The following is a 60,948-nucleotide window of genomic DNA, read 5'->3' on the forward strand; positions in this document are numbered from 1 at the left end:
GTAAAGAAGCCACCTGATATACGATGTAGCTTATTATTCTCCATGCTCATGTGTTTCAGATGGGGAAGAATGAAGGGTCCAGTTACAGACTCTATATTGTTATCATCCACCATCAAACTTTGCAAACTGACAAGGGAGGAGAGCATGCTGGGAGACAGGGAGGAGATCAGGTTGTTTTTAAGTTCAAGGACTTTCAATTTCTTCAGTCCTTCAAAATCTGATCCATGTAGGACATATATTGAGTTATCATTTAGTTTTAACACTTCGAGACTGGCTGGGAGAGCACTGGGGACTCGTCTTAACTTATTTTTCCAGAGTTCTAAGGTCTTCAAGGTATTCAGAATTTTGAAGGTGTCATTTTCTACAGACTCTGTTCCACTGGCCAGAAGAATAAAATCTTCCAGAGCCAACATTCTGGTGAAGTTAGATTGCTACAAAAGATACGGGGCAAGGAAGGGGAAAAAACAAGATTGTAGTGAAAAAATTCCTTATAAATTATTGTTATGATGCTAATGATACTCCAGATTTCCTTTCAGGTTCTATTTAAAATGACCTCTTGGAAAAGGGCTGATACTTAGATCCTGACTACTTTTATTTATGATTTCTAACATCCATTTAAGATATTAAAAATATTCTAAGCACTTTCACACACTTTAGACATATAATATTGGCCAATTCTTACTGTGTATTCTCTGACCCCACAAATTTGCTTCTAGGCAGAAGTATTTACAAATTGCACAATGATCTATTGTGCACTAGAGTGTTCTTTTGTTGCATTATCTTATCATAGCCAGAAATCGAACAATCTATAAATCTTTCACCAAACTATTAACAGTTTGTAATTCTTTGTAAGACTACAAGAATATTTGAGTTGCTTGGACTTTTGAAATTATGACATTTTAAAAATGTTTTCCCTTTAAAAAAATTAAAACTTTCAAATGTTCTAGATTCCACTATCAGTAAGATATACTTACCTGAGAAACATTTTCAGCTATATTATAATTTGGAAAATGAGCTTACCTGTTTCCTATCCACGGTTTGCACTTTGCCAATTAAAAAATCCACAAAGAAACGAATTTATAAATGAATCTTCCGCCATCTCTAAAGAGCTTCATTCATCCAAATATTCCAGAACTAATGCTATTCTTCTCCAAGAATTTACATAATTACTAATTCTGATATATTCCCTCATGTTTTGCAAGTTCCTCCATCTGTCCACGTCTGCCAACCTCCTAGCTTAACATCCACCTTTTTTCCTTCAATGATACAATCATTTGTATTTGGTTGTAAGAGTATGGTTGTATTTAAACAGAAAGAATTGCTAAAAGTTTTCTTCAGGTTGCTAAATATTTACAAAATTTTCAATCTTCTGTAGAATTTGATTTAGTTGAAAATTTCAGTGTACAATTTTATGAATTTTACTATCGATAGTCTTTAAATATTTGATATAACTATGCAGTTGAGCCCTTTTATAATACCAATGTATGACCTTCAAAGTGAGTTCATTTTGTATCACATTTATTATAGGTATCTATATTGTGGAAAGACATATGATGTGTATTATGGTACATAAGCATCTTCTAGTATATTATTCTTTTAGAAAAACCCCATAAATGGATGGGATTAACATTTCCATTAATGGAAGTTTTTACTCCTAATTTTTTGGCAGCTGCCTTGCATTATATATTGCTGTCAATATTTGACATTTTCTTAAGAATTAATCAGTTGTATTAATTTGTCTATTCCCCAAATGCTTGCAATTTTATTCTTGCATTTGTTGAGTATGTACAATGCCAGTGCTTCTGTTTTTGTTTGCAGGCCAGGCCAACTCTCTACCACTAAGCTATATTCCCAGCCCCCAAGTGCTTTTTTATATGTTATCATCAATCTTCTGATAATGTTGCAAGTTTGCTCTCATCAACACTAGCTTCCTGATAAGGGTATTAGGAAATGAAAGAGTGAAGAACTGAATAAGGTCTATGTGCTCTAAAGCTTTTTCTTTCTTGGTGTCATCATTTCATTTTCTATTGCATTTGACCTAAAATTAATGTTTTTTAAAAAAGACTCAAGACCTGAACACAAATCAAAAAGTTTTCAAAAAACAAATATTTTATCAACTAATAAGTCTAAGTCTACCATTTCAGCGGTAGATTTCAGGCCACAAAAAGTTAAATGATCTGCTTAAAATTCAAGAGATCTTTAATCTGGGTTCCATTCTGAAAGGTTCCATTCTGTCACATGAATTCAGAAGTAGCTGTAGTCATGGATCTTTACTTCTTGGACTGCTGAACTCCCAAAAGAAGAACCTGATGTTACTAATACTTCCACTTGTATGCAAATGACAGCAAACTCTGAAAGATTGCTGACTATGTGGTAAGTCTGAGAGATGACAAGAATCTGGACAGGCAATTTATTTTGGAACTAGACAAAGTGTGATGTCAAAATTTCTGTTTGTTTGCCTTTCTATTTATGATGTATAGAAACTAAGGGGAATCAAAACTAGACTTCATATTTTTAACCTGAATCTAGTAGCTAGCTTTTTTCCTTTAAGTAAAGAAAACATGTTCATTTTCTTTTTTGTCAGACTCAATAAAGATTAGTTTTAATTATTATTATTAAAATGGCTACCATTTTCTAAGCATTTACAAAGTTTAATCTTTATAAAGCCCTATATATACACATAGCATTATTATTGCTGTTTCAGAGAAACTAAGGCTTAAGAAAGTGAAATCACCCATCCAAATTCATCCTGCTAGCAAGAATATAAAGTCCTGTGTCACAAACAGTGAGGAAGATACCCACTGATTTTCAACTTTCCTATGGGGTTTGCAGAGCTATTAATGGGTGGAAGAATCTGCCAGACCTAATGTTTTTAATTTCCATGGCCTCAGCATGTATTCACGAGATGTGAAAAGAGAAGCTTTTGCCCTAGAGCTAACCTTGGAGCTGCTGACAGCTTATTCAATGTTGCTTTAAAATACAAGGCAAGTAATGTGAAGTAGAGCACAAGGTTGCTCCTGCTGGCTTTCCCACAAAAGGCTTTGTTTCTAGTTTCCATTCAGTGCAGGCTCTACTCTGAGCAGTAGAGGGCCACACACCCTTCTTGGGATCCTTATAGGTCCAATGTGCCATATACCCACAGAGACCTGGCCTCAGACCTGTGTAAACCAAGCCAGTGAAGAGTTTGTAAAATAACGTTGGAATTGAACATTTGTTCTGTAAAAACCATCTTAAAATCCTGGAAAAATATGGGAAGAAAATAAAAATAATTCATAATCCCACTACTTGTTATAAACTGTTTATGTGTGTCTTACCAAGGAGAAATTAGATGCAGTTTCTCCTTTCATAAAAGATGTAAATAGAATCATTTTAATTGTCTGAAAATACTGTCTGCAAGTGCAAACTACATTTGCATTTGTCCTCTGCCTTTGAAGAGAAAATGTCCTTTGGCTTGTGTGAATGGTAATAATGAGGTAAATTTAGTTATGTTTTGCATGTGTGGACACAAAGAACTGAGCTAAGCCTGCATGCCTCAAAATAGGAGTGGCTTGGGTAGACTGAAATATGAATATTCATAGCAACATCACTCATAATAGCAAAAAAGAAGAAACAATTCAAGTGTCCAGTAGCTGATGAATGAATAAATGACATTTAGTATATACATATAATGGAATCCAGTAAGCCTTAAAGTGGAAGGAAAGGTTTATAAGTGCTACAACATGGATGAACCCTGAGGACATGCTAAGTAAAAGAAGTGAGTCACAAAAGATCACAAACTTAGAGGAAAAGACTGAATTCAGTTTGGGACATGTGGTTTTGAGATCCTTCTCATATATCTAAGAAGTCCAGTGGGCATCTGGATAAATCTGAAACATGGGAAGTCTGCATTAGAAATTCAATTATGGGAGCCATTGTCACTTAGATACAATGAGGTCACCTAAGCAGAGCTGATGTAAGAAGAAAAAGAATGGCTGAGGATTGAGATTCCTTGAAGATACTCCAAAAAGGGAGGAGAATTAGAGGAAAGGAAACTACAAAATAATAGAAAAGACATATAAGAAAGGAATAATGAGGACATAAAAGTATGGTATCACAGAAGGCAAAAAAGTAAGAATTTCTGGAAAATAGAAGTGAGCAATCATGCTTTAGAATAGTTTAACTGTGTGGCATAGATAGAAACCAGACATGAGTGAATTTATAGATAATAAGTAAATAAGAGTGAAAATAAGAATAAATAAGACTGAGGCCTTGCTGGATAGGTGTTGAGATAACTAATTGTGAAATGCAGAGAGGAAATTAGTAGGGAAAGAAGCGAGAAAAGAAATACACTGATTATCTGGGAGAGCATGGGCAAGTATAAAGGGTAAGAAGTCTTTACAAGGTACAAAGATAATTGACAGCTAAAAGACAAGGAGATAATGACCAAATTCAAGATCTTGTCGGTAAAGAAGTCTGATACTTGATTATGATATGACTAAGTGATAAAATCAGGATGGCTGAAATAAAGTTGAAATAAAGGTAGATACTTGTTTTTATGAGTTCAAGGAAGTGTGAGACTGGGACATTGGACCAGCCATGCACATGGACATTAAAGTTGCCCAAGAAGGGCTGGGATTATAGCTCAGTGGTAGAGGGCTTGCTTCACATGAGTGAGGCCCTGAGTTCGATCCTCAGAACCACAAAAAATAAATAAATAAATAAAAATAAAGGGGGGAAAATAAAAAGACTGTATCTAACTTGAAAAAAAAAGGTGCCCAAGAAGATGCAGGCCTTAGGATGGGGGGACGGGGGGTGGGGGGGGGACGGGGGGTGGGGGGGGGACGGGGGGGGGGGGACTACCAGCCAGCAGGAAAGGGATCAGAGGCGCAGTATAAAACAAAAGAATAAGAATGCAGATAACTGTGTAAATAAAATCTCTCCTGAGGGCAGAAACTATGAATTTTTAATATTTTATATTCAGCCTCAAATACAGCATTCATAGTCCCAAACATAGTTGATTTATAGGAATGTCATATAAGCATTTTAAATGTGATATATATTTATTAATATAAACATAATTATATCTAATTTTTATTAATCTTGAAGATTCAAATTTTAAGGCACTTTTTCTCTGTAAATAAAGGCACTTAATTCTGTAAGTTCAAACCAAATAAACAGGATATACATTGTATTCACCAAAGACAAGAAAAATATGGTCATTTAAAACCCGAGCATTTTCAAAAGAGAAGTTTCATTGCTCAGGGCTTTTTACTTCCTTAACAAAATAATTCTGTCTTTCATTAGTCTTTCTGATGTGAACTGTCCTTCCAAGAGACAAGTAGGGTAAAGTCAGAGGAGTAGCAATGCCATGGTTTAAGGAAACTAAGTCAATGACAATCTGATTTTGATGAGAGGTATTATTTCATCTTACGGGCTACAAAGTGGCAGAGTAGAATCATTATTAGGCTTAGTTGACAGCCAACTCACTGACAGCTCAAGTTGAAATGTGTTACCACTTAACCAGGTGTCTTGCTTAAATGCTTAGACCTTAAAGGGTCAGACTCATTCTGGCTTTAGGTACTACTGTATTGGAAACTAGGCAACAATGCCTATTAAGCCTGGACATAAATACCACGGCACTTATATTAAATTCTGATACCTACATGAAAATTTTTTAACCAAATGCAGGATGGGATTGTCTCTATTTGATGGGAAGATATATCCACCTGCTACCTCTCTGTACCTGGTTAATTAATAGGTATTTTCTTAGGATGGTTCTGTGAGGGAGAAGCAGCAAAGAGGAAAGGGAAACTCAAGAGAGTCACAGAATTTTCTATCTAGGAGAGGCCTGAAATCACTTACTTAATTCAGCCTTTTCACTTTATAAAGGTAAGAAGCGAGGCCCAAAGATTTTCTAATTACTGAGAAAACTAGGATGAGAACCCTAGTCTGTTGATGCCTTTCAAAAAAGCAAAGAACAAACATAAAAGTTCCTTCATGTTGTAAAAGTTAGAAAAATTTATATCACTCTTTACAGTGTCCTATGGATAGGTGAGCATAAAAATAAAAGTCATAATTAAAAGAACATAGAACGAGATATGCAGATAACTTGACACAACAAAAATATATTTCCTCTGTATTAGTTTCCACAAAGACACTGATACTTGACTGGTATGTGCGTTTATGTGAATTATTCTGATATACTGAGTTCATCCTGATAGCCTTATGATGCTCTGTCATCTGCATGCATAGCATAAAATAAAAAGTTTTACCTTGGAAGGACTTATTCTTAACCCTAGGGGTATAAAGTGACAATATGCTCTTTTTGTTAAGAAATAGGCCCTTCTTTTCTTTTATTTTGCAACAACATAGTTTAATTTTTTTTTTCAAAAATTGAAATAAAATATTACTAATTGCAGATTCTGTTTTTTTCCCCATGTTTTTTTTTTTCCTAAAAAGAAATACCCAGAGGCATATGCCATCTCAGGAGTATACAACAAACAAGAAGCTAGTACAACTGCCCTAACTTGGTAACTAGGGCTTCTAAATTATGATATTTAAATCAAATTTAACAATTCCACACTCACCCAACACACTGTCTCACAAAATAAAACTTCAGCAACTTGAGTGTAGAATGACATAGTTACCTGGAGGTGCTGGATTTTGCTATGGCTGATGTAGAGTCTCTTGGTGGTGGGAGGAATACCTGATGGCACCTCCATCACTCTGTAGCATTGCACCGACTGCTCAGAATCACAGCTACATCTTCCTGGACAGTTAGGACTGAAACCGTCACTAAGAGAGAACAAAACAAGAAGAGCAGAAAGCAGATGCATCTTCCAAGTCAGGGGCTCTCAGGTAGCAGGTGGGAGTTTAGGTGATGTCTCACTCTTTATACCCCGAAATCTGATCATAGAATCTTATGAATGTGTACTCTGTCAATGTAAGAAGACAGGAAAGAAAAAAATTCTCAAATTGTCCGGGTTAAAATGTTAGCAACCATTACAAAGAGGAAGGGGCTTAAACATTGATAAGCTGCCTTAATATTTGTAGGTGAGCAAAACCCTGTGTTATTTATGGCTTGGAAGGCTAATCTGCAAACACCTCTATTATCTGTAGTTTCCTTGTTTTGTTAAACGTGACACTAGGGGATTAGTGGGAGAAGACAAAGAGCTGTTTTATAGTGGGCCATAAAACCTTTGAATTTTCTGTGACCCTATATTAAAACCATTTTTGTAGGAGTGAAACTGGCAGGTGTTTTCTTCTCACATTAACTAGGAAGGGAAAATAGGCAGGTTTTACATTTGTTATTGTTGTTTCAGTAACATTTTATTGCTAGACAAATCAGTGGGGTACGGTGGAGAACTATTTAGGGTCACAGATAATTTATTTCATTCATCTATCATTTAAGCCAACCAAACATGATATTTTAGAAATACCTTTGTCATTCAAAAATATTGTTGACCATGTTAAGAACAAAACATCAAAATAGTTCTACTAGCTTTATTTGTAATAACGGTAGAATGGGTCTCTAGTTTCTTCAAAGTAATTTGTCAGTCCTGAAACCTCAGCTTATTGCAAAGGGGAAAGTTCACTTGGTTGGGCACTTCTTTGTTGTGGCTTTTTGTCTTGCTCCCAGTATACCTGCTGAGACTTTTGGAAAGCATTTTAATAGTTGCTTTAAAAAAATTGTTTAAAAAAAAAAGCATTTTAAGCAAAAGATTATGTAGAGAACCCCTTAAACAAAAGAACTAAATGTCTTCCTCTTAATGAGCCTCAGCTGGTTGCTCCAAAGAAACAAAGTGCTTTTTAGCATTGAAAAACTTCTTTAGTCTTCTATTCAACCACTGCTACAATTGTCATTTAAAGCCAAAGTTTCTTTGATGTGATAATCAATTCATTTCATTTCTAAAGTAAAGTTTTATGTGTTTTTTCCCAAAAAACTTGTCTACTTCCTCTTTCTGATGCTTTTTCCATTAACTATCAGAGAAATGGAGTGGTAATGATGTTTCTTTTCTGTCAATAGTCTGACTTTTTACAATCTTGTTTTAAATTACTCTTTATTTCATAATTCTTTTAATTTTTAGAATTTTCAAGTATCAAATAATGCTTAATAAAAGAAAATTTGGAAAAAAATGGCAAGGAAGAAAAAATAATACCTTTAGTCTTGTCCAAAGGCAAACATTCTATTTGTATTTCTTTTCTATGCCCAGTCTCTGAATATGTTTTTGTGTGTTGCTAAAAAGGCAAATGCACAAGTTACATGAAATAAAGTGGCTGTAAAATCTTATCCTCTCATCTGCTGTCAATGACAACAAGTTTTTGTTATGTAGCATAGCAGTGAGTTCTATTTTCTATTCTTTGTTGGTGACAATTGGATTCTCTTTGAGCCTTATACTGTATAATTTGTTCTTATTTTTATGGTAATTCTGTTAGCTTTATTATAATTTTGGCATTATTTCTAATATTAAACTATGAATAGCTTTATCTAATCAGGTTGTGGACACTCATTTATAATATTTTTCATGTTATTTCATAGTCTTCATAAACTTGAATGTCTAAATAGTTCTCCATCAAGACAATTGTCCAGGGGCTGGGATTGTGGCTCAGTGGTAGAGCGCTTGCCTAGCCTGTGTGAGGCACTGGGTTCTATTCTCAGCACCTCACATAAATAAATAAAAGAAAGTTCATTGACAACTAAAATTAAAAAAAAATTTTTTAAAGACTATTTTAATTTTTAATTTAATTTTTAACTGTTAGATTTTTAGGTTGTTTCCCAATTTTGCTATTGAAAATGTAAATAACATTGATCAAACAAATTTTGGGAATTCTCTGATGGATAAAAGAACTGTTTGCTTCCCAGATTGCACTTCTTTATTTAGGTTGAGAATTCAGCCTTTTTTTTTTTTTTTCAGGAAGAAGGAAAAGTTTTATTGATACTATAAACTGCAGAGAAAATATAATATAGACGTGCAGCCTGAGTTCTTGAAGGACTTGCATGTTTTGTTGTATCTGCTCTAAAGTTGACAGGCTCCTTTGCCTGTTTACTGTACTAGGAAGTAAGCTATAGAAGCCGCCACTATTGCTCAGCTTCTAGCTTACTTTCTGCTGATTTTTGGAGTTTTACATGCTGATTAAGGGCCAAGGGTATAAAGTTCAGGCTTCTAGCTCTTGAGCTCAAAAGCATAAGGCATGCAATTCTTTCCTCTAAGAGTTTTAACAAAACCTAATCTGATCCATTTTTATTTGGTTCCTTTGGGTAAGAAGGCAAATAAAAGAACATGGATGTCTTTCTCAAGCATGGAAATTCAGTGAATCAACCAGCAACTCTGTTCAAAATTAGCCCAGAATCTAAGTTTAATCTTTCAATACAAGAAAGATAGCAATTTCAAGCAGTATGATTTGAATTTGCATTTGAACTGGATTCTCAGTTCAGATTCTTAAACCAAGGTTTTCTTGGACTTTATTCTCCCACTTTCCCTAGAAACAGTTTTGATTGTCATAAAAACGTAAGTGAAGGGGAGTCATTCTGTTGTTCTCTAGGGGTGCTGAAACACCCTTAAATGCATAGGATAGCCCCCCTAACAAATATTTTTGAAATAGTGCCATTGTTAAGAAACTGAGATGAGCACAATGCATATACCTCTACGAAATAGATATTGACTTTTCCTTGTTTATTAAAAGCAAAAGAAGGCAAGAAATAATTGACCTAAAACTTGAAGCTACCTAATATCTCATGTGTAGTAGTATTTTGGGAGCTATTAGTGAAAGTATATTATACTAGAATTTTAAAAAATCTGCAGAAATCTCAATTTTTTAAGGAATATTCCTGTTGTTCTTACAAGGAAGATTTAACCTTTTTTTTCTGGATGTTGATGAATTTTTATTAGTTTCATAGAATGTTAGCACTGACAGGAACCTTAGAGATCATCTAAATCAATACCTTTTTTCCTACTGTCAATAGGAAATTTGATTCCAGGAAGGAAAGTGACTAATTCAAATTCTTTCTGACCTGAGACTAGAATCACCAGCTCATGATTCTGACAATAAAACGGATCAGTGAAAAGCTAAACAGAAGGCTTTAAAAAATTAAATCCTCCCTCAGATAAAAGAAAAAATAGTGAATAAAGTACAGATGATTCTTCTTAAAGGTATTTGCTTATTCTGGAGCATGTTGCATGGAAAGTGTAAGTTTAAAGTAAAATAGAAAAATAAATGCTTCTACTACTTAAACCCACTAAGCTTCATTTCTATCTCTTATCAAACACAGATAAAAACAAGGGAAATAATTTCCATTTTACAGAAAGGAAAAGATGAAATGGTCCAAGGCTTGTCAAATCCATGGGCAAAAAGAAGAAACTATAGTTGTATCCATTTGGCTTATTGGTTGCAACAAAAACAAATTTTGGTCAATTAAGCAGAAAAGGAAATACTGGGAGAAAACTGTGTAGTACATGGGATTGTGGGAAAGTCTGGGAACCAGATTTGGGAATGGGCAAGAATAAAAGGAAGTCTACATAGCTGAATCACAAGCAAAATTGCACCTCAGTCAAGTGAGGATACCATTGCTACTGCTAGGACAGAATATTGGTCACCCAGTCTCTACCATAACCAGAAATTGAAAACCCTCATTAGTAGAACTGATTAAATTGGATGTCTCTATCTCCACTTTCCTCTCTACTCCCTATCAAGGATAATTCTCCTGATCCCTACTTCATTAACTCCATGTTAAAACTTCAGGTAGATGATTCTAGTTAGCTGAGCCTTGGTCCAGCTGTCACAGAGCTGGAAAAGGGATTTACATTTCCTGTTCATTATGGAAGGGCTCTATCTCCTACCAAGGAGATAAACAAGGTAGGAAATTCCCTACTCAGAGGAAGGGAGTTCAAATATAGACAGTCCCCATATGTAGTGACAAATTTTCATTAGAGAAGTCTTTTTGCCTTCATTCACTCTGCTCGCCAAGGCCACAAAAACCAAACAAATTTTTAGTAAGTTACAATCAACTAGAGACAAAACAAATATATTTCCAACAACTGTTGTGGCGTGACTTTTTGTGTAACTGTTTCACTATAATTTTTCTAACTTGCTAATTTAGAAGACTATACAAATTCTAACCAGATAATTTATTCTTATATTTTTTTATAAAAGTGCAAAGAAAAGATAATTAATGTTGAGAGGGCTTAGAATGAACCTATTTGGGAGGTCCTTGTAGGACTAATCTATAAAAACCATAATTGACAAAGGCTAGTGGGGGTGTATGTGTTTGATCTGTAAAGTCTGACAATCTGAGAAATAAACAATGACTTGGCAGTAGGTGAAAGAAGAAGAATCAATAAGTAGTAAACTTTAATATCGTTGTTGATAAAAGGTGTTTCTCAATAATGCTGAATCAAATCTGGAGCTGTGGGAAAGGATAAATGTGAATGTAGATCAAGCAACAGTGGAAAAGCAGTTAGAGTCTATCTTTAATCTTGTAAAGTAATACAACTGTAGTAACAGGGATTAAAATAGTTTTGTTTTTAGGTTTGATTATGAAATAGTCAAAAATGTAGTATCTGTTTTAACTATGAAAATGTAGTATCTGTTTTAACTATGAAATAGGTAAAATAATTTTTGATATCTAAATTATATTTGACTTGTTAGTCAAATAAGCCAGATCATTGTTAAAGTAAGCCTTCTTTTTTTGGTTGAGAAAAATATTCCTTGAATTTTAGAAATTGATGAGTATTTTATAGATATCCCTAACCCCCAAGACAATATCAAAGTCTACATTGCTATGTTCTCTAGCATGTATCTAAAGTATGTCTTAAAAAGCGACTGTAGAATTTCCTACATATATTGCTGGAAAATCTCATTACTGAAGTTATTCCACAGTTATAACATTCCTGCCACATTCCAGATCCTGTGTTAGCACTTAAGGTTCCAAGATAAGCAAGATACAGGTAAGTAAGGGGCTTGCAGTCTATGGGGCTCCAAAAGAATATGATAATTGCTACAGCAGATATTTGCAAAAAACTAAATAGTGATGTAGTCCATAGCTTCACATGAGAAGTAAGAAGGTATCTAAGCTACTCTTAAATCATTCCACGAAAATTCTCAAGTTTTATAAACCAGGGAACAAACAATTATCCCATTATATTAAAAATAACAAGGAGAATGAGGATAATAAATCACTTTAGAACACTCAAATTTACTTCTTTAGCATGATTATTTCAAATTGTTTGCAAACATAAATAATAAATTTAATAAATATAAATAATACATATAAGCATAATATTCCAAGATTGTCCCACATTGTTCAAGTAAAGTGGCAGTGGATTTTCTTGACTATAGTCATTCATCATACATCTTTTTATAACCACCAATAACACTTAATCACTGCTTTTCCTTTTTCTTTTAGAGTTACTGGAAATTAATTGAAACAAGTGAAGCTTAGCATAGTACCTGGAACATAGAAGAGGTGAATAAATAGATAGTCTCCCTCTCCTGTCCAAGGTGGGCATATGTTGTTTATGGTGTCTTTGAAGTTAATGGTGCTCTACAAGTATCTTTATATCTCAACAACTAATGACCAACACCCATCAAAGAAACTGTTAGTATCTTCTCTATTTCTCCATTTTCCTCAGTCTCCCACCCTATTTGTTCCTTTTAAAAATTTTTCCTGGTGCCAGGGATTGAACTCAAAGGTGCTTAACCCCTGAGCCACATCCCAGCCCTTTTTATTTTTTATTTTTGAGACAGGGTCTCACTAGGTTGCTTACAGTCTCACTAAATTGCTAAGGCTGGCTTTGAACCTGCAATCCTTCTGCCTCAGCCTCCTGAGTGGTGGCATTAGCCACCATGCCAGGTCCTATTTGTTCTTAATGGCAAAACTGTGTAGGGATAAGATTGTCATATTTTAGTTATATTAGATTGTTTTAAATCACAAAAGCATAATTTATGAAACAGTTTTTGGAAGTTTATGCCACTCCAACTGCAAATATAAGTGTCAAGATTTTTTTTAATCTGTTGGAAATCAAATTACACAAGTACAGAGATTAAGTACAATTCCAAGTTTCTAAGGTGAAGACAATAAATGTAGATAGAGTACACTGACAACAGATGGCAGCACTTGAATACCAAGCCCTCTTTTCCATTTCTCTGTTCTGCTGTGACTTGCAGAATTGCAAGACCACAATTTCTGTGGGCAAAAAATCATATTAAAGCATCTCATGAACATTTGAAATGGTCAAGTAGTAACAAGATGGCAAGCACAGAAGAATACAGCAGCTGCTATGCATAAAGGATAAAGACAAGAAATTATTTTGAAACATAGAGGGTGTGACTTGTGAGACTGTAACAGAAGTGGAGTTGGGTTCTGCAATTCTGAAAATAGGGGTATGCCTCAACCATCAGAGCACTGGACACATAAATACTTAAAGTGAAGCTCAGCTGCACCCACACAATATAGTTGGAAGTTGAATGATATATATATTTAAAGATTATATTCAAGTGTGGGCTATGTAAACTACAGAGAGTCATGAGTAATAGAAAATGGGTATCCAATTACTCTTTATTAATATTTCTTATATGTTATTAGATTTGTATATAGCTTATAACTGGGAAGAACTTTTTTGAAAAAATCTTTGGAACTCACTTGCTAATTTATTATACTGGAAACTCATGCAAGAAGAAATGGATTCCCTCAGTTCTCTGTATCCCATGGTTAACAGCAAAGATTTTAGAGTAAAAATTTCCTAGACTGAACTTTCTAGCTTTGTGACCTTACCAAGATACTTAAGCTCTCTGTGATTCATCTATTAAAAAAGTGATGATATCCACCTGACAGGATTTTGTGAGGATCAAAGTAAAGCATTTAGGACAATGCCTAACACATATTACATACCCAATAATTGAAAGTTGTTATTACTAAGGTTCCCTTTAATTTCCCTCCCTTTCCCACAAATTTTTAACTTTTTACTTCAAGTTCCTGAAAATGCATTGCTAAGTGTAGAGAAAGTGGGGAGTCTGGTACCTCTAGCAATGATTCTTGCAAATACTGCAGACGAAAATAAAGCTAATTTTGGAAGAAAACGGGGTGAGATGTAAAATTTAATTTTATATTGTTCGTAGTGTATTAAGACCTGTGTGAAGCTCAAGGAAAGGATCTTATGGTTAGTTTTGCTAAACTAAGTTTGCTGAAGCCAAAGAAGTTTATTGCTTGATGCTAACCAGCAGCTGAAGTAATCAAAGTGCAAACTGAAGCTATGATTTCTTGTTTCTCTTTGGTGCTGCGTTGGCGAGGGGCACACAGTACAAGCTTTGGTTGATGATTAATTATAGAAGGGTCTGTCCCAAGAACGGATCACAGAAGATTCTGTACTCAGTCCCTAAATACTCCCCTAGGCAATGCAGGAAAGACAATTTCTACCAGCCTACTCTAATCAGACTGGTTTCTCCTTCCCTTTCCAACACTTTGTACTCTTGGACTGTAAGAGGGTTGAGAGAGAGAGTAGGTGGAATGCAAAGAGCAGTTGCTCCATGCTCCTAAATACATGCAAAATTTAAAGTTGTTGTGAGAGCCACCCTCACTAGCCTGAGCTCAGTTTGAGTAAAGGTCATGTTTCATTAGTTTTTGTGTACTTAATGCCTCAACTGGGGTCTGTATTCAATATATTTATGAATATATGAATCTTCATATTTTTTCCGTATTTTATTGGTGCATTATAAACATAATGGTGGATTTTGTTGTTACATAGTCTTGCACGCACAAAATATAATAATTTGGCCAATATCATTTCCAAGTGTTTCCTCTTTGTCCACATACATTTGTTTTTCTGAAATGTCAGTAATGGGAACAGTGTACCTAGTTTAAAAAATAATTACGCCATGTAAAGTAGTTGCTTTAGAAATGTGTAACCGATGGTGTAATAAGATTAATACCATCTGCCAAGCAACGAAGCTGAACATTTTACCTTTGTGTTGAATAAAATAAATTTTGGAAACTAGGATTACAGGTTAAATAATACAACTTAGGTGTGGAAACTACTACGTGATGGGGTGTAAAACTTCAACCCAGGCCTTTATGACTCTTTAATCAGCAAAACCTGGTGAGCCAGCTTCAACCGGCAGCTTTAGGAAGTCCCTAACTGGAATGTAGAGCGCGGCTTGCCAAGCAGAGCCTGGATATCCACCCACCCCACCCTAAACAGGAACTGGAATGGAAAAGGTAAAACGTGGCTCTCAGCGCATGCTCACACCGCCCTTCTCTGTTCTCCCTTTTCTGCCCCTGGACGCCACTGCAGCAACTTTCCCGGGAGGCTTTGGAACCGCTCCCGCCCACTGTGAAGTCAAACTGCCGAAAGCCATTCGTTTCTGCGACGTGGACACGGTTCTCTCCTTCGGGTCTTTCCAACTTGGAAGCAGACACCATGCGCCTCCGTTTCTGTGGGAATCGAGCGAGGGCTTGCCAGTTGTCAATATGGCCGCTGACAGACTGGTCCCGGGCCGAATCCTGTCATAGGCCAAGGTCGCTTTTCGGCCCCGCCCACTTCGTCCCACCGGTCTCCGCCCGCCAGGCTCTTCTCTACGCATGCGCAGCGGGGGCGGGCCGGGAGGTGGGACCGCCCGAGTCTTCCGTGTGCGGCTGCAGCTGCCCTGTCCTCGCTGCTCCTGCCACCGTGGGACTGCATTGCCGGCGTTAGCGGCGCGAGAGGAAAGGAGGGACTGACGGAGCGTGTGTTCGCGCGCTGGGGTCCCGGTAGTCCCAGCAGTTCCCCTCGCGTGGTGTGTGGCTGGCGAGGGTCAGCAGCAGTCTGGGGAGGCCTTAGACGGCGCCATGTCGGCGGGCGGCCCATGCCCGGCAGGAGCCGGAGGGGGCCCAGGGGGCGCCTCCTGCGCTGTTGGGGTCTCTCCCGGCGGGGTATCCATGTTCCGGTGGCTGGAGGTGCTGGAGAAGGAGTTCGACAAGGCCTTTGTGGATGTGGATCTGCTTCTGGGAGAGATCGATCCTGACCAAGCAGACATCACTTATGAGGGGCGACAGAAGATGACCAGCTTGAGCTCCTGCTTTGCGCAGCTTTGCCACAAAGCCCAGACTGTGTCCCAAATCAATCACAAGCTAGAGGTGAGTCCTGGGGGCTGGCAGCGATGGCATTCAATCCCAGGCTACTGGGGGGCGTTAGATCCCATTTAACGCACCAGTGAAACGACCCTAGAAAACTGCCCACTGGGGCACTTGGGCATCGAATGTGATGGGAGAGTGAGTGTATATGTGTGAAGGAAAGAGTGAGGTGAGGTTGGGGGAGAAAACGATGTGACCTACGTGTGGGTGTCGCGGAGTCCTGTCATCCACCTTCTTAAGTATCTCTCCCAGGAGAGAACGATTAGACTCCCTTTTGGTGTTACCTTAAGGAACCTATCAGATTCTCTTGTCTTGATACCTTAGCCCACCTTTTGACATTTGAGTTTTGCAGATTTGCTTTTACAAATTGATAAACCAGATTGGTGTATTTTTAGACAAGCAGAACTTTGATCATTTTCATTTTTAACTATCCCAGATCAACGTGTGTGATTGCACACAGAGACATGCATGAACTATTTAGGGGGACCTGATCAAAACTTTTAGGAAAATTCAATGGAATATATATTGAATAGTGTCGTTGTCTTTCTTGGTTGACGTCCACAGTTGGTTCTTAAATGACAAGCAGATATCTACAGAGATCCTTGTAATTATTCAAATAACTTTTAACATTGAGGCTTATGTGTTCATACTGTATTTCCTGAAGTCTGGCTTTATATTTGAGAGTATTTAAAGAATGATAATTTGCTTTAGTCTCTGGGTGTGAATGTGGGTGGAGAATTGGTGATTACAAAACAGACAACAAAAAATCCTACCACATTGTGCAGAAAATTAAATCAGGGCATTATTACAATATTTAGTAATCATGATTAATTAACATTATTACATAAAGAGCGCTTTTCAACTAGGCAATTTAAATAAGAGAATTTTTCCGTTTTAACGCACATAAAAATGGGATAATCAGTGTTGTGCAAAGCTCTTTGAGCATTGGCTTTCTTAAGAAAAATTATCATTTCTACTAGTTGTAATTAATTGAGAATGTCCATTGTATCCAAATTAATATGTATGTCAGATACACATTCTCTCCTGGCATAGTGATCAGTGTTCTTCTTTAGTATCTGTGAAAAATGTATAATTAACCACTGATTAGCATAGATTTACATAGCCCTGATTTTGTGGCCTTTTCCACTGAGAGGACTGTTTATTTCTTCCATCATTTTGGAAAAGATTGGAACTAAAGTGCTGATATGAAGGCAGTCACTTATTGTGGGTAAATTAATATGTCTCTTGTAGTGATAAATTAGTGATAAATTCTAGAAGGTAGTCATTTTATCAGATATTGAATTGCATTTGATGATTTCTAAAACTAATACTTTAGCTTTAAAGAGCAAAGAGTAGTTTTTTTTTTTTAACCACATGAGAACTTTCATGTTATTTACAGATTTGAGTATCTATTGGGGTAAATAGTTTTTTAAAAAAGAAACAAAGTCTAATTTATTTTTTAAGTAAATTAAGAGAAATAAACTCATGTTTTTGATGTCAGCTATAAAATCTAATTTTGAAGAAAGTCTCATTCTATGAGTAGGAGGTAGTATCCCCTTTTTAAAAAATCTTTAAATATTTAGTTGAGTATTCAGAGTTATAATAAATTAGGCATGTTCTTTTTTCAGAAATTATAATTGCATGTTCTGATTCCATGTCCTAGCTTAGGTGGTAGCAGCATTTCTCAAAATAAGAAATGCTAGCATATCACAATGTGAGCATGGTTTTTTTAATGGGCATAAAGCCCTGGTAGATCTTAGAAAATGGTGAGGAGACATATAGATTTAATTATTTTTTTGTTTGTGTGTATTTTCAGTTATAGCTGATTCATCTGTCTTTGGTGTTAACCTCTACATATATAGCATCTTACACAATTTTCATGGAATCACTTATATATTGCTGTGGAAAGGCTCATTGTCAGTAATTCGTTTCAAAATAGACCTGTGGATATACTATCTGCAGAATTTTGAGAGTTGCTCCATAAACTTATTAATTTTCAGAGGTCTTGAAATCTTAAAAGAATAAAGATTACTTTCTTACTTAATTTCTTATTAAGCAGTTGAATTAGTTTTATTGTTATAATTACATGGATATTAAGATATTTTAGGCCAGTACTATAGGTAGTGCCATTTCAGATTACTGTCTTTGAAACTTCCCACCTGCTTGAGAATTCCTTCTGTTGTGAGCCACTTGGTGATGGCTGAGCTGGAGTCACAGGCCCTGATTTTGGTGGTGGTGGTGGTAGTATTAGTAGTAATAGTAGTGATAGTAGTAGTAGCAGCAGTAGAACCACAAGTTCTGTGTTTTTAGAGATTAATATTTTAAACCTTGTTGTCATAATAAAATAGTTTTATATTACCAAACAGATTCCTCCAGGGTGTGGATAACATATAACATTTAAATTGGTCTTGTATGTCCTCCTCAATTACCACTTCTTCTTACCCAAGACTTATGTGTTTAGGTAACACTACACTTAATTTGGTAGTTAGAAAAACACTTTTGCTAGGCACAGGGGCCCTTAAGTTACATTTGTAAATTAAATACGAATTACCTCCATATGACTGTTTCTGCCATAAATAATTTGGGGGAGGAAACATCAATAAAGGGAAGGGGAAGGCAGAGAATACCAGAGGAGTGCCATTTCAGATTCTTATCTATCTTTGAAACTTCCCACCTGCTTGAGAATTCTTTCTGTTGTGGGCCACTTGGTGATGGATGAGCTGGAGTCATCGGCCCTGATTGGGGTGGTGGTGGTGGTGGGAGTAGTAGTAGTAATAGTAGTAGCAGTGGCAGCAGTCGTAGAAGGTTTGTTGGAATAGAACAAAGGCTTGAACCAGTACTGTAAAAAAACTCACCTCTGCTGTGAAATACAATTTTCTGCTTGTTCACTCCTTTAAAATAATAGCCAAACAACAGCCTTCTTATTGCCTTTTCCTTTCCCTATGTAATTGCTTAATTAGAATCATTTTTAAGTGATTAACTTTAAACAATAGAGAATCTTTTAACTTTGAGCCACACAGATAATGAACTGGTGATATGCTTGTCCTTGTACTCTTTTAAATCTGTCCATTATTAGAATAGGCTATTTTGCAACTTTGAAGTTGAAGTTTAATGTTGATCCAGTATATATTAATTCAACCTAGTTACATGCCACGTGTTTATTGGGCACTTGGGATAAAATAGAAAACAAAAAGAGATATAATCATTGCTGTTGTGAAGCTTGGATTCTATTGGGGGAATTTGTTGGAGAAATAATACCATAAATGAGAGATTGCAGCTTTCATAAGAATAATGAAAGATACATGGAATAAATGAGAACTGATTCTGGAGAGTCAAGAAAGGCTCCCTGAGGAAGCTACCATTAAGCTAAGACATAAAAAATGAGTAGGAATTAATTAGACTTGGAGAAGTAGGAATATCATTCCATATTGGAGTAGAGGGGCTACAAAGTGGAAAGCAGTAGAATGAACAAGAGCATAGTGCACTTAAAGATCAGAAAGAGACTCGATAGGTGTTAGGCAAAAGAAGTGAGAGATGAGATAGTTTTAACATGGAAGTACAGACCAAATCTTAAGTGGTTTTACAGGCTATGCAGTACATTGATAACTTTCATAGCAATGGAAAGTGTTTTAAACGAGATGGTAACCAGATGGTCACCAGATGGTCATTCCGGCTATGGTATGGAGAAAGTTTGGAAGAATAAAAATAAATGCAGAATGGGCTGGGGATGTGGCTCAAGCGGTAGCGCGCTCGCCTGGCATGCGTGCGGCCCGGGTTCGATCCTCAGCACCACATACAAAGATGTTGTGTCCGCCGAGAACTAAAAAATAAATATTAAAAAAATTCTCTCTCTCTCTCTCTCTCTCTCCCACTCTTTCTAAAAAAAAAAAAAAAAAAAAACAAATGCAGAAAATCATTTAGGAGGTTCTTATCATTATCCATGTGACAGTGTGGTGTAAGAAGTGGCAAGGGAGGAAAGTGTTCAGAACCAGAGTGACTTGAGAGGTAAAAAAACAACAGTCCATCTTGAGATGTATTGAAATGGAGGGATGAGAGAATGCAGGGTGACTCCATCATGACAGTCTTGCAGCTGATTGCCAGGTAGATGGATATGAGATATTATTGGCAATAATGATATTGCTAACTCTTATTGGTCAATGCCTATGGGCCAGATTTGGTCCTGAATTTTTTACGTGTATTGATTCATCTAATTCTCATAACAGTCCCATGAGACAGGTTTTTAGTATAGTTATTCCCATCTTATGGGATTAAGTAAGGGTCCTGAGGCTACAGAGCCTGGGAAATGAATTTCTGTATAAAGACACATTTATTACTGGTGGGGGACAAGGAAGGTGGATAGAAAGTAGGCAGAAAATGAGTGTGTCTGCATAGAAAACTTAGAAGGGAGAATGTGGTGTTCAAGGGAGGGGTATCTCATTTAGGTTATAAATGAAAATTAATTTTGAACATGTTTCTAAGAAGCATCAAGTTGAGAGAAAAACTGAATATTATAGAAAAAAGGATAATATTAGTAAGATTCTGTGTGAAGAGGAGATAGAAAGTACAAGTAAAAAGAATAGTCTTATATTGAAAGAAGGACAGTTATTAGAGGGAAAGGGAGAGATGATGAGGTTGTGGGGAATTTTTGTGGGTTGGCACTTTCTCTCTCTCTCTCTCTTTTAACCAGGGGTGCTTAACCACTGAGCCACATTTCCATCCCCTTGTTTATTCATTCATTTATTTATATTTTGAGATAGGTCTCACTGAGTTGCTTAGGACCTTGCTAAATTACTGAGGCTGACTTTGAACGTGCCATCCTCCTGCCTCAGCCTCTCAAACTTCTGGGATTACATGCATGTGCCACCGCCCAGCTTTTCTTCCCTCCCTCCCTCCCCCCCCTTCCTTCCTTCCTTCCTTCCTTCCTTCCTTCCTTCCTTCTCCTATTTCTATAAAATAGGAGCCTAGGCCAGCTGCTGAAAGTGGGTGAGAGAAAAGGCTTGAGGATGATAGAAGTGGTTTGAATACTTGTGGAAGAGTGAGAAAGCCAGTTGGCCAGAGAGATAGAATGATTGCCAGGTAGGATTAAATGCATACCTGGGACTAGTTTTCTTAAATTCATGCTGCATGCAGTCTGCCCTGTGGTGTGACTTTCTCCAGCAATATTTACCCTACAGGCACAGTAATGAGAGTGATATTTGGGTTCCTCCAGTGTTGTAGCAAAGGCGGTTTTCTTTCTTCTTTTTTCTTTTTTGTTCTTTTTAGATATGCATGACAATAGAGTTTTGACATATACATACATGGAGAATAACTTATTCTAATTAGGATCCCATTTTTGCTTTTGGATGTGGAATAGGAGTAGGAGTTGTTATGTAGACAACAATATTATTGAAATGAAGATGGTCATGGCAAGCTCTGCACAGTCTGATCTCTGAATATTCCTCCAGCGACATATCTTACCATTCTTTCTTTTTAACCTATATTACCCAGCCACACAGGTCTCCTTGCAGAATCTCTGAGATAAGATAGGCAAAGTTTTTGATTTCAGGACTGCTTATGATAAAATTTTGAGGACCTCATTTTTAAAATTTGGGATACATGTACTGGTAATTGCTGTGTTAGAAATAAGAACTGAGAAACTTTAAATATTTATTACATAATTTTAAAATAGCAAAAATAAGCCCATTCCTTTTTTTTTTCTTTTTTACTTTGGTATCAGGGATTGAATCCAGGGGTGCTTAACTGCTGAGCCATATTCCCAACCTCTTTTTTATTTTTTATTTTGAGACAAGTTCTCACTAGATTGCTTAGGGCTTCCCTAGGTTGCTTAGGGCTTCATTAAGTTGTTGAGACTGGCTTTTGAACTTGAGATCCTCTGCCTTAGCCTTCAGAGTCACAGGAATTACAGGCATGCACCATGATGCCAGGCCAAGCCCATTGCATTTTAATATCATTTTAAATTTAAAATAACTATTTTCTAAAACCAAACTAAATTAGTGAGGAAAGTTATGTCAGTTTATATTCTTTCAAATACTTTAAATATCTGGTTTAATAGAAGACTGTTGGATTTTCACATCTGTTTTTTATATTCAATCTATTGTGCTGTGTTGTTTTATTTAAACTATAGGAAGAATATGTGATCTTTGAGAGATTGGTATTTGGAGGAGAAAGGGATGTTTTCATAGCCTTTTCAGATAATTGTTGATGTTCTTTTTTGATAGTAAAAGTGTACAAGAGGTGGTTCCTTAAATGTGGTGTCTGAAACTATATAAATGAATTTTTCATACATTGTTTAATTGACTGAGAATTTGAGTGGATATTTTACCCAGGCATGATTTTATAACATCACACATGGATCATTTTGAAGTGGTTTACTGAGTTTTGCAGGTCTTCCAAACGTTGGCACATCTCGTACAATATTTTAAAAAATCACATTTGTTAATATCTTCAGTCTCATCAGGAAAATCTTTTAAGTGTTGGGAAATTTTCCAACTCTGACAATGGATTATGGTTTTCCAAAATTTTAATTTTCACTTGAAAGTTCAATGTTTATCTTTGGTAACACATACACTTGACTTTCTTTCCCTTCCTTCCTTTTTTCTTTTTTCTTTTGTTTTTGTTTTTTTTTTAAGTAACAAGTTTGCTTTATTCATTCCTAAGAATGTGTCTTGCAACTATTTTAATCTGAATAACTGTTGTTTGTCCTTCATTCAAGTGAAAGTCCTATTCCTTTATTAAGAAAAAAATGTTTAATTTACAACTCAGGCAATTGTCTAGGTACTTTTTTTGAGAGAACATAGCTTGTATATAGTAGGAATGTTATATGAATACTTTACATTTCATCACTTAGAAGGTTAAAAAAACATGTACTCAAAAGGATTGTAGTTTTTAAAAATTAATAATTTTTACTACTTAATGAAGGATGTCATTAAGTGAACTTCTCAAATGTAGTTGCATAGCAGTGACTGGTAGAGTTTGGAGCTCCTGATTTAATTTGCACTCACCTGCCAGCCTTTTACTCATCATTGCTGTTGTACCTCAGTATAAACAGTGAAAAAGTCTAATATGTTTTATTATTACAAAAGTAGTTTTGACTTCACAGATCCACTGGAAGAGTCCTACAGAATTTCCCAAATGTGTTCTTTCCACTGGTGTTCTGATAATGATTGAAACTCTTCCCAGAGGAATAACCATGCATCCCTGTCTCACTAATTCTCTTCTTTTAGTTTCTTTCATAAAGCTTATAATTTGTTATTTAACCAGCTCTGTAATGACCTTGGACAGATTACCTAATATCTGTGCTTCAGTTTCCTTCCCTGCACAAAATATGCACATCAGGATTAATATAAGACTTAAGACAATTAAAATATAAGTATTTAAAATAATGCCAGCCGGGCATTGTGGCCATGCCAGTGACTCCAGAGACTCTGAAGGCTGAGGCAGGAGGATTACAAGTTCAAGGCCTGTCTCAGTGAGGCCCTAAGCACTTTAAGGAGACCCTGTCTTAAAAAAAATAAAAATAAAAAGGGCTGGGGATGTGGCTCAGTTGTTAAGTACCCCTGGGTTAAATTTCTGGTACCAAAAAACAAAAAACAACAACAACAAAAAAAAAGTGTGGCATTAGCTAATATTATATTCTTACACAATTCATTTTCTTAGTGGGCTGCCCTATGTACCAAACCTCTTTAAGGGCAAGATCCACATTTATTTTCTTCACCTATGTTTCCTCAGAACCCAACCCAGTGTTTGGTATATGGCTGTAGTATAGTAAATACTGGTTGAATGAGTATAATTGTGATGATGTGGAAGACTGAAAATAAAAATGTTTGCTTGTATAGACTGCAGAACAGTTTAGGGAGAAAGAATGACAGATAAAATTAGTGTTCATTATGATTGGATAGAAAAAAAAGTAAAGTGCCTAGGTAAAATTTTCTCAGAACTTTCATAAGCTAATGAACAGACTATTTCTGAAGCCTATTCAGACTTGGAATAAGGAGGGTATTATTTTCTAACTTGGGAGATGGCAGAGATTTTCAAATCTGACTTTTGAATATGTAGTGTTAGTCTTGTATTTTAGAATAGTACTCATTGGTTTTCTGTAATTTTTGAATAGTAGGAACAACACAGCACCGCAGACACAGGGAGAAAAAATAGAGGAAAATTATTTTTTAAAATGAATGCGTTAAATTAAATATTTTGAATGGATAGAAGAAAAAAAGAATGGATGGAAATTTTCTCATTAGTTACATTCTTCCCTTGACTTTTGTCACAGAATAAAAGATCTTGTGAAGAATAGTTCAACTTCCACTAGCCGTCAGATAGTTTGGGATCCTTTATATAAGATTCTTATGATATATTCTTTTAAAAGTTTAGTTCTAGGAAAAAGGACAGCCTTGCCAGATAAAATGGCCTTACTTCCTTTAATGAGAGGAGAAATGTAATCTGTAAAGATCTCTTATTAGTTGGAAGGTCACTATTAAATTTAGTAATCAATAAGTTGTAAGAGGTATTTTTATAGTGATGTGTTGCAATCTCTGATTTTTATTTTTTACGTTTGTTGTATTGACTATCTGGGCTATAAAGCATTTTGAAAAGTATGTGCGTACATGATAAATTTTAGATGCTGGATTAAAGAGCACAATTGATAGAGATTTAAATACCCATTCATACTTTTCATCTTAAATTGTATTTTCAAATGTAAACAGCACTTTTAAAAGCATTAGTTTCTTTTCTGGTAATCACATTTATACACATTCTTTAAGACAAAAGGTGTAGAAGTAATTATAGGTAGATGTGAGATTTTGTGTATATATGTGTGTGTGTGTATAGACACACACACACATATATGTATATTTTTTATCAGCATCTTTCTTTGCCATAGTTTAATAGTTAAACTGCTATTTGGAGTCAACATTTTTTAAAATTCTTAACAGATTAGGAAAATGTGTCCTTTTATGTGCAGGCATGTTTGTGCCTGTTTGCATGCCTGCATGTGTGTCTGTGTGGGTTCATGTGACAAGAATATATGTTCCAGTGCTTGGTCAGTGTGCATGCGAGGTATGGTGTATATATTGGGGAAGGTTTCAGAATTTTTGCTTAGATATTAATTTGTTTGTTTTGTTTTTTGGTGCTGGGGATCGAACCCAGGGCCTTGTGCATGGAAGGCAAGCACTCTACCAACTGAGCTATATCCTCAGCCCCTTGCTTAGTATAGTTCTGAGATTTGGGAACGTGATCTCATTTGGAACTCATGGACTGCTTCATCAGTTCTCTTGTTATTGCTGGAACTACAAAAGATGTCACAAGATAAGTTTTAATCCAACGTAGTTTGTAATTTGGGGCAATTCACATAATAAGCTCTTTGCCCTCAGTTCCTACATGTGCAAAATTAGGATGCTTTATCATATTTTTAAGATCTTTTTATTTTGGACCTTCTAAAATCTTATCAAAAGTTTATATATTAAAATTAGGGAATGTGCTGGATCCAATTTCCCTGCTGTGCAACTTGATCTTTGCTAATTTCTGGTTCTAATTTGATTCTCCCACAAACCAAGAGATTTTTAAGGGGGTGCTTAAAGTAAAATAATCAGTATTTTTATCTATACAATGGTTTAGAAATAAAATCTATGTTTGGAATAAAATTATGTTTGGAAAGAAAAGTGCAGCTGTTATGTATTTTTAAAGATTATCTAGGCAGAGGATTTAGGTCTAGATAAAGTGGAATAATAGCTAATTCTGAATGAAACAATTATTTTGATTTTGGTGCTACATATTCGAATCTAGTAGTTAAGAATTATATTAGGAAGGAATTATCTTCATAGAAAAGTTTGGATGCTTTGAAGAGAGTATGTGATGAGAAATAGAATACTAATGACTTCTAAATACTAATGAATAGTGATGACAGTCCTGAAATGCTACTTAGGTAAAATGCTTCTCTTTCTTTTCCATTTCTGGTAATTCATTTCTACTTTGTGCAGTATACCTTGAATTTTTAAATTTATGAACATGTAATAATTTTACATATAGCATGGATGTTTCAGTACATGTATACATTGTGTAATGATCGAATTGGGATAATTAGCATATCCATTGCCTTAAACATTTATCATTTCTTTATAATGGAAATCCACTCTTCTAGTATTGTGAAATATACATTATTGTTAATTCTGATCCCTCTACCATGCAGTAGAACACCAGAATTTATTCTTCATAATTGTAATTGTACCCATTGATTAATCTCTCCTCATCTACCTTACCCCGCTCTCACCCTAGTAACCATTATTGTGCTCTCTACTTCAATGAAAATGGTTTTATTTAGATACCACATATGAGTGAGATCATGTAGCATTTGTCTTTCTATTCCTGGTTTATTTCATTTGATAAAATGTTCCCCTGGTTCATCCATGTTGCCACAAATGACATCATTTTTTTAAATGATTGAACAGTATTTTATTGTATATACATCCATTACATTTTCTTTATCCATTCATCCATCAGTGGACACCTATGAAGTTGCTTCCATATCATGGCTAATGTGAGTAGTGCTGCACTAAACATGGGAGTACAGGTATTTTTCGATGTATTGATTTCATTTCCTTTGGGTATATATACAGTTGTAGGATTGCTGAGTCTTACAGTAATTCAATTTGTAGTTTTTTTTTAATGGAAATGCCATACTGTTTTCTATAATGGCTATGCTAATTTGGATTATTTTTCCTCCATATCCTTATCTTTTTTTTAATACTCATTATAATTAGAGTGACATATTTTGTTGTAGTTTTGATTTGTACTGTTTCCCTAATGGTTATTGATACTGAGCACTTTTTCATATACCTGTTGACCATTTGTATGTCCTTTGAGAAATGTCTATTCAGTTCTTTTGTTCACTTTTAATTGAGTTGTTTGGTTCTTTTGTTTTGAGTTTTTTGAGTTCTTTATGTATTTTGGATGTTAACCTCCTATCAGATCTCTACTTTGTAAAGATAGTTTTCCATTGTGTAGTTTATCTCTGCTTTGTTGTTTCCTTTGTGTGCAGAAGCTTTTTAATTTGATGTCCCTGTCTTTATTTGCTTTTCTGCCTATGCTTTTGAGGTTTTACTCCAAATCATAAAACATTGATAATTGAAGAAATTGAAGAGGACACAACAAAGAAACTGATATTTATGCATTAGAAAATATAATATTGTTACCCTTATTACTCAAAGCAGTCTACAGGTTGAGAGTAATCCCTGTCAAAATGCTAATGACATTCTTCACAAAAGTAGAGAAAACAATCCTAAAATTTGCATGGAACCACAGAAGACTCCGAATAAGCCAAAGCTAGAGGCATTACACTGTTTGACTTCAGAATATACTACAGAGCTATAGTAACCCAGATAATATGGTACTGGCATAAAAATAGACACATAGACCAAGGAAACAAACAGGGAGCCCCCAAATTAGTCCACCCATCCATAGCAAACTGATTTTTAACAAAGATGGCAAGTACACACAATGGGGAAAAGGCAGTCTCTTCAATAAATGGTGCTGGGAAAACTGGATGTCTATATGCAAAATGAAATTGATCCTTTTATCTCTTACTATATATAAAAATCAACTCAGAATGGTTCAAAGACTTAATGTAAGACCTGGAATTATGAGACTATGAAAAGAAATCACAGGGGCAAAGCTTGGTGACATTGGCCTTGAATTTTTATCTATCCCTGATTCAATTCCAATTTATACTGGTAATCCAGGGACCATGTTTTGAGAAATCACTACCTTAGAAAATCCTACCTGTGGTTGATTTAGTGTCTTGGGGGAAGTGAAGACCAGGATTTTAAGGCCTAGAAACTTTTCCTAGGATGAGATTATTTCCTCTTTGATGAGTTCTAGGGAGACTGTCTTGAAGGGCAGTTTTGTTTTATTTATTCTGTAAATTAACCTTTTGATCAAATATAAGAAAGTGAAAAGATTGTCTACCAAATAAAATCTGTATGTAATATAATTTCTAATTTTTTTTCCTTTAAAACATTTATTTGGGCATCACTCAAAATTTTAAGTAAGGCTGGAAGTTGAAATTAGCTGTTTCTCTTTAACTTTCACCCTTCACTAAAGTATAGTCTAGGTGAAAATGAGGTGAAAGATGTCCAGGCATTTTTTTTTTTTTTTAATGCTGCAACTATGGTCTATTATTTACTAGTTGTGTGATCTCAGGTAAGTTGTTCAAATCATGACTTCCAGTTTCCTTAACTGTTAAAAAAAAATATTGAGAAGAGTATGATAAGAATTAGAGATAATGTGGAGAGTGTGTATCCCTGCCATATGGTAAATGCTTGCTTTGTGGTAGTGTGAGTATTCTAAGTTAATCATGTTTACTGTAGCTATAGAAATGAATTTTTCCTTTGGCTTCTTGATAATACTTTCACTTCTGTCCTGGGGGTCAGAAGAATGGGATTCAAGTGCTCTTTTGCCACTGACCAACTGGGTAATCCTAGAAAGTAAACAGGTTTGATGGGCCTTAGTTTTATTATCTAAATAATATTTGACTTAAATATTACTCAGTGAAGAGTAAACTTGAAACACTTATTTCAAAAGAAGAAAATTGGACTTTGAATTTTAATACCTGCATCCCTGGGGAAGTAGCTTAGTGGTAAAACGCCCCTGGGTTCAATCCCCAGTTAAAAAATTGAAGCAATTTGTTCCTTAAAAGACAACTTGAATAAAGTGAAAAGAAGATATTTGTAACTCACGTGCATGTGTGTGTGTGGGGGGGGGGGGGCGGGAGAAGGCCTCTTACAAATACTTCACAAAGAAAATACTCAAATAGTCAATAAATAAATGAAAAGGTGATCCATCTTATGAGCAATCAGGAAGGATTAATTAACACAACAGTAAAATGCCAGTACATTCCTGCTAGAATGGTTAACATTAAAAAGATTGGCATTGTCAAGTGAAGGCAAGGATGTGAAGCTGTCAGAGTTGTTGTACAACTCTGTGGGTATGTCAGTTATTAAAATTCTCTCTTCTCTCTCTTCAAAAAAAAAGAGTAAATGAAATTTGTTAGTTGCATACCATATAAAAATGAAAATGAATGAAGTACAGCATAAATGAATCTCATACTCTTGAAGCAACAAGCCAAACATAATGAATGTACACTATATAATTTCATTTAGATAGCATTTAAAAACAGAAAAACTATCAGTAATGTTGGAAGTCAGGGTATTACTCTGATAGTTACCTTTGTGGATGAGGTGGAGGTAGTGATTGAGAGGAGTTTACAGGAAGGGGCCTGGGGTTCTAATATTGCCTTATTTTTTTTTTCCCCTGGTGCTGGGGATTGAACCTAGGACTGATCTACCACTAAGCTATATTCCCAGTTCCTTTATTTTTTATTTAGAGACAATCTTGCAAAGTTGCCCAGGCTGGCCTTGAATTGGCTCTCCTCCTGCCTTAGCCTTGCCAGTCACTGGGATTCCAGGTCTGTTTCACTGTGTCTGGCAACCTTATTGTATAAAAATATCTGGATGGTAGTTAAATTAGTATGTTTAGTTGTTTTAATTCTTTGTGTACTTATGTAAGTTTGTACACGAATAAAAAAGTTACAAAAATGAAATGAGAAAACTCTCCTGATATGAAGTGATTTCTAGGAAGTTTCATAAAGGAAAACAAAACAAAACAGGAAGTATCACAGTATTTCTGTTATGCCATGTTATGATTCAGTTTTTAGTATGTCACCTTTTTACTTCTGTCTCTCAGGTCATCCTTAATTGATTATTTCCCCAGTCCTTGATATTCTCTTCTCCCTATAACTCTGTCTTAGAGTATTAATCCACATCTCTATTTCTGGTCCCAGATCTAAGCCTCAGCTTTTTACTTGTTTATTTCTAGGATTCTGGTGGGATAGTTCCTGTTTATTATTTATATCATCGTTTATACAGAGATCAGCATGTCTAAAATTTCAAACAATATCTTTCTTCCTCCCTTATGTCCAAGTAAGCTACTATTCTATCTAATCTGTTTCTATCAATGGCTTTTACTCTTCTCTAAACTTGAAATATATTAGTTATTATTAAACCCAGTTTTCCACTGGACATTCACTGTACTAGACAACGCAAATGTTGGTAACAATTTTTTTTAGCATTGCAAAATCTTAGTTCTGCTTACAAAATTACCTTGATAACCTATTGTTTAGAAAGCTGTAATAGGGGTTGCTACTGTGTCCTTGTCTTTGCCTCCTTACCTGAAAATAGCATGTTATTAAAATGTCAGTGAGAATAATGTTTCAAAATGATATAGAGACAATGTTTGCACTAGTGTATGAGTATACTAAAAACCACCCAGTAACTCCCCATGCTACCCAAAAAAAGAATGGATTTTATGGTCTTGAATTATATTTCAATGAAGGCATTATTAGATATAAAAACAAAAATATCATTGACTCATTAATGGTGTCCTATCAGATTAAATAGTTTATCATCCAAGCCATTCATTATATCCAGCCTCACCTTTCCTATGTAGTCCTATATAGTATGTCAGTATGCAGTCCCTCTGGATGGTCTTATCCTCTTGAAAATATCATTTTCATATTCTAATAAGTGCTTTTGTATCAAATATTAATAAATTTATGAAACTAGTCAAAACCATAGAAATTATTCCTACTTTAAAATTGAGGAAACTTGAATGGAGACAATATTCAGAGCCACAAGGTTAGTATTAGGAATCATTTCAACTTAATAGATCCTCATTGAATATCTTTTATATTCTAGAAACTTTTTCTTGCCATTGGTATATAGAGAGATATTCCAGTCCCTCTGGTCCTTGAGTCAGAGTATTTACCTAAGATGCTTCTAGTGTCTCTCTGCCTTTTTGCCTTTGCTAGTCTTATTCCCATCTCTAGACTTTGTCACTGCTTATATTTTGTCCATGTTTTTGTTTTCCTTAAATTTTCTAACTTACTCTGAAGTATAAGTTTTTCCTTATTGCCTTTTTAAACTTTCCTTTACTTTGCATTCCTGGAGACTGGTCCTATTTTCTCTATATAATCTGTAACTTGCAACATTTTTTTTTGTTGATGTTGTTTAGTTGGTTATGTGCATATTTTTCACCCTAGTTGATGTGAAAGCTTCTCAAAGGCATAAATATACTATTTCTCTCTCTGTCTGTCTCTCTCATGTGTGTACACACACACACACACACACACACACACACACACACACAGATAGATAGATAGACAGACAGACAGACTGACTGGCTTACTTTTTTTTTTGTATTGAGGAATGAACCTTGGGGCACTTAACCACTGACTTATACCTCCAGCACCTTTATATTTTTTTTTATTTTGAGATTGTATTGCTTAGGGCCTCACTAAGTTGCTGAGATTGGTCTTGAATTTGCTATCCTCTCTCCTCAGCCTCCCGAGTCATTGGGATTGCAGGCATGTGCCACTACATCTGGTCATCTATAATTTTTAAAGTGCTGTCTACAGTTTTTTTCCTTATTATGCCAGCATAGTTCTTAGTCCTTTGATTCTTAGTAAAATTATATTGAGTTGAATAGAAAACAAAGATGTTGTGTTGATCTTTGATCTGCTGACTGGTTGGGAAGAATAAACACAAAGGGCACATCTTCTATATAGTGGTAAAACAATATATTATGAGTTGTGCAAAAATTTAAAACATTTTTAATTGAATGGGTAGGTTGAATTGTTTTGTTACACTATAACTGAAAACTTAAGAGTTAATTCTGATCTTTAGAAATTCTGTGGTCTTTGATGAGCTGTCCTGTGCTTGTATGTTTTTATTAGCTTTAAAGGTGAAGGTGAAATAATGAAAAGGCATTTTAATATGAGCTATTTAAAATGGAAGTGGCATTCTGGGTTATTAGAAGATATTATTTATAGCAGGACTTTCTTTCCACTCAGGTATCTCATGTGTACTGTTGATTTCATGTCAGTTTAGATGGGTATCTTGGTCAGTTAATAGTCTTCTAGTATTCATGTATTCATGTTAAAGAGTCTTTGTCATTCTTGAATAATGATTATAAGAATAAATATAAAATAAAAGAAAATTTAAGCATCCTTAATTTTTTTTTTATTGTTTTATAAGGCACAATTGGTGGATCTAAGATCTGAATTGACAGAGACCCAAGCAGAGAAAGTTGTATTGGAGAAGGAAGTGCATGATCAGCTTTTACAGTTGCACTCTGTTCAGCTTCAGCTTCATGCTAAAACTGGTCAAAGTGTTGATTCTGGTACCATTAAAGCAAAGTTGGTAAGTATTTAAAGAGTGACATGTATTTCAGAAGGTATGGAGGATAATTTTTAATTAGACATTTCAATTATAAAACATCAAATGTGCTTGTTGTGGAAAATTTAGGATACAGGAAATACAAAGATTGTAATCATCTTTTTTGTCTACAATCTCACCGATCAAGAGATAATTAATGATAATATCAATAACCATCTGATAGCTAGAATAGAATTTTTTCCTATTTAAAAATGTTTAAAAGAATTTGTGATTATTATATAAAAACAATTTTTTACTATATCAGGATTAAGTTCTGCAGCATATAATTAAAACCCCACTGACATTGGGATTATTCTTAAATAGTAGTTATTTTTCTCTCAAAAGAACTCTGAGTTGTTAGGGCAGCTCCATAGATACAAGGACCCAGTTTCCCTCTTTTGTAGTGCTATGCCAGTTTTAGCTCATTGTTTCCATACTCAGGATTTCTTCTGTCTGCACTCCAGGCAGAAAGAAGGAAGAATCTTAAGGAAAGGGCAAAAAGATGCTTTTCACCTGTGTTAATCTCTTTCAAGAATTTTTCATCAAATTCTCCTTAGTAATTTCAGCCGTCATCTCACTGGCTATCCCTAGCTGCATGCCAGTTTCTTAGTTGGTTTCAAGGCCACTTTCAATGCTGTTGGAGTTCTATTAAAAAAGGAAGGGGAAAGTGGAATTGGATGCCATAGAGTAGCACATGGTCTTTGCAGGAATTTGTCATTCTTTTGCTTTTAGTTTATTATAAGCATCTTTTCCTGCTATTGAACTCTTTGCAATGTCTGCATGTTACTTCATTGTATGAATTTACTCTAATTCAATTAGTCTCTTAATTAATGGGAAAAAATTTGAAATCTCATTTTAATTTAACCTCATGTACTGTGTGTATGCTATGTACCAGACATTTTATTAACTCTGTGGAGACATAGTGATAAATAGACATACATAACTTTGGAGAGACAGAACATGCAGTGATGCTTGATATGATGAAAGTAATGTGTTTTGAAGTTTTAATTGTTTCCAGCTATTTTAATTGGTTTCTTGTACTGATATGTTAGAATTTATTTAAATGAATATATTCTAAAGTCCTTAAATTATGATATTCTGTGAATTTAAGTTAGTAGTGGTTTATCTAACTGAATAAAGGTCAGATCATAACTGCTTCTTTGAGGTATTTGATAATAACATTGAAAAATAATCTACATATTTCACAAGGAAGGAAAGAATTTAACTGAAATTTTAACATTAGATCTGAAATATGGTACTATAAAGGAAAGAACACTGAACCAATTGTATGTGTTTAATAAAACAAAAAATTTTAATTTAGTACTGTATGGTATTATTGTTTATAGATTTGCAAATATATTTGTTCTTATGAACTTTACCCAAATGATATTCAACATATAGAAATTTTCTTTATAATGATTATACCACTAGGTAAATTCATTTGTTTGATGGTTTTCTAATTGTAAAACTTTTTTCTTGTATCTTAAGTCTGTCCCCTCTATGGAGGAGCTGGTAAGTATGTTGTTTCTGTTTTGCTTTAATATGTCATGCTGAAGTGTTCCTTTTGTTTTATTTGCATAGTACATGTTGTCACTCTTTGTATTTGAAAACTGTGTTAACAGTAGCAATTTTTAAATTTTCAAATACCTGAAAAGTTCAATGGATGGCCCTTTGTACTTTTCTCACTGCATGTTGTTAAACTTTTTCTTTTGTTTGTGATTTATAGTCATTATTTGCAGAGCCCATCAGTGTTTGACAACCTGCATAGCCTGTGGCTTGTTCAGAACTCTACTTAAAAGAGTAATTGGTTTCACCACACAAGGGTATTAAAAATATATTAAGTAGCCTACTATTTAGCCCTGTTAAGTTTCTATTTGAATTTATTCCCAGAAAAAGATGATGCATGTTGATTTCTTGGTTATCCACTGCATGTGTTACATTTTTTCAGCTGTCTTGAGAAAAATTGTGTGGCTTTTTAAACAATTAGATTTTGAAAATCTTTTACCAGAAATTAATTTGAAAATAACAAAGTATAAAATTTTTGTATCAACCTAATGAGGTTTTAGTTTATCTTATGACTTTACATCTTTTGAAAATTTATTCTTTGGATAATAAATTAAAAAAAACCTCTTGTTTATTACCTAATAACAAGCAGATTAAATAAAAAAACAGCAAATTTATCTTGAATTCTGAAAGTAATTTCTTTTAGTTAACTTAATCTTATTCTTTTATCTATTAATTTCAGCTCTCAGAGTTTGTCAGATTCCTTAGGGGTTTGAATCATTAATGCAAAGTGGTAGTTAATGTTTCTCAGATTTCATTAATATAGTATAAATAGCTCATTAAAGTAATTGAAAGTCACTGTGGACCAAAGAAATCTTGATCTTTTACGAATATTTTTTCTGAAAGGGCACCAACTTTAATAAATGTCATGAAATGATTTTTGTTCATATTATTCAAACTGTCTTTATGTGGTGGGGGGAGGAAAGATACCTCCCCTTTTAGGAAATAAGTTCTGAAATAAATTGTGATGTTAATAATTCCAAATTTATTACAAAAGAGAATTTTAGATTATTAGTTTTTCATACTCTTTAAAAATAATGTGGACAGTCCCCACCACTGCAAAACAAACCAACAAAAAATATCTAGAGTTGTGTTCTAAAGGTTGTGTGTGTGTGTGTGTGTGTGTGTGTGTGTGTATATATATATATATATATATATATATATTTTTTTTTTTTTTACAGAAGTTGAAAAAGTTTGCTAATCTTCCTTATATCATATATATGTAACAAATATTTTGAAACAAAATGATAAATGCATCCAGAATTTTGTAGTTTTCATCAATTTTAGCTTCTATGTGTGTGTGTATGTATGTGTATTTGCTTAAAACATACACATATTTAGGAAAATGTATATTTTTAATATTATGATGTACATGTTCCTTGAATTTTAATATATCATATTTTTTATGTTAGTCAAAACAGTAGACCAAAACAGACAATTGAAGCAGTACCAAAATACATTCCAGGAATTGCTAAAAATTTGTTTAAATTTGTTTTTAGCATCTCAGTATTGAGAATAAAAATGGAAATAATTATGTAGTCTATGCCCATACAATAGAAACAATATCATTTGCCATTTCCTCAAAAGAAAGTTTTTTCCTGATACTAAGACAGATTTTTATTGAAGTTTTCATAAAAGGATGTGGTGGTATTAGTAAACAATGTCTTACACATCTGATGAGCATGTATCACCTTTTTGTAGCATTTGTGGATTTTGTAAATCAGAAGTCAGTAAAAGCAGTTTTGTTCAGGATAAGTGCAAGTTTTTGGGTGGTTTTCTTCATTCTAAATAGCATTTAAAGCACCTACTAGGGCCTACATTTAACTCTGAGAAAGGTTTTGTTTGACTTTACACTATGTATATTTGATTTTGAATTTGCCTGCCTTTGAGCAGGACTTTGAACCTTCTGTTCTTCATTCTCCTTTGTCTTGAAGCTACCTGTCTGTTCTGTGTTTGGGTCATTTGTAACCCTGAAGGCATTTATATTTATAATCCCTGATCTTTGGGGATATATTGTCTGTACTTTATGCTTTTAAGGTGAATTGAATATTATTTCTCACTAATGAACCTGTGATTAAAAACTTGATAGCAAAGACCTTGTGGGTTATACATTTTGGCTCACATGTATAGATTCACATAGATGGACTACCTACCTAGTGTAGCATTGGAGGGCATCCTTTTATGAAAGCTGAGACAAAGGGAGGCCAGTGTTTTCTTCAGAAAACAGTTCTACATCCACTTTAACATAGACAAATAGATGAGCCAGATCCCAAAGTTTAGTGATAATCTACACCAAAGATGTACTTATCCATAGAAATTTTTAATGTGTAAAATGTTTTTGTTTTTTTTTAAATATTAGAATAATGGGCTGAGTATGTAGCTCAGTGGTAGAGTGCTTGCCTGGCATACATGGGCTAGGTCCTGGGTTCTATTCCCAGTACTGGGGGCGAAAATTATAATAATTCTTTTAATGTAAGCATTTTGTTTCTTAAAGTCCTCCAAGTTAAATTTAGTTATAAAATGAATCTCCGTGTAACTGATTTTGACTTGTCTTATATAGCATTGTTGCATTAAAATTAATTGTTAGAAAAAATAGTGATTATATTAGTCTAGTTTCTTAAGTAATTTTTAGGAAGTAAGTTGCAGATTTCATTATCTACTTGGAGAAACTGCTTCTTTTACTATCCTCAATATCAGGGTGCTTTATCACCTACAGTTATCTAATCTACAAGACATATGGTACAAATTTAAAACAAACCAGGTGGGCTGGGGATATAGCTCTCAGTGGTAGATTGCTTGCCTAGCAAGTATAAGGCCCTGGGTTTGATTCACAGCACTACCAAAAAAAAAAAAAAAAAAATTCTCAAAAAGAATCAAATTCAAACCTTTGTGTTCTATTACATAGAAATGAAGTGGCAATTTTTATCATATCATTGTTGGTATTATAGACTGTGTGCTGATGTGTATTTTAAGGAACATGGTCTACTGCTTAGAGTCATAGGAATTTTTATTAATTTATATTTTTTAAAAAATTACACTAGGAAAGAGAGCTTGAAGCAAACAAAAAAGAAAAGGTGAAAGAAGCTCAACTTGAAGCTGAAGTGAAATTATTGAGAAAAGAGAATGAGGCCCTTCGTAGACATATAGCCGTTCTCCAGGCTGAAGTTTATGGGGCAAGATTGGCTGCCAAATACTTGGATAAGGAACTGGCAGGAAGGTGTGTAAAAAAAATGGGCATACTTGTATTCTTAGGTGACACATTGGATATTTAATGAGATTGACTCTACTTGTTATAAATGAAATAATTTTTATCCCTAGAATTATTTTGTAGTTTTTTATGTCTTATTATTGTTAAATTGATATCGATAGTATTATATATTGCATGTATGTTTAAGCATACATACAGACACATTAACACAGATAGTAATAGTCAGCTTTTTGTCCTGTGACCAAAATACCTGACAAGAAAAAACTAGAGGAGAAAAAGTTTATTTTGGACTCAGTTTCAGAGGTTTCAGTCCATGGTTGATTGGCTCGATTGCTCTAGGCTCAAGGTGAGGCAGAACATGATGGAAGGGGCCTGGCAGAGGAAAACTGCTTAATTCATGGCAGCCAGAAAGAGAGAGAGAGAGAGAGAGCTGGGGGTGAGTGTGAGAGGAGCTTGCCTCCAGTGACCTACTTCCTCCAGCCATGCCATACCTTCTTACAGTTACTACCCAATAATCCATTCAGGTGATTAACCCATCAGATCAGTCTACCGATTAGATTATAGTTCTCATGATCCTTTCAGTTCTGGACATTGATGTATTGCCTAACATGAGCTTTTGGGGGGACACCTCATGTCCAAACCATAATACAACTTATTGTGAAATGCTGACAACTTTGCGGAGGATCATATTCCGTCTACTTCCTGCCTTGACAACATAGCAGGTGATGTTCACATTGCCCCCTCAAAATAAATAAATAAATAAATAAATAAATAAATAAAAAAGTTGGAATTACCATTAATTTTTGAAGGTAAATCATTTATGACCTTTGGTGATTTATTATTAGTACTAAGTCCTTTTATACTTATTGTTTTATTGTTACATTGAGAACTGATGTGAAGCATTGAAAAAGAATTTCTATCTTAATTTTTTTTTTTTTTTTTTAGTTGTAGGTGTTCAGAATGTCTTTATTTTATTTGTTTATTTTGGTGTGGTGCTGAGGATTGAACCCAGTGCCTCACGCATGCTAGGTAAACGCTCTACCACTGAGCTACAGCCCCAGCCCAATTTCTGTCATCTTGAAGTACAAATTTTCTAATAACTTTTTACCACATTTAAAGTATTCATTTTGTTGGAAGAAACTATCATTAAAAGGAATTTTTTATACAGTCAGTGTCATCTAAAAGCTAATATTTAATACCGTCTAGTTGAGTTCAATTAATTACTTTGATTATATGCAAGGCATAAAACATTTTATTTGACATTAAACTCATAAATTGTTTTTTAGATATTTTGAATTTTGAATTAAGTATATGACTAAAGGAATTTTCTCTCTCCTTTTTTTTTGGTCTTTTGGTACCAGGGATTGAACCCAGGGGTGTTCAGCCACCACTGAGTCACATCCACAGCCCATTTTTTACTTTTTATTTTGAGACAGGATCTCACTAAGTTGCTCAGGGCCTCGCTAAGTTGCTGAGGCTGGCTTTGAACTTGTGATCCTCCTGCCTCAGCCTCCTGAGCTGGAATTACAGGTGTACATCACCATGCCTGGCTATTCATCTCTTCAAAAAAAATTTTTTTCCACTATTTTTTTTTCTTCTTGAAAATGAATGTCCTTTTCAGAGTTCTCATATCTTTATAAACCTGAATGACATCAAGAAATTCCTGAGTATTTGTTTTGTTATCAGTTGAGATTTATGCAAAAGCTACTTGTGTTCAGTAATTCTTCTGAATCTCTCCAGTAAGTATAATAAAAGACTAATTAAACTCTTTTCTCAACATGAAGGGTCCAACAAATACAGTTACTAGGACGAGATATGAAAGGACCTGCTCATGATAAACTGTGGAACCAGTTAGAAGCTGAAATACATTTGCATCGTCACAAAACTGTTATCAGAGCCTGTAGAGGACGTAATGACTTGAAACGACCCATGCAAGCACCACCAGGCCATGTACGTTGCTTTGCTGCTGCTTCCCATACAACCTCTGCCTTGCTTTAAGCACAAGTCTTTTCTGTTTTTCTAGTAGTTTGAAACCTTTATTTAAAGAGTGAAAATGGTATTCAGCATATTTAAAATAGATGCATATTTAAAGTTTTGGTAACCCAGAGAATTTTTTTTGGATGTATATACTATAAAATAGTGGATATAATATTATGGTATCGTGACCACTTAATTCAGTCAGTTCTTAACAGACTAACTAAATGCCCTGAGAGTGATCTCTCTGCAGATTGTGAGCCATTGCTAGCAAGCATATTTTGCACTAGCATACTTTGCATCACATCTCAAAATTTCCTGGCTGATGATTGGGCATGCTTAAATTTGTTTTAAGCTTAGTTCAGTGCGTGTGCTTGGTTTGAACTTCTATCCAATACTTGATAGCAAGTACTGGATAGAAGTTCATTAAGGCAGTTTTTAGTAGTTAAATACAAGTGTAGATTTTGAACTAACATTTATACCCATTTGGTCTTGGAGTGAGGTGGAATTTGAGATAATGTGTCCAATTGTTGTTTTCATAGCCATCATTTTATAGGAATTTTCCTTTCTACGTAAATTTTTATTATGTAATTTTATTATAACAGATGTTTGATAATACACACCTTAATATATGAAAACATGTCTAAACTCCTACCCAGTGGCTCACATTTTTTATTAAGAGATAAAATATTACCTTAAATAGTAAAAAATAATTTGTTGCTTCTACAAAAATTACTGTAAGAAAAATTGTTATGTACCTACAGTGAGTGAAATAGGAATGGGGGATTGCAATACACACTTACATTATTGTTTTCTCTAGGACACTGGTGGTACCCATTAACTTCTAGGTTCAGTAGATTTGGGAAATGGAGAGATTAGGAAAGTAGTTAGTGTCTTGCCTGTCTGCGTGATAAAAGCATACTTGTGAAAGTGGCTAAATATAAAGCTGAAGTTTTTGTAGTGGTCAGATGAGAGAAGTTATTTTATACTACATAAAGGCATTTTTATTTTAACCTGAGTATCATGGGATCCTCATATATTTAAATAAAATAGTGGATATAATATTATGGTATTGTGACCACTTAATTCAGTCAGAAATATATTATGGTAATTGAAGGAGACAGTGGTGAAGGCAGGGGAAAAGGCATTTGAGAAGAAGCACAGCTTTGGGAGAATTAAAATTAGAAGGACTTGATTGGTTAAGTCCTTGACTGCTGTTGATTAAGTAGGTGAGTAAGAAGGAAAGAGTCTAGGTTTTGGGTTTGGGTTTTGTGATCTGGCTTTTTTCAAGGAGATATAGAGGAAAGGAAGTTTCAGGGAGAAAGACGGTAGCAGTTTTAGATATACAACATTTAAGATGCCGGTGGGACATCCAAGATGTCCGTTCAATTGTCTGTATGATTGGATTCAGGAGAAAAATCTTGAGTTATGGCATGAAGGAAGAAAATGGATTACCAAACGAGGAGGGTTGAGATGGAGCTGTCAGATACAGGGCCATTAGGAAAGTGGTATTGATAGAAAGCAAGGGAAAAAAGCAGATGTCAAGAAGAGTTAGTAAACAGGATCAATTTCTGCAGGCTTGAGGAATGGTAGTGAATAAAATGTGCTAATTGGATGTAGGAATATTTAGAGAAGAAAATTTCAGCTGTTGAGTTTAGGAGTAGAACCTTCATTACAGTGATTAGAGTACTGAATGTGGGAGACAGGGAAATAAATACAGTGCATATGAACTTTATGTGGAGGTTTAGGGAAGACAAAGGTGCATGGTTGCATGGTCAGTATTTTAGCTGAAAGGTGCTTAGAATTTGTCTTCTGGGTAGGGAAGAAGTTTAGTAGAAAGTAGAAATGTACAAGAGAAAAAATTGTTAATGGAGCAAAGTCCTTTAAGAGGTAAACTGTAGAGCACCAGGGAATGAAAAAGAAAATGATCAAATTGGAAATTTATTTTTATTTTATAAATTTCAAGTTGAAATTAAGTAAGTTGAAATGTATTTAAAAGAAATTGAAATCGTCAAGATATTTTTCAGTGAAGAAAGATATAGTTATCACTTGGATTTCTTGAAGATATTTAGACATTGATTAATTACTGACAGTAATTTCTTTTTTAATGTCCTACAGTTTTAAAAGAGATGTATCAGTATTTTAAAAAATTGACAAAAGGGTGAGAAAACCATCTGTAAATTACTATAACATTTTTTTTCTTTTACTTCTTAATTACTTTCTTAACACTACAGTGTGTGTCTTTACCAGAAAATCAATAAAGATTTCTAAAGGTGAGTTATGTAATGTGAATTTATCCTACTTAGAATATTATTTCAGTGATACTCTTTTTTGTTTTCCTCCCGATAAGGATCAAGACTCCTTGAAGAAAAGCCAAGGAGTTGGTCCAATTAGGAAAGTTCTCCTCCTCAAGGAAGATCATGAAGGACTTGGCATTTCAATTACAGTAAGAAGTAGTGCTTCCAGTTTTCTTTTGTGCAATTATCTAGTATAATCATGCTCATTTGTTGGACTTTATTTGGAGAACAAAATATTCTGGATATATTTTAAAATAAATATATCTAACATTTGGGCACAGTAACTTTGATGTTGATATTTTTTTCCAATATTTTTTTTTTAGTTGTAGATGGACACAATATCTTTATTTTATTTGTTTTTATACGGTGCTGAAAATCTAACCCAGTGCTTCACACGTGCTAGGCAAGTGCTCTATGTCTGAGCCACAACTCCGGCCCCCGGTGTTGATATTTTTTCTTGTATGTAAATCTTAACAACTGCTAAGTGTGCCTTTAGGAAGCATAGTGTAACATTTTTATTATGACTGAAGTTATAGATCTGTATCATGTACTGTGGTGCCTGTAGGAGCCTTTGGAATTAGAGGTGGGTGTTTTCTTCTATTGGCTCCAGATTGTGTTGTTTTCTTTCCAGTATGTGTTCTCTTTTTTTGTCTCATTCTTTGCTGTCTGATTGCACTAGGTTTAGGGTCTAAATTATACATATTCTTTTGTTAATTTGATGCCTTCAGTTGTCTTGGACATCATTCCTGAGAACAGTCTATTGGGAGTCCTTTTGTTTTAGTCTTGGTGCTTTACTGAGTAGAGTAGTTTTTCATCTAATAATACTTAGGCACGTGTAAGTTCATTTTTCCCACCTAGTGTTGCTTAATGTAGAAACATTTCTTATAATAAAAAGTTCATCTCATCTGTTTATTATCTCCCTTTTAAAATACAGTTCCCTCAAAGTTCATAAACTTTAGTAGGAGAGTAATATGTACACACTTTGGTATGAGCTAGAAAGTGAGAGATACTAGTTATTGTATTTCAATTCTACATTGCATATTTTTTCCACTTTTTTAAACATTTCTGAAATTGAGATGCAGCTTATGATCTTAGTTATTTTTGTGGTACATAAAATCAGTATCCTTTTCATACTTAGCAATTTAGATTTGATAAAATAAATGAAATACTAGTACATAAATATTTTAATTTATGTTTTAGAGTTTAGTCTATTGTGTTTTTGTGTTTTTTTTGCATTTTGGTGTTTTGGCTCTGACACATGTTATTAATCATTTTACATGATACTTATAATAATTTATTTATCATTATCTAAGTAACAAATTTTCACCCAGTGTTTACAGAGGTGGTAGAGATGCTTTATGAAAGGTATTTTTAAGAAAATATTTTATCTCTAGAATAGTCTGTAACTACAATTTACAAAGTGTAAACTAATTTACTGCCTTTTTGTTGTCAGGGCGGGAAAGAACATGGTGTTCCAATCCTTATCTCTGAGATCCATCCAGGGCAACCTGCTGATAGATGTGGAGGGCTACATGTTGGGGATGCTATTTTGGCCGTCAATGGAGTTAACCTAAGGGACACAAAACATAAAGAAGCTGTAACCATACTTTCCCAGCAGGTAAATTCCTTTTATGTAATTAAAATTGGATCTATCACTTGGTTCCTTTTGAATCTATTGAAGTGTTATGGGTACACATTTGTTTCTTTTGATTTGGGACTTTTACAAATGTCATTTGGTCCGGTTTACTGAAAAAGGACCATTTCCTTGCCTACACAATTTTGAACAAGTTACTTAAGTCCTTTGTGCTACAGTCTTCTTGTCTCTGTGTAGTAGGTTTTAAAATAGAGCTATAGGGAGTGTGTTAACACTCAGAATATGATATGGTAGTTAGAAAGCAGCATCCTTAATAACAGGATCATGATACAAATGTAAAATGTTACAGAGAAGACAATACTTGAAGTAGATTTATTTTAGAATAGATTTTAAAATAGAATATTGAACTGAAAGAATCCTTAGAAAACATTTAGCCCAATTCTGTTATTTAAAAAGAGTAAACTTATCTTCTTCAAGATTAAAAAAATTGCTTAAGGTTGCAGAACAAATACATTACAGAATTGGAATTTGTATCCAAGAGTTGTATTGTTATCCGGTGTATTTGAAAATATTCCACCCCCACCCCCACCCCCACCCCCCACCCCCGCCCAGGGGTGGTTGTCTTTTTTTTTTTTTTTTTTTTTTTTTTTTTTGAGAATAGGATTCAGGGAATTTCAGAGATGTTGTTAGTATGTTTAGATGTTTCTGGGATCATCAGTATAGTATGCCTGTGAAAAATTGAATCTTAGTTGAATGTGAATTTATAGCTCATTGGTTCAGCTCCATATCATGTATAAATCGCCTCTGCAATATAACTACTTATATACTGCATTAAAGGGAAGACTCACAGTCCATTCCATTCCATAGTACTATATAGTAAATATGTATATTTTTTATTACAAATATATTAAATAAAATACGGTACTATATTTTATTTATTTATTTATTTGTAGTACTAGGGATTAAAACAGTAGTACTGTACGACTCAGCTATATCTGCAGCCCTCTTCCTCCTTTTTTTTTTTTTTTTGTTTGGTACCCAGCGGTGCTATATCTTGAGCCCTTTTTAATTTTTTATTTTGAGATAGTGTTTCACTAAGTTGCTTAGGGTCTTGCTAATTTGCTGAAGCTGGCTTTGAACTTGGAATCCTCCTGCCTCACTCTTCCAAGTCCCTGGGATTACAGGCATGTGCTACCACACCCAGCTCCAGTTTACATTGTAATGTATCTGATGAGAGAGATCTAAGAATGCTACTGTAGCCTCTTAAGTTAGTGATTCCTCAACCCAATTTGACTGTCAGACAGAAGCACAAAGAATGGGATGAATGGAAACTGGTAAAGGAGCTACAAATAGGCCATCATAATGTGTAACGAAATGCTAAGCACATATTAAAATTATCAGGTATAACTTTCCTAACAGTTTAGTCTGGGAATAAAGAGCACCAGAGAAACTCACTTAGTGAGTAGCAGTTAAAAATGACATGCTTTCGGGCTGGGGATGTGGCTCAAGCGGTAGCGCGCTTGCCTGGCATGCGTGCGGCCCGGGTTCGATCCTCAGCACCACATACAAACAAAGATGTTGTGTCCGCTGAAAACTAAAAAATAAAAATAATAATAAAAAAAAAAAATGACATGCTTTCTCTTTTCAACAAAGGCAGACCATAATTTTCAGAGTTGCAAACACCAGACTTGTATGTAGTGATCATAGTCTCTTATTAAATGACAACTCTAGCTTGGAATTTTTAAACCTTAAGTGATTTATAACTTTGTACTTTAACATAAGTTATTGACTAATAACAATACAAATAGTGTACATTTCATCTTGCATAATAAAAAGAGCAGGAACTTTGGAACTGTTTTTGTTCCTCTTATTGAGAATGTTATCTGCTCATTGCATGAGTACTTGGGTTTCTCATTCATGAAAAAAAAAGAGACTACAATGGGGTTACAGTAGTCTGAGGATTGAAGACTATAATTTTGCATAATAAATATAGTAATTACTGTTATTACTAGACAGAATACCTTGATTGATACTATGTCTGGTACGCAGTGAAAGTTGAGAAGATTCAAGATTTATGCATTAAGAAACAACGAATCGTGTAAGGGTTTCTTGAACTAAAGGAAAAGTTTGTGTGATACCCTTACATGCAAGTTTGTTTAATACCTATGATGGATTTGTGGAATTGCTGTGTAAAATACAAACTGGCAAAATGCCTTTTTTAAAAAATATTTTTTTAGTTATAGATGGACGCAATATCTTTATTTTGTTTATTTTTATTTTTATGTGGTGCTGAGGATCGAACCCAGTGCCTCACATGTGTGAGGTGGGCGCTCTGCCATTGAGCTACAGCCTCAGCCCTGCAAAATGACTTTTAAATTGAACATTTGTTCCAAAAATCTGAAAAATTAAAAATTTTTTTTTTTAGTTTTGATGGACACAGTACCTTTATTTTATTTATTTATTTTTAGCGTAGTGCTGAGGATCGAACCCTCATACATGTGAGGCAAGCATGCTTCCATCCCAGCCTAAAAGTCTGAAAATTTAATAGTTAAGTTTTTTTTTTTTTTTTTAAATCTGATACTAAAAATATTGTGATTCGTAGAAAGAGATACTATAATATTAAAAGGAAATTTCATGTAGAGAAGGATCATAGTGTTTCGACATCATGTTCTCTCAGACTCCTTTAACTTCTTGAAGTTCTAGAGTTTCTTTTTTGTTGTCTGGAAAGGAGCTATATCTGAAGTGTCCCCACCCCAAAGATTTTGGAAATCCATTTTGAATTAAGTTGCAGTAATTTGGCTTTCTCATTTTCATCCTCTATTTTAGAGAGGAGAGATTGAGTTTGAAGTAGTTTATGTGGCTCCTGAAGTGGATTCTGATGATGAAAATGTAGAGTATGAAGACGAGAGTGGACATCGTTACCGTTTGTACCTTGATGAATTAGAGGGAAGTGGTAATCCTGGTGCTAGTTGCAAAGATGCAGGTGGGGAAATCAAAGTGTTACAAGGTAAAAATCACTCTAAAAATTATTATGCCTAAATTTATTGTTAATACATTTTAAAAGTGTAAAACCCTCTGTTCTTTAGTAATATTTATAATGATGAGGAAACCAAAGCAATAAATAGCTTTCCCTTGCTTGTACACCACTGACTATTCTTAAATTTTATTTACGTGTATGTTTCTTAGATTCATCATAAGACTTTTAATATCCTTGAATGGTGAAGAAAATTCAAGTTTTCTAGGCTCTGAAACAAAGTCAACATACCTTTTAGAGTAGATATATATTAATATATAGTCTCTCTTAATGCAAATTCTTCTCATAATACATGTAATGTACATTTTTTATATATATATAATTTATATGATGAGTAAGCTTTTAGATTGTTGTCTTATGATTATTATTTGAATCAGGACATGTGATCCTGAGGATCTTTGGTTTAGTTCCACCATTATCATTTACACTTTTTAAGGAAAAATTCCAGCTCTTTCTGGGTTTACTTCCATTGCTATCATTTACACATTTTAAGGAAAAATTCTAGCACTTTCTTATAGAGCAATGGTTCTGAAATTATGATCCATGGATCTCTAGAGCCTTAAGATCTTTCAGGAGTGAGGGGGGAGGTCCATGAGGTAGGTCAAAGCTTTTCATAATAATACCAAGATGTCATCTGTCTTTTGATATTTGTATTGATCATATAAAAGCAATTGAGGTAAAACTGCTGGTGACTGCTAGCATGAATCAAGGCAGTAGCATCCAGCGATACTAGAAATCATTGTTTTCTTCCTTGCCATTCACTCAGTTAAAGTGAAGAATAAAATGATTGTTTCATTTAAACATTCTTGATGAAATAGTAAGAACCTTATTTGTAAGTGAAATTGATATTTTGAAATGAAACCATAAAAACTCTTCATTTTCTTAAATGTTGACCCTTGAGTATGTTGCTTTGTAATAATCTGTATGATGAGATGAAAGTACACATAAAGCACTTATCCTGCATAATGCACAAAGAACCTGGCCTCAAAGGAAAATACTAACCTGATCTACTATCTGAACTAGATATTTTTTTCATGGAAGATAATTTTTACTTGAAAGAATTACTGACAATGTATGGTTGTTAGACTGTTTGGCAGCCATTATTTTAAAAATAAACAAAATTGGTTCATAACTTCAAAGAAGACAACTAGCAGTTTTTATAGAGTTTTATAAAAGATGCATCAGTCACCGTGAGCTTGACAGCTTCCCAACACTTAGAACTTTCCCTTGCTTATACACCACTGACTATTCTTAAATTTTGATTGATTCTGATATTAATGAATGTGAGGTTTTTTAAAGTTTTTTGTTTGTTTGTTTTGTTTTGTTTTTACAGTGCTGGGAGTTGAACCCAAGGCCTGTAGCCCACTAAGCAAGCACTCTCGTACTGAGTTTTGTCCCTAGTCCCTGAATGCAATTTTTTGTTGTAGTAAAATGAAATGTGTCAATTTTTGAAATTCCTGCATAACTCAGTGGTGCAGTACTTTTGAACTGACAGAATATAATATTGCCAAATTGTGTATGGGTTAAAATGCAAATAAGGCAAATGGATTTTAGTAGCAGATTCTTTATTGATAAAATTTCAATTTTTACATTGTCAAGTTTTGGTATTATATCAAAGAATAATATTGACATTTATTTGAAAAGACTATTAAAATACTCTTACTTTGCTGTTTATTCCTGAGGGACTGGACTTTCTTCATTTACTTGTAACAAATTGAGCAGAAGCAGAAATGAGAATCTACCCAGCTACTTTCTATGCATATAAATGGCTTTTTGTAAAGTCATATACTAAGGAGAATGGCAAAATTGGAAAACTGTGCTGTTCTGACTAAAATTTTTTTTTTGTTTGGAATGTAGAGTTGTCATTAAACATATGTTGTTTATGTTAACATATTGCATTTATTCTTGTCATTTTTAAAGAAGTAATGCAATTTTTTAGCTTTCTCAGTTTTAATTACTAATATGGTAAACATCAGTATCTGAAATTCATGTAAACAGAACAGAGTAAATTAATTCATATTCTGCATTCCAGAATGTTAACTGTAGTGTTTCAAAGGAGAACTTCACTCAGTAAATTGAAGAAATGTAGTCTTAAGTTTTTTTTAACCAAAAGAATGGTTTTAGGGTTTAATTTAGTGCTTATTAAATATATGAAAGCATTCTGAGACCAACAGGTAGAGAACTCAAGGCATAGAGTATTATGATAAACTGATGAACTCCGTTGCCTGTTTGGTAAACCTGTATGTTGTTGATTGTGTACACAAAGGCATCAGTAGCAATTACTGTTCTCTGCATGCCTCTTAAACAAAACTATTGTGGTAATATGTTCAAACTTTACACTGTTCAGCTGATTACCCCATGGTCTCATTATCATTCATTCTTTTAGGTTTATTCCTTTTTTAGCTGAGGCCACTTCTCTGACACCTTGCAAATTGAAGACACTTACATTGTGTCTCAAATAATCAAAAATTTATACTTACAATTTATCATTGTAACCTATGCACAATTTTTTTTTTTGTACACACAAAAATGTGTCTTTGCTTATTGTTTGGCACTTAGCTATACTTCATAGCTCACTAGATGCTGTAGTTAATTCTTATTTGTTTACAAGTCTCTTTATTTTGTAGAGTAAGCAAAATTAGTGTTAATGTTTAACTAGATATGATCTTGCCAACAAAAGATTTTTAGAAAACAACTTGTATGTACTTCAGTTAACTGAAGTTAATTTCAATAAAATGAAAGCCAAAATGTAAAATAAAAATATAATTCACAATTCTGTAGGTATTTGTACTGATATCCAGTTGACTAAATTTTACAATTGTGTGTGTCAATTCTAAGTTTCATAGAACACTTAATAAGAAATTTTATATGATTTTTAGGTAGGGCCCAATAGGTAATACTTTAAAATCTGCATAGTGTTTGCTATCTACCATAAGAAAGAAAAATTCTTTTGTTTAGGAATCGCTAACTTGATTACTTTGAGATCTGGTTATTATATTGGGCATTCTTTTGTTTTTTTGTGCAATAAAATTAAAAAACTCAGTGTTTTTTTAGATCAGAAAGTATCTGCTTTTATTATTTTCTTTTCTTTTAGGATATAATAAGAAGGCAGTAAGTGATGCGCATGAAAATGGAGACATGGGAACTTCAAATGAAACGCTGCAAGATGACAGTGCTTCAAAATTAGATGATCTGCACAGTCTGTATCATAAAAAATCTTATTAAATTGACTGTATCTCCAGACAAGATTGTTAATCAGACTATTTTGAATTTGGGGCACTAGGGAAAATGGTGACAAAGACTACACAAGATGAAGGGAGGCTGTTTGTTGCCTAAGGAAAGGCGGGTACCTCAGGGCTTCGTGTGAACAATTCTAAATGCATAAAACTCAGTTTTCTGTGTTATACCATAATTAGCTATTGCATGTAAAGCAATTTTGATTTTCTTGAAATTGTAAGCACCAAAGCATGTGTTTCCCAAAGGGATTTTACTAGGCTCATAAGTACCAAATGAAGTGCTACTATTTTATTTGGTTCTTTACCTGTTTAGTAGAAGGACAATGTTAACTGGAATTTTATTTTAAAAAAATAACCTTTAAATACAAGAGAGTAAATTAATTCATATTGTACATTCCAGAATGTTAACTGTAGTGTTTCAAAGGAGAACTTCACTCAGTGAATTGAAGAAATGTAGCCTTGACTTAAGTTTTTTTTTAACCAAAAGAATGGTTTTAGGGTTTAAAAAATATATATTGTGCATCCTGATGTCTAAATTAGTTCTTCATGATCATTTATTATGAGTTTTCCTTCCAGCTTTTTCAATGCAGTACAAAGTAGTTTTCTTTAAGCAATCCTTTATCAATCAATGCTGCACTAGAAATAGTTTCTGAAAAGTTACTGTATATTTTACTTTTGGTTTTTAAAAGAAATGAAATGAGTGTAAAATACCTGTTCTCAATTATGTTGATCTGTGTGCATGGTATTAGAACATTACACTATTAATGTTTTGTCTTAAATGTTTATGGGATCCATGAAAGACAGTTTTATACATTTTGAGTTGTTCATAAAATTTGTCTTGTGATAGTTCTGGCACTTAAAGATAAATTTTTCTGGCAGGAAAGGCTCAAATTTATTACTGTGTCTTGAAATATATTGCATTCAAACAACGGTTTTATCTAAGTACCTGATTTGCCAATCATCCAAAAGTTGGGGGCTAAGGTAGGCAAGATGAGGTGAAGAGATTTTAATACGTTAATTGATTTGATTTTCATACCAATATGTTTTACTAAAGCAATTTTCATATTCAAAATTGGGATTTGCTAGTTCTTTTGTCCCAGGATTAAGCATAGCTAGGCCTCTTTTATTATTTACTATTCTGCAGGCCATTGTTACTTTCTGGGCAAAATTGTATTTAAAAAAGTGTTGGTTTTTGTGAATGTCATTGTTTTAAAGGATATACACTTAAGGGAATATTAAATGGAAGAAAGCTTACAACGCTTTTAAAATATTACCAGTATCTTTATTTCTAGTATTCAGATGTTGATAAAACTCATTTTCTTGTCTTTTCCAAATGTACTATATGTTTGTTGAAAGTTAAATCTATAAAATGTATATACTTTATTTTGTGATTTTACTATTTATAAATTTAATGTTGTAACTGTTGCTCATTTATGGTTTGTTTGGGGTGGTTGTGTTCATCTGTAAATCACCATGTTAATTTGTAACTAGAAGTGCACTTCATAGTGTATATTGTTACTGATATTAATATGCTTTGGTAGCATTAACATTGCTTCTGAGCAAAAGTTAGTATTTAAATGTACAAATGAATAAGCAAGTTACATATTATTGTTTGCTCCTGACAGGCTGGGCCTCTTAAAAGAAAAGGATTGATTTTTCTTCATGCATTCCCTCTATGCCAAACCCATACACCTATGCATGACATAAGATCTGCAAACTGGATTTTAGCCAGTTTATTCATTTAGTTAAAAAAAAAAAAAATTCTGTGTGGCAGATCTAAAAGTTTTGCTGTGACATGAAACCATGTTATTATTATCTTCTTAAAACATGGCCTGGATGGAATGACCGTGGCATTTTTTCAGAGAATATCCTTTTTTTTTTACGATGACTGAATCCATAGGAAATGCAAGCTATAATCCTTCAATTTTTAAGAAATACATATCTAAAGAGTTTTTTTTTTTTTAAAAAACTTTGGTAGTTTTGCATATAATTTGAAGGATTGTATGGCTATGATATAAATTCTTTTTAAACAGAATAAAAAGTTTTCCAAGTAGCTTTAAGATTTCACAGGTCAGTTTCTTTTTCATCCTGCTTCATTATAGTTTGCAGGCATACATGAGGGCACAGTTGTTTAGATGCTTCTGTGAGCTTCCTCATAGTGGTCAGAAGGTACCTGGTTGAAAGTTCATTTTAGAATATATGGTCTTTGTGGGTGATCTGAGTTTCAGGCTTTCCCCCCAAAGGACTGAGTGAGAACCAGTTTTTGTGTGTTTACATTTATAAAAGGAAACCCATGCAATACTAAAGATTGTGTGACAAAGCCAAATGGATAAGAAGGGATCTGCTGCGAAGCCATCACAGTGGAAAAGTGAAAAGAGAAAACAAAATACATGTGTACAAAAACAGTAATTGAAAAAAAAAATTGTTCAGTAGAATATGAGGGTTATATGTATGTGTGTATTTAGACTTTTAACCTCTGAAATTCTCTTCTATAGTATCTCTGTTATGAATATGATCGAAACAACATTTGGATTATAGGACTATTGTTTAGATTTAAGATGATGACAATTTTGTGGGTCTTGATAATTATAACTAAACAGTTGCCAAAAGTTAATGCAATTTGTCCATGGTGCTGGTTTTTCTTTTCCACAGTAGACCTATTTTGTTTCATATTTAAAAGCAAGAAATACATTGATTCACATGTAAGTTGTACATTATTTGACATCTTTATTATGGAGTCCAGTATTCTACCTATCTAGCCTTTCACTTAGGGTCAGCCTCAAATCTATAGGATTTATGACAAATGTGTTATATCTAGTTGAGTTAAATATTTTTATTAGCCTGTAAATAAAGATAGCATCTCCTACATTAAAATGCTATTGATCTCATTTTTATTTATTTATTTTTTGCAGTGCTGTTGGTCAAACCCAGGACCTTGAGCATGCTTGAGAAGTGCTTTTTCACTACACCACACCCCCGGTCCTTGACTTCATTAAAAGAAAATAAACACTATATGTTTCTTTCAAACAAATATTTTGGTTTATTATTTATTTTAAGTAGATTCTATTATTTGTGCTAGCATGTCAAAATCTACACAAAGGCTGAACCTAGTTGGAGTGGTAGAACAAATTAGTTTGGAATAGGAAGAAACTGTTTAATCTCAGTAGTCATTTAATCTGAATTAATTAAAAGCATTTTGGTTGGAAAGAACTATCTGAGCAATTGTGGGACTAGTTTTCTGCTGAAAGTTAGCAGACAACAAAAACCCTTGTCTTTGGTTTAGTTTTGTGGTATAAATATTGGCAGTTAATGTTATTTATGAGGATAACATTGATAAAAATTAGAGTAACTTAAATCTGTCAATATTTAAGAGGATAGTCTTTCATTTTAGAATCTAAGTATACATAATTTAGAAGTATCCAAGTTATTTCCAAAATATTTTTTAGAAAACATTGATAATGGATATAAATCATATTTTAGAAAATGTGTTGAATTTATTATGTACGTTTAGAAATATTTGCTCTTTTGTTATCAACAAATTTGATTTCATTCTAAAACTTATATGTTTTCTGTGTGTTGGCTTAAGCTTCCAATTCCTGTTGTTTGGAAAAGAAGTCTATGTCCAGAACTCATTCTCATGGGATATTGTGCAGTTTATAAGATTTAAAAGATGATTTGCAGTTTCATTGTTAATCAGTGTTCTATATTAAGGGTTTATAACTAACTTTACAAAAAGAAAACTTAAGTACTGCAAATTACTATGTGCTACTGGTGCTAAATATTTTGTTTGATAATAAATCTTTTCCAGGTGTATTTTGAGAGCCATACCCACCATGGCGGCAGCCATGAGATTGCATCTGTCGTATCTCCAGCAGGAGAGAGCATAGCTGTCTACAGACTCAGCTTCCTTGCTCTGAAACTGTCCCTGTGTTCAGGTTGAGGCTATCATTCTTCATGCTGCTGCCAGCCAATGACTGATCATCACAGGGATACTATGTCTCCTGGATGTTGACTGGAGGACTCCCTGAAAGTTTTGCCAAACTCCTTTAAGTATTACATTGTAGTCTAAATTGCTTTCAAACAACCTTCCCTCTTTATTCACCTGCATTGTGGTTTGGTTGTCTCCAAGCGCCCTACCTGTTTTTCCTCACCAGAATTGCCACTAATAAATCTGTTGCACATCAGATCCCTTTCTGGTGTTGGTGTCTGCTTTTAGGGGAACTCTGATGAAAACAAGTTATCCAAGAGTGAGATTTGAGGAAATAGGTAATAAACTGGGATTTAAGAGCTGGCTCATCCACCCTGCTCCAAAGAGTAAAGAGGATGACATTTTGGCAGGTAAGTGGAGTATATATAGTATATGGCACAAGGTTATGGTGCTAAATATTTTTAGTTGTTTAGTATTTTGTAGAAGATTTACAGAAGAGTTAACAGCAGTCATGGACCTGTTGTCTTTCGAAAGGCCTGCTTATGTTGGTCCTTGGCTAGTGTCTAGCAACTTGGATTTCCCATTCACCAACTTAACATAGGTGACTTACTATGCCTGAAATGTTTGTAAAAACAGTAAGATTTTTGTTGAACACCTGTTTTCCCACTGGGGAATCTAGAATTTTGGTACATACTAGGCAGAGGGTGCCTATGTGACTGACCCTTACAAAATCTTGATGAGTGGGCTCAGTCAGACCAGCTTCCCTGGTGAACAACACTTTATATGTATTGTTACCCATCATTGCTGGACGCATTAGGCAATCCTGTTTGCTCCACTGGGAGAAGACTTAAGAGTTTGTGCCTAATTTATTGTTAATTTTGCACATGTGCCTTTTCCCTTTACTGATTTTGGTTTGTGTTCTTCTCTATAATAACTCATAATTGTGAGTATGATCCTTTGCTTAGTCCTGTAGGCCTTTTTAGCAAATCATGCAATTTGAGGGTGGCCTTGGAGACCCCAGACACAGTCTATAATTGGGGGAAAATGTCCCTAAAGAGAGGAATTTTCAAGGAGTTTCCATGATGCAGGTATTTGAATAATGTGGGAAGAACAATGTCTGGAAGAGAGCAGAGTTGACTGATTACTACTAGGTTGTATTAGTGACCTACAGAAAGATAATGATACTGTGATCAAGCTGTTAATGCCTAAATGTGAGAGCCAGAGGTCCTTGTTGATGGAGAGCATTTCAAAGAGGCCTTCCTGCAATGGAAGGATGAAAACAACTGAATTTCAGGCCAAACATCTTAATTGTTAAAATTGCAGAGTTTTGGAAGCTTGAATGCTTTGCCAAGACCTATTTTGTGAAAGTCAAAGCATCTGTATGGATGGATACCCCTGAGGATACTGACTCTGCTGTTCCTACCTGATCCCTTATCTTACAGAAGTTACCCACTTGCCCTAATAAGACCTAGCACCTCCTCTGTGCTACAAGATGCTCAGAGATCCTGCTCCTAATCCCTTCCCTCCAAGACTCTGGCACCCCCACATACTCTCTTCTACCTGACTTATAGTAGTAATAAAGTCTGGCAAGGCCTGCCTGGATATGCTAAAGGAAAAAGGAGATATGCACTAAAAATTTAAGAATTAGCTAGCATATCCTGGCAAAGATTACTTAATTTACTATAAAATCAAAATAGTTCTAATCTTGTACATGATATTTAAAATAAAATAGCTTCAAAATGCAGAAAGAAAAAATTGAACAAGAAAACCAAAAATCTCACAGGGAGAGATTATAATATTTTGAAAATGATATGAAAAAGGAAAATTTGAACAGCAAAATCTTGTTTTATAGTTCAAGTTAAGAGTGTAATATTTGTTTGTAAAGGAAGGACCTCTGGCTTCTAAGTAGGAACAAACTATACCAAGGACAATTATATAAACAAATGTAAACCCCTGGAACTGGGATTCTTGCTTTGGAAAGGCAGAACTTGCAATTTGTTGAATTGCCAGCAGGGGGAAGCAGATTCAAAATGTGATGTTAATTTAGTCTGCTACAACTGAAAGGCTTTTTTTTTTTTTTTAATTGGTTGTTCAAAACATTACAAAACTCTTGACATATCATATTTCATACATTAGATTCAAGTGGGTTATGAACTCCCATTTTACCCCCAAATACAGATTGAAGAATCACATCGGTTACACATCCACATTTTTACATAATGCCGTATTAGTAACTGTTGTATTCTACTACCTTTCCTATCCTCTACTATCCCCCCTCCCCTCCCCTCCCCTCTTCTCTCTCTACCCCATCTACTGTAATTCATTTCTCTCCTTGTTTTTTTTCCAATTCCCCTCATAACCTCTTATATGTAATTTTGTATAACAATGAGCGTCTCCTTCCATTTCCATGCAATTTCCCTTTGCTCTACCTTTCCCTCCCACCTCATGTCTCTGTTTAATGTTAATCTTTTCCTCCTGCTCTTCCTCCCTGCTCTGTTCTTAGTTGCTGTCATTATATCAAAGAAGACATTTGGCATTTGTTTTTTAGGGATTGGCTAGCTTCACTTAGCATAATCTGCTCTAATGCCATCCATTTCCCTGCAAATTCTATGATTTTGTCATTTTTTAATGCAGAGTAATACTCCATTGTGTATAAATGCCACATTTTTTTTTTATCCATTCGTCTATTGAAGGGCATCTCGGTTGGTTCCACAGTCTTGCTATTGTGAATTGTGCTGCTATGAACATCAATGTAGCGGTGTCCCTGTAGCATGCTCTTTTTAGGTCTTTAGGGAATAGACCGAGAAGGGGAATAGCTGGGTCAAATGGTGGTTCCATTCCCAGCTTTCCAAGAAATCTCCATACTGTTTTCCAAATTGGCTGCACCAATTTGCAGTCCCACCAGCAATGTACAAGTGTACCCTTTTCCCCACATCCTCGCCAGCACTTGTTGTTGTTTGACTTCACAATTGCTGCCAATATTACTGGAGTGAGATGGTATCTTAAGGTGGTTTTGACTTGCATTTCTCTGACAGCTAGAGGTGGTGAGCATTTTTTCATGTACTTGTTGATTGATTGTATGTCCTCCTCTGAGAAGTGTCTGTTCAGGTCCTTGGCCCATTTGTTGATTGGGTTATTTGTTATCTTATTGTTTAATTTTTTGAGTTCTTTGTATACTCTGGATATTAGGGCTCTATTTGAAGTGTGAGGAGTAAAAATTTGTTCCCATGATGTAGGCTCCCTATTTACCTCTCTTATTGTTTCTCTTGCTGAGAAAAAACTTTTTAGTTTAAGTAAGTCCCATTTGTTGATTCTTGTTATTAACTCTTATGTTATGGGTGTCCTATTGAGGAATTTGGAGCCCGACCCCACAATATGCAGATCAGAGCCAACTTTTTCTTCTATCAGACGCAGAGACTCTGATTTGATATTAGGCTCCTTGATCCATTTTGTGTTAACTTTTGTGCATGGCGAGAGGAGGGGATTCAGTTTCATTTTGTTGCATATGGATTTCCAGTTTTCGCAGCACCATTTGTTGAAGATGCTATCCTTCCTCCATTGCACGCTTTTAGCCCCTTTATCAAATATAAGATAGTTGTAACTTTGTGGATTAGTCTCTGTGTCCTCTATTCTGTACCATTTGTCCACCCGCCTGTTTTGGTACCAGTACCATGCTGCTTTTGTTACTATTGCTCTGTAATATAGTTTGAAACCTGGTATCGCTATACCGCCTGATTCACACTTCCTGCTTAGAGTTGCTTTTGCTATTCTGGGTCTTTTATTTTTCCATATGAATTTCATGATTGCTTTATCTATTTCTACAAGAAATGCCATTGGGATTTTGATTGGCATTGCATTAAACCTATAGAGAACTTTTGGTAATATCTCCATTTTGATGATGTTAGTTCTGCCTATCCATGAACAGGGTATATTTTTCCATTTTCTAAGATCTTCTTCTATTTCTCTCTTTAGGGTTCTGTAGTTTTCATTGTATAAATCTTTCACCTCTTTTGTTAGGTTGATTCCCAAGTATTTTTTTTTTTTTTTTTTTTTTTGAGGATATTGTGAATGGGGTGTTTTTCCTCATTTCCGTTTCAGAAGTTTTGTCACTGATATACAGAAATGCCTTTGATTTATGCATGTTGATTTTATATCCTGCCACTTTGCTGAATTCATTTATTAGTTCTAGTAGTTTTTTTGTAGACCCTTTTGGGTCTTCTAGGTATAGAATCATATCATCCGCAAATAGTGATATTTTAAGTTCTTCTTTTCCTATTTTTATGCCTTTAATTTCTTTCATCTGTCTAATTGCTCTGGCCAGTGTTTCGAGAACTATATTGAATAGAAGTGGTGATAGAGGGCATCCCTGTCTTGTTCCAGATTTTAGAGGGAATGCCTTCAATTTTTCTCCATTCAGAGTGATGCTAGCCTGAGGCTTAGCATAGATAGCTTTTACAATGTTGAGGTAAGTTCCTGTTATCCCTAGTTTTTCTAATGTTTTGAACATAAAGGGATGCTGTACTTTGTCGAATGCTTTTTCTGCGTCTATCGAGATGATCATATGGTTCTTATCTTTAAGTCTATTGATGTGGTGAATAACATTTATTGATTTCCGTATATTGAACCATCCTTGCATCCCAGGGATGAATCCTACTTGATCATGGTGCACAATTTTTTTGATGTGTTTTTGTATCCTATTCTCCAGAATTTTATTGAGGATTTTTGCATCTAGGTTCATTAGAGATATTGGTCTGTAGTTTTCTTTCTTTGAGGTGTCTTTGTCTGGTTTTGGAATCAGGGTGATGTTGGCATCATAGAATGAATTTGGCAGAGCTCCCTCTTTTTCTATTTCCTGAAATAACTTGAAAAGTATTGGTATTAATTTTTCTTTAAAGGTTTTGTAAAACTCTGCTGTATACCCATCCGGTCCTGGGCTTTTCTTGGTTGGTAGTCTTTTGATGGCTTCTTCTATTTCCTCCTTTGTTATCGGTCTGTTCAAATTGTGTGTATCCTCCTGACTCAGTCTGGGCAAATCATATGACTTAAGAAATTTATCGATGTGTTCACTATCTTCTATTTTATTGGAATATAGGTTTTCAAAATAATTCCTAATTATCTTCTATATTTCTGTAGTATCTGTTGTGATGTTGCCTTTTTCATCCCGTATGTTAGTAATTTGAGTTCTCTCTCTTCTTCTCTTCGTTAGCATGGCTAAGGGTCTGTCAATCTTATTTTTTCGAAGAACCAACTTTTAGTTTTGTCAATTTTTTCAATAGTTTCTTTTGTTTCCATTTCGTTGATTTCCGCTGTGATTTTAATTATTTCTTGCCTTCTGCTACATTTGCTGTTGTTTTGCTCTTCCTTTTCTAGGGCTTTGAGATGAAGTGTGAGCTCATTTATTTGTTGTTTTTTTCTTTTTTTGAGGATTGACCTCCAGGCGATGAAATCCCCTCTTAAAACTGCTTTCATTGTGTCTCATAGATTCCGATATGTTGTGCCTGTATTTTCATTTATCTCTAAGAATTTTTTGATTTCCTCCTTTATGTCTTCTGTAACCCATTGATCATTCAGTAACATATTGTTCATTTTCCAGGTGATGTAGGATTTTTCTTTCCTTCTTTTATCATTGATTTCCAGTTTCATTCCATTATGATCAGATAAAATGCATGGTATTATCTCCACCCCTTTATATTTACTGAGGGTTGCCCTATGGCATAATATATGGTCTATTTTTGAGAAGGATCCATGTTCTGCTGAGAAAAAGCTATATCCACTTGATGATGGTTGATATATTCTATATATGTCAGTTAAGTCTAGGTTATTGATTGTGATATTGAGTTCTATAGTTTCTTTATTCAACTTTTGTTTGGAGGATCTGTCCAATGGGGAGAGAGGTGTGTTGAAGTCACCCATAATTATTGTGTTGTGGTCTATTTGATTCTGGAACTTGAGGAGAATTTGTTTTATGAATGTTGCAGCACTATTATTTGGTGCATAAATATTGATAATTGTTATGTCTTGTTGGTGAATGGTTCCTTTTAACATTATATAATGTCCTTCCTTATCCCTTTTGATTAACTTAGTCTTGAAGTCGATTTTATTCGATATGAGGATGGCCACCCCTGCTTGCTTACGTGGACCGTGTGCGTGGTATATTTTTTCCCAACCTTTCACCTTCAGCCTGTGTATGTCTTTTCCAATCAGATGTGTCTCCTGGAGGCAGCATATTGTTGGATTTGTTTTTTTAATCCATGTTACCAGCCTATGTCGCTTTATTGGAGAGTTTAGGCCATTAACGTTTAGAGTTACTATTGATAGTTTGTACTTCCAGCCATGTTTGATTATTTATCTTTTTTTTTTTTAATTTAGTTTGTTTCTCCATGATTAGCTTACCCCCGCCCTCTGACTTTACTGAGGCACTTCCCACTGATGGTTTTCGTTATTGTTTTTCATTTCTTCCTCTTGTAGTGTTTTGCTCAAGATGCTTTGCAATGCTGGTTTTCTGGCTGCAGATTCTTTTAACTTTTGTTTATCATGAAAGATTTTTATTTTGTTGTCATACCTGAAGCTTAATTTTGCTGGATACAAAATTCTTGGTTGGCATCCATTGTCTTTCAGTGTTTGAAATACGTTGTTCCAGGATCTTCTCGCTTTCAGCGTCTGTGATGAAAAATCCGTTGTTAACCTTATTGATTTACCCCTGAATGTAATCTGCCTCCTTTCTCTTGTAGCTTTTAATATTTTCTCTTTGTTCTGTATATTGGATATCTTCATAACAATGTGTCTTGGTGTTGGTCTACTGTGATTTTGTATGCTCGGTGTCCTGTATGCATCTACAGTTTGTATATCCGTTTCCTTTTTTATTTCTGGAAAGTTTTCTATAATTATTTCATTCAGCAGGTTGCTCATTCCCTTGGTTTGAACCTCTATACCTTCCTCTATCCCAATGACTCTTAAGTTTGGTTTTTTTATGTTATCCCATATCTCTTGGATGTTTTCCTCGTGATTTTTTACCAGCCTTTCTGAGTTGGCTAGACTCTTTTCAAGATGATATATTTTGTCTTCATTATCTGACGTTCTGGCTTCTACTTGCTCCACTCTGTTAGTGATACTCTCATTTGAGTTTTTAATTTGGTTTATAGTTTCCTTCATTTCTAGAATTATTGTTTGATTTTTTTATAATCTCTATCTCCTGATAAAGATGCTTAATTTCTTCTTTTATCTGTTTATGTAATTAATTTTTAATGTGTTCTTTCACTGTTTGAATTTGCTGTCTCATATCCTCTTTAAGGTTCCATTCCATCTGTCTAAGGTAATCCTTGAGTTCTTTATTTGACCATTTTTCTGATGCCTCTAAGTCCTCCTGAATATTTAGTCTGTCGTGCATTGTTTGTACTCCTTTTTTTCCTTGCTTTTTCATGCTGCTCATGTTACTTCTTGTTCTGTTTGACTGCTGAGTTACTGTTTACTCCTGTAAATTTATTTGATGCTGTCGCCGCCGGTTTCAATGGAGTTATCTCCTCCGCCGCATTCTGGTGACGTCAGGTCTCTGCCATGGTGGTATCCCATGCAAATGGCGACAATTCGTTCCCTTTGCAGGGTGACCAATGCAACGGGTGGGTCCTGACTGTCTCTCCCAAGCCCCGTTTCAATCCTGTGGCCACTGCCTATGAAGGCTCGGTTGGCATTAACTTCCGTAGGTTCAGAAGGGCTGACCAGTTGTTTCAGCGGGATCGTTTAGTGCTGAGTCACAGCAGTTTGTCTGCGA

At 34.5% G+C, this 60,948-nt stretch overlaps 2 protein-coding genes across 3 annotated transcripts in view; one reads left to right on the forward strand and one right to left on the reverse strand.

Annotated features, from left to right (window-relative positions):
* LOC114106191 (nephrocan-like) overlaps positions 1 to 6,815 on the reverse strand; it is a 14,063-nt gene extending 7,248 nt beyond the window's left edge. Inside the window, exons 1-2 of the mRNA XM_027953020.2 lie at positions 6,627 to 6,815; positions 1 to 431 (exon numbers count right to left, since the gene is read on the reverse strand). The exon at positions 1 to 431 is cut by the window's left edge and continues 471 nt beyond it. Coding sequence (XP_027808821.1) covers positions 1 to 431; positions 6,627 to 6,815 — 620 coding nt within the window. The remainder of the gene's footprint in view (positions 432 to 6,626) is intronic.
* An 8,760-nt stretch (positions 6,816 to 15,575) lies between these two features.
* Gopc (golgi associated PDZ and coiled-coil motif containing) lies at positions 15,576 to 53,438 on the forward strand. Of its 2 annotated transcripts, XM_027953038.2 has the most exons (9): positions 15,576 to 16,087; positions 32,167 to 32,331; positions 33,835 to 33,858; positions 36,951 to 37,126; positions 38,902 to 39,067; positions 41,442 to 41,537; positions 42,842 to 43,006; positions 45,809 to 45,989; positions 49,111 to 53,438. In XM_027953038.2, exons 1-9 carry the CDS (start codon positions 15,800 to 15,802, stop codon positions 49,239 to 49,241), a joined length of 1,392 nt encoding a protein of 463 aa, XP_027808839.1. In that variant the 5' UTR covers positions 15,576 to 15,799; the 3' UTR covers positions 49,242 to 53,438. The 2 variants fall into 2 exon arrangements, with proteins under 2 accessions (XP_027808839.1, XP_027808840.1); XM_027953039.2 differs by lacking the exon at positions 33,835 to 33,858.
* Positions 53,439 to 60,948: the final 7,510 nt, after the last annotated feature.

The sequence above is a fragment of the Marmota flaviventris genome, chromosome 6, assembly GCF_047511675.1.
Source record: "Marmota flaviventris isolate mMarFla1 chromosome 6, mMarFla1.hap1, whole genome shotgun sequence".
Taxonomy (NCBI): domain Eukaryota; kingdom Metazoa; phylum Chordata; class Mammalia; order Rodentia; family Sciuridae; genus Marmota; species Marmota flaviventris.

What these genes read in the sequence shown, in the direction of transcription:
- Gopc (XM_027953038.2), top strand. Translation starts at nt 15,800, where the DNA reads ATGTCGGCGGGCGGCCCATGCCCGGCAGGAGCCGGAGGGGGCCCAGGG. An exon ending in AAATCAATCACAAGCTAGAG is followed by an intron (nt 16,088 to 32,166) that starts GTGAGTCCTGGG and finishes TTGTTTTATAAG; the next exon opens with GCACAATTGGTGGATCTAAG. An exon ending in TAACCATACTTTCCCAGCAG is followed by an intron (nt 43,007 to 45,808) that starts GTAAATTCCTTT and finishes CCTCTATTTTAG; the next exon opens with AGAGGAGAGATTGAGTTTGA.